Source organism: Pygocentrus nattereri, chromosome 19 (assembly GCF_015220715.1).
Source record: "Pygocentrus nattereri isolate fPygNat1 chromosome 19, fPygNat1.pri, whole genome shotgun sequence".
In the NCBI taxonomy this organism is placed as follows: Eukaryota; Metazoa; Chordata; class Actinopteri; order Characiformes; family Serrasalmidae; genus Pygocentrus; species Pygocentrus nattereri.
The window spans coordinates 22812744-22884832 of NC_051229.1; the positions used below are offsets into that span (position 1 = coordinate 22812744).

Genomic DNA, 72089 nt, shown 5'->3' on the forward strand with positions numbered 1-72089 from the left:
GCCGTTTCTTTTAGTCCATTCTTCATGAGATTTATATACAAAGTAAATGGCAACAGGCACTTTCAAATTATGTCAACAACTGAAAAACTAAAAAAAATGGACAGCAAAAATGATTGTACTGAATGTAAATTAAGTACATAAATGAAGGGTGGTCTCTGACGTTTGCACTGTTTACATCTTTCATGTTTAAATTTCAGTGTTTAAGTGTAAATGCTTAGCAAGTTTAAACTCTGCAGCATTTACATACCTTGTTCTGGGCGTAGACCATTGTGCCATCAAAGGCGGTCCTCTCAGTCTGTAGATCTGTTGGGTTCAGTTTCTGTACCAGCATGCCTCCTGAAGACACAGTAATCTAGTGTGACAGTAAAACACTGCTCTTCAGTTCATTTTATTTGATTTTAATTCAAAGTACAAGAGGGAAATTTCAGAAATATCCAAATTACAGATATGAAAATAACACTCTGTATTCCAAGAACACTGATCCTTCTTTCTAACAGTGAAAACTTTTATGTGCACATACAGAGGGAGCACTAATAAGGTTTCCTTTTCAAACAAGTAAGCTTATACTCACGACTCTTGGGTCTTTGCACTTCTCCAGCAGAGGAATCAGACACTTCGTGAGAACATAGACACCTAAACAAAGACAGTGGAGTTTTTACACATTGGTTTACTCAGCTCTTAACCCTTTGATGTATGTTGTGAGTAGGCCTGCACAATACATCATTTGCACTCTTGGTATTTGTAATAGTGACTTCACAGAAGGCTTCAATATGCAAATTAGCCCTCCAGTCCTAGTGTTTTGTTTCTTTGAGTGAATCAAGATCATTCAAGGTGTTGAGATGTATGTAAATACACAAAAGTTATTTTGGTCAAAATAATGCAGCCTAATCTTGAAGGCCACATTATTTACTTATCCATGCATTTCAAAGCATTGCAGTGTGTAACAATATAATACACATACACACATCCTCTAAACCGCTTATCCTTCTGGATCGCAAGGGGAGCTAGAGCCTATCCCAGCAGTCAGTGGGTGGTAGGCAGGATACACTCTGGGCAGGTCACCAGTCCATCACAGGGCAGACAGACGGACATACACATTCACACCCACACTCACACCTAGGGGCAATTTTAGCTTGTCCAAATAGTTTGACTGCATGTCTTTGGACTGTGGGAGAAAACCAGAGAACCCGGAGGAAACCCACACAGACACGGGGAGAACGTGCAAACAGTCAGATTAAAAGGTCAGATTTTTCTTTTTCAGTCTTATCCTTTCTATTGAAGCTTGTGTTCAGGCGACTTTTGGATGGATTTCATATCAAACCACTCTGAATGCACAAACTTGTGGAGTTGCTAGCTTGAGTGTCATTAAAGCAAAACATGTACATATTAAATACTAAAAAAATCTGAAATCCATGTTAATATTTCAAAGATTTAACTTTTCAATTTTGTGTTAAATTATATGTATACACACACACACACACACACACACACAGATGAGCCATCCTCCGTGTGCTGCTGAAAAACAACTTTAACCTGCCGAGGCATGGACTCTAAAAGCCATTGCCATTACCACTGCTATAAAGAGGTGTACCTTGTCTGAAACAATACTTAGGTAGGTAGCATGTGTCAAATTGATGTCCACATGAAAGCACGAACCCAGGACTTTTAGGCAAAACACTACCGAAAGCATCACATTTCCTCCACCAGCTTCTCTTTCCCACAGTGCCATCACTTCTTCAGGTAAACAGTTCACAGTCTATTGACCAGGACATCATTTAAATATTTTTGAACCTTGTGCTACAGTAGCCCTTCTGTTGGGTTTGGATCAGATGGGATCGACTTCATTGCCCTCACGTTCGATGCCCAACACTGGCGGCAGACACTCACCGCTGCTGACCAGGAAGCTCTGACCCAGTCGTCTGTCTATAATGGTCTGGCCTTTGTCAAAGTCACTCAGGTTTTCCCACCTGCCCATTTCTCCCGCCTCCAACATGTCGACTACGAGAACCTTATGTTCACACACTGTCTAATATACCCCAGATCTTGACATGTGCCACTGTTATGAGTTAATCAATGTTAGCTATAACATGCCTTACCCAGAGTATTGGTAGCAAAATTTTTCTCCAGACCATCTGAGGTCAGTTCCCTCTGGTTCACCATACAGCCAGCATTATTTATCTGGGAGAGAGAATGGGGAGCAATAATATCAGACTATAATCATGGAATAACCATGATTTTACAATAAATCCAACAAGACTTGTTTACGTATGCAATATTTCAAACAATTGAGAATTTATGGGAAAAGGTATAGCTAAGAAATCGTACAACTTATCCCATCATCATTACCAATGTGTTGAGCACTTTTGTTCAGAACTGAGAATTGATTTTTTTTTTATTTAAAAATAGCCAGTTTACCTATAGTGCACACACTGTATGGTAGCTATAGGTTTGGGTTAGCAAATCCTAAATTTGTCCTAAAGTATTTCTCCAAAACATAAAAGTTGGTAACTTAACAAACACAGAACTGGTTGTACTGCTAAAGACACACAGTTACAGCAATAACAACCCATTATATCCTAATTATAACCACATTTTAGGCATACCTGTTAATATTAGTAACATAAATCAATTCTTGAATTTTTCACTGCTTAAAGAAATCAAAGAATGTTATTTGATTAAGCTCATTTTTATCTGTGTTGCACGTTTCATGATAGATCACTACAAGGCATTCAGAACCTCTGCACCAAATGTCATGGAATCACAGGAACTTTATCACTAGCGTAAGTGTTTATCATTTAGAAACTCCCAAATCTTGTTAGACGCAGGAACATCCTGACAGAGATTTCTTCAACGAACCAAGATTTAATTGCGTTTTCCTCTGACGTGTCTGACGTGTGTTTTCATCTTAACTAACCAGAACGTTGAGGGAGGTGTACTCTTTCTTGAAGGCCTCTGCAAACTCCCAAACCCTTCGTGTCTCTGACAGATCCAACAAGTGGACATAGATCTCCTGAAATAAGATGCATAACATTTATGGCTTAGTCATTTTAACAAATGATTATATCCAGAAATAATGATTTTTTTTTCCCACAATGAGGATAATAACTGCATTATACATTAACACAGTGTTTAATGCACTCTGAAAAAAACTTTTTTCCATAAGCTGAACAACTGTGGGAAGATTTAGATGAAACCTACAAGAACATCTCATGTAACAAACTGCACACAGTATAGTCTTTATTTCCCAGAAATTCTGCATGTTATATGATTTATATTTGCAAAGATTATACTCTGGATGATCACAGGATGGACAAAAAAATATTAAAACACTTTTTATGTGCTGTACAGTTTGATGCAACAACAGCTAATAGAAAAACAAAAGTAAAAAAACTGTGTTCCTAATTAATGCAACATCGTTGAACTACTTTTTGTGTAATATGTGGTAGGTAATATCACTAATGTTTACTAGTGCTGCATGAAAAATCACGTTTTGCAGGCTGTAAATTCTCCACAAGGGGCACCATCAACAGTCAAATAGCTTCTGATGCTACATAAGAGCAGGGCTTTGCATCAGTGGCATATGTCATATATGTCATGTAAGACATAAGATATAAGTAGCTATGACTATTTCATTGCTTTTATTTTGCATGATCGTGAATTGGGCTTGTACTTTTGGTGCGTTTTTTTTTTTTTGCTATTTACTTAGAAGAGGTTATTTAGAAAAAAAATGAACTAGTTTTTAAAAATTTTGTAATATTGGCACATCCAGTTAGAGGTACTCCAATTTAGTGTAAATTGTGTCTTTTAGTCTATCCCAGCAGTCTTCGGGCGGAAGGCAGGATACACCCTGGACAGGTTGCCAGTCCATCGCAAGGCAGACAGACAGACACAGACAGTCACTCACACACTCACACCTAGGGGCAATTTAGCATGTCCAATTGGCCTAACTGCAGGAACCCCCCCGCGACCCTGACGAAGAAGCGGCATAGAAAATGGATGGATGGATGGATGGATGGATGGATGGATGTGTCTTTTAGAGGCATTATATGCTTCAGACATCTGGTTTCCATCACCGCCATTGTGAATAATTCTGAATATAAATTTCTGTAGAATTAAGATTTCTCATCAAACCACTCTGATTGACTTTGTTTACATCCTAAGCATTTACTCTGATGAAGTTTTGAGCTGATGGAATTCTGCTTTCAACCTAGCACCCACAAGAAAGAATTCAAATATGTAAGAATCTTCAACTTCAACTAATAACTTTGCTTCCACAATCTGGCCCCCTAATGTTGCTCCATTCTTCTTCATCATTGTGGAGATTTAATTACTGATATATTTAATGACTGTGTCCTAATCCAGTATGCATACAGTGTTACCGCTCTCCCTGACGATCTCCTCTCTGGTAGCCTCGGCCCGCTCTTTATTACGGCACACTAGATGGACTGTTCCACCTGCAAAGCCACACACAGGGAGATAAAGTTCAGCTGCACATCTAGAAGTAAATCCCATAAACTAGTGGTCCTCATGTTTAGTCATCTAGTACTATACCACTTATTTGTGTTTTACCTGCTATAACAAACCAGACACAGCTCATGAAAGACTTAATAATCACCTGAATTGAATCAGGTAGGGCTCTTATTATCAATTACATTAAGTGAATCAGCTACCAAGATTTTTTTATAATTATTTAAGTTTTTAAAAAAGTTCAACGATAAAAATAGACTTAACTGTACACTGAGAACAAGCAAACAGAAATATGCATAGACTTTGTCAAGGATGTCAAGCTATGTTACTGCAAAAAAGAAGTCTTTAAAATGACTTTTTTTTTTAATTAATTATTTTTTTTAATTAGAACAACACTGTGTGTGTGTGTGTGTGTGTGTGTATACAGTCTAATGCAACAGTCTGAACATCCCTGGTTGTGTTTTCCCGATTTTCTATATGAAAGTAAGTGAACACAACCTCTACAGGTAACACACATAAATGTTTTCTGCACATTTTAGTGCACAATTTCTATGTAATTGCTGAGTTTAACATACTGGACAGTCCATATATTTGGACTGAGAATCAATTCAATCATTAATAAATGAACTATGAAACCTTAAATGATCAATGACCATATGCAGTATTTAAAAGTTCAGATGCTCCTACATTTTGTGCTACTAATACTATTATAACAATTCTGACACTGTGAACAGAGCATTTCAAATCAAACCACTCTGAATGACTTTGTTCACATCTTATTTTAATGCAGAAATGTTTACGATTTTAAGAGTTCTATGCATTTCTGTCTTGCTTTAAATGATTAGGAGAGAAAATCAAATTTACAGAGGTTTGACATTAAATGCAGTCCCAGGTCTCAGTGTTATTACTACTTTTGTAAATCAGAAGACAAACCTTTCTTTGCTATGGCCATGGCTACTGCTTTCCCAATACTGCTGTTGGCTCCAGTGATCATGAATGATCGGCCCACCACTGACATGTCCAGATCTTTGTCCATAAAGTTTTTGGAGGCTGCTTCATGTCCAGCCCTGCTCCAAACATAAATGAATGAATGAAAGAATGAAACAGTCAATCAAGTAATCAGCTGATCCACCAAAAGTACTACTAATCAGTCCATGCATCATAAATTCAGACCTCATGATTCAATCTTTCAAACAGACATTTGATGATGCATATATAGTGTTGTGTGAGAGCACAATCAAATATCAGCATTTTATTCATTTGACTGTATTTGTAACCAATGCATCCCTACCACAGAATGAGATATTCTTGATCTACCTTGCTTTAGAACATCTTTAGAACATTCATGAAGGCCAATATTCCACTAATGGATCAAATCTGGTGTTTTACTCCATCTATGGAAGGTTCTAACCTACAGCTGGCAAATAAATGGCCACTGCTTGCTCACTTTGTGGATTAGACAAATGCTCTGCACAGGGGCCTATTCATGCTATGACAAGGCACTTCACAGCGTAAGATGCCTTTGTCAATAGCGTCCATTGTACCAAGAAACTGACCTTGCACCAAGACAATGAATAAGGAGTTAGGAGTGATGGCCAAAGCGCTGCACAGATAGACAAACTGAAAGGGGAATTCCACCATTTTTTAAAAAAAAATTCAGAACAATTCAGTCTGTGAGATATAAACGCAGTCATTCAGAGTGGTTTGATATCAAATGGTTTGTTGTAGTGACTCTGATTTCTTGACAGTGGTACAATGGGAACCAGGGGTCATGATGTCTGCAAAGCAAAAACAACTTTATTCCAAAACTATCATAAAATAATGTTTCGGACATCAGACAGTATATCTAACCATTTCATGTCATAACTTGCTGTGAGGGAGCTCTTAAAGGCATTCAACTCTTCAGACGTCTGGTTCCTATCACCACCACTGTGAACAATTTGGGCTCTGTAAGTTTCTGTCGAACTGAGCCTTTCGTATCAAACCCTTCTGCATGACTTTGTTTACGTCTTATCCACTTAGTTACGTAAAATTCTTGAAAAATCGGTGGAGTTCCCCTTTAATATTGAGAACTTGCCATTCCTTCCCAATATATAAGCCATGAATTGCCAAAACTGAGTTGAGTTAACACATTCTAAAACTTTTCAGCACACCGTTAACAACGGACAATAACATTTATGTAAAGTCACATGTACTGAGGAAAGACTTCGCGCTGACCTACACAAGCAACTTTTATACAGACTCTCCCCTGATCTAAACTAACATAAACATCTACCCACTCTGGGAGAAGGAAAAGAAAACAACAAAACAGGGACACTAAAGGAAGCATCTATGCCCAGTGTGTCCAGTACCTCGTATATTCCCGCATTCCTTTGATAAACCACACGATATTCCTGTAAAGAGACATTGCACAAGACCCTCCGTTCTGCTCCAAAGAGTGACTCGCAGTGCTTGTAATATTACGGGTCACATGTGTTAACTGTACTTCAACTTCACGCCCTCTATCGGCCAGAATGTGACAGCACAAGAGCTCCAGTCTGATTTCAGCTAGCCTGATACGCTATTCCCTAGTTTACTGACTGATTCTGTGAATTGGACGGATAGAATTTCTGTAGCGAGTAAGTTCTCAGTGAACAGCAATAATTCATTCACACACGTGGGTTGGCCAAAATACTTTGAAAAAAAGTGATGGCTGGACCCTGAACACACGGTGCTAAACCTTTATCATACATCTCAGTGAGTGTTAGGCTGTCTCCCTCGCTCTGCTGAGCGCTCAGTTCACTGATAAACAGTAGGTCATTCGGCCTGTAGTTTTCTCAGAAGATGAGGGCGACAACACCGACAGGGCCGATTCGGACGGTGTGTAACTCGGCCAAGTCGCCAAAAAGTAATTAATAAAATCTGGCAACCTTACTTAAGCATAATGTTGTGACCACCTTGTTCAGACAACGTAACCAGCACCTTTGACGTTGTGTGTTTGCTGGATGGGGAGACGCACCGCGTATTTTGAACCTTGACTTGTCGCGCGTTTATCTGAATTATCCTCCCTTAACCCTTGTGTTGTCTTGCGGGTCAAAAGTGACCCACTACCATGTTTAGCTGTAGAAAAAATACCCTAACCTATCTTTTTCCAACTTGAAATTTTATGACTTTTCCTAAAAGGATCCCATCATAAGAAAAAGTGATATTTTGTTTTTGTTTATGTTTCCATGTGAGCTGTACACCACTAGGGTACAAATATTGTCTCATTTTTGACCCGTGAATTATAAAAGCATTTAAACACCAGAAAAAAAGTTCAAAGGCCACACATAAACTCTCTAATACACACACACACACACACACACACACACCTACACACACACACCCGCACACCTACGCACACACACACACACACACCTACACACACACACACACAAACACACACACTCACTCATCAAAGAAACTGGATTGATGTATGAATTGAACTTGCTTTTGACCTGCACCTACACTCTTGATCTGCAGCTAACCCCTCACATCACACAAGCTCCCAAACAAAACAAACAACAATCTCAGACATAGTAAAACAATAAAAACAAATTCAATATAGAGGATATAAAGAGACCCTGAATCAAAGTACCCCTAGTTCGTTCCTTGCTGAAACCATGAATAGATGTCTCGGTGCTCAACAGGTCCTGGATGAGATATTTTCAGGAGCTGTGGAGGAACAAGAGGATGAAGATGTATCTGAAGAGGAAGATGGGGAGGAGTGCAACCCAGAGGATGAAGCATCTTCAGATGAAGAAGAAGAGGAAATCCCTCAAGCTGACAGAGAGACTTTTTGGTCAAAGAATGGCAAAATTGCATGGTCCTCATCAAATTCAGACAGCAACCAGGGAAGAACTGCAACATCAAACATCATAAGGATGACTCCAGGACCAACAAGGTATTTGGCTGCCCATGTCCAGGACATTTCATCCACCTTTCTCCTGTTCATCACACCAGCCATCGAAAAAATCATCCTGGAGAATACAAAATTTCCGGAAATATGGAGAAAACTGGGAAAATATGGATGAGATTGACCTGCGTGGCTACATAGGGCTTTTGATATTAGCAGGTGTATATAGGTCCCATGGCGAGGCTACATATACAGAAGGATGTTCCTTGAGCAGTTGGTAAAGGCTCTTGTCACCCCGTGCATTGAGAAAAGGGAGCGCCTGCCTCGCACAGAAGCCACTGCAGCCATTGTGGAAGCTGTTCAAGGAGTTGTATCTTGTCCTGATCCACCTGAGGTTGCAGCAGGGTCAGTCAAAAGAAAAAGGTGCCAGTTCTGCCCCTGGAAGAAGGACTGCAAGACAAAATCTGTGTGCTGCACATGTGAGAAGTACATCTGCAAAGCCCATTCTCACGTTCGCACATACTGTCCAACATGTGCTAAATAGAGTTGATGGTGAAAAGTGTTCACAAAATCAAGTAAAATTTTGTTTTATTAGTGTTATGAGAGAAGTATTTTAATAATTCACTTCCTAAAACTTATAAAAGAATAAACTGTTGACAAAAAAGTTCCAGATAGTTGACTGTTTTTTCCCTTTTAATATAATTAATTCAGATGTAATTACTTCACATTTATATTATAGCAGTAATAAACCTCTACTGTGTAAAAGTAAACTTTTATGACAGTGTAATACTGTTCACTGGTGATCGTCTTTGTAATGTGTAATGCCCTTTTGTAGGGCGGGTCATTTTGGACCCATAGGACAATGGGAGTAAACAGAATGTTAAGATCACACAAGGGTTAATGCCACACAGTAGACTCCGGGCTCAGGGGGCTCAGGGGGCTCAGGGGGCTCCACTGACGCAGTCCTGGTCAGGTTTGTTCCCGCTAATTCGAGGCTCGCGCGCGTGCACGAGGCATTTAAGCAGCCCAGAGAGTCAAGTGCAGATACAGCGATATATGAACAACAAAACATCTTTAAAACACTCACAGATGTTTAGTACGACACACACACACACACACACACACACACACACACACACACACACACACACACACACACCTTCTAAGGGTGTATAGTAAATAATTAATACTTAATACAAATAATACGTTAACTTTATGCTATGAAACACTACAAAATAAATATAAATAAAATAGTCTAGATTAAAACAAACACCACCCTGTTAGGAAAACCAGCGAAGAACAGCGTGGCTCAGCAGCGACCAGCATGTGTTTTGGATGCTCCAATGTTGGTCAGCAGCGATGGAAGCTGATGTGCTGATCACCACGAAAACCAGCAAATGTTGCTGACATGCCATCTGATGCTGGTATGCTGGTCAACTAGTGAATCCAGTGCTCCATTGAAATGATGCGGATAGAAGCAAATGTGTAAATGGCAGCAGGTGAAGGTGAAACACAAAGAGAATCCCGAAACGGAGAGTGTAAATCTAGATAATCTTTTTATACAGAATATGAATATATTCCCTCGTGAACAAGACCCTGAGATACTTAAACTCCTCCACCTGGGGCAAGTCCTTTCCCCTTACCTGGAGTGGGCATGCCATCCTTTTCCGGGCCAAGACCATGGACTCAGATTTGGAGGTGCTGATCCGCATACCAACCGCTTCACACTCAGCTGCAAACCGCTCCAGTGAGTGCTGGAGGCAGCCATGTGATTCAGCCAAAAGAGCAACATCGTCTGCAAACAGTAGAGATGCCAGCCTCCGGCCTCCACACATAACGCCTTCTTGACCTCGGCTATGCCTTGACACCCTGTCCATGAATATCATGAACAGTAGTGGAGACAGGGCACAACCTTGCCGGAGCCCAACGCTAACACTGAAAGGGTCCAGCTTAATGCTGAGTATTCACAGCTCTCACTCCGGGAGTACAGAGATCAAATGGCCCATATACATATGCATATATAAACCAAATGAATATTACACATTAAATCGAAGGGGCCAAATTCATGAAAACTTTCCTAAGAAAAGAACTTATAAATGTTCTAAAGACTAACACAAAGAAGAGTGTTCTTAAATGCTGTTTTAAGAACTTATTCTTCTAAGAATATCTTAAGGAAATAAGGGTTTTCTTAAGACAGTCTTCATTGTTCTGATTACAGTTTACTATAAATGATGCATGATACATTTTGAATTTGTATTAACCATTATTTACATTATTTTGCTTAATCCACTCAGAGGACAGTGCAGTGAAGAACAAGAGGTGATGATGGAAGAAATACCCAACTGGGGAAAAAAAACCCTTAGAAAATACAATAATTGTGGTGTGATTGTGGAAAGCAAGAGATGGGAATGGACAGGAGCAGATGAAGCAGTGTTCATGTTTGATCAGTTGATCAGTGCTTACCTGGTCAATTCTTGCAGCCTAAGACAAGTGTGAGGCTATCATAAGGTTAAATGTTTCTTTTCAAAAATACTTTCAAGAAAGATATAAAGGAATAATTAAATGATTCTTTTCTGTATTAGTTGATTTTTTTTCATACCAAGAACTAATAAGAATTGAACTAAACCTTTCAGTTACTCATTCTAAATCAAATCTATGCTCATTTATAAATGGATTTTCAACTATTTTTTTTTCCAATAATAATGTCCAATCTTACTAGGCCCCACAGTGTATTCATAATAAAAGTTACTTGTTGGTAGTTTACTCCATGTAATTCTGTTAATATATTTCATGAAAAAATGATGTATCATTTAAATGAAGTTCTGAAAATTTAAGTATTTGTCTCTCACTGCTTCAGTCCAGATCTTGCAATCCTCTGAGCAGATGTCCAGTACATCATTGCTAAACTCATCACTTACAAACATGTCCACTACTGAGAATATTATTAGTTTAATCATTCCGTTAAAAGAGCACATCACTTTGATTTATCAGTCTACTCAGGCTTTAGCAGAGCTCAGTAACACTAAGATTAATAACTGACTCATCACATTGATTTATCAGTCATGATGAACTAGATGTGCATTTCCTGAAGGAACTGCAAGAGTGCTTGAAAAGAGCTGCAAGTGTGTGTGTGTATAGGTGAACAACACCTCCTTAGGTATGTGTCTGTGTGTGTCTGTGTGATGTGTTTGTGAGATGGAGAGCTGTATGTGTTTGAGGGGGAAGAGTCATTCAAATTAACTGTCTCTCTGTTATTATGCAGCTCTTAGTGGAGAAGCTTTGTTTGAGTCTGATTTGCACTCTCTGAACAAACAGTCTTAACTCGGGAAATGTTAACTCTATCGCTTAATAGATGGTGTGAGATAAGACACCTTGAGGATTATTTTGGTGTAATGTTGTGTGTATTGAGAAGAAAATGTCTGAGTTATGACAAGTTAAACACAGAGAAAATCTTGAAATAAGCAGATTCTGATTTTGAGAAGTTTACATGGGAGTGAATGGGGCGGTTTTCTGTGCCTAGTGCCAAACAAATGCTCATAACTCTGAACTAATTGATAAAATGATGAGATAGTTTGAGGTTTCAGAAAGGACAAGTTTCTCTACACTCTCAGAAAAAAGGTATGACACTGTTACTGGGGCGGTACCCTTTTTGTCACCGTGGTGGTACCCTCAGGGGTACGTCTCAGTACCTATAGTCAGGGAACATAACTGTACCATAATCTATTTGAATTATATTTTCTAAGTTGTTGCCGACTCCACACCTCCCATCTCACCTCCAGGCTTTTTATTTTATTGTTCTGTTTTAAAACATTAGTTTATAAAAAGATATAAATGTCTACTTTTCCAAACTTAACACAATTGGACCTTAAAACTGCTGTTGCACCTTTGAGGGTACATTTACATTGTTTGTACCTTGATGAATGAATCATGTACCTGCATGGTACCTTTATTTCTAACAGTGTACCATTTAAAACTGAAAATGGAGTTTCTAGGTGAAAGTTTAAGGATTTTACAGGAGATTCCCTGCGTGATCGGCTGTGTCTGTGAGACTGAGTGGCCTGCTGTGACATCATTGATGTCAGTGAGAATTTGAAGTTCTGAACATTCCGCCATTCACTCTTATGGGAGGTTTTTCATTTTTAAACTTAATTTTATTAAAAACTGCCAATCTGATCGACTCCAAAAATACATAGCACAAGGTGAGCACTGAGACCTTCGAAATGCAGTTTGAACGGAGTCTGTAACGTTAAGCAATTTGGGCTGTATTAAACTCAGAAAAGTGTGGAAGAAGAATAAGAAGAAGTATGAGAGATAAAAATAGAGTGCTTTTTCAAGCACTCTAATAGCTCTAATAATCACATTGATTCATCAGAGCAGATGTCCAGTACATGATTGCTAAACTTATCACTTACAAACACAAGACTACTACTGAGGATATTATTAGTTTAATCATTCCTTTAAAAGAGCACATCACTTTGATTTATCAGGCTACTCAGGCTTTAGCAGAGCTCAGTAACACTAAGATTAATAACTGATCATCACATTGATTTATCAGTCTACTCAGGCTTTAGCAGAACTCAGTAACGCTAAGATTAATAACTGATCATCACATTGATTTATCAGTCTACTCAGGCTTTAGCAGAGCTCAGTAACACTAAGATTAATAACTGATCATCACATTGATTTATCAGTCTACTCAGGCTTTAGCAGAGCTCAGTAATGCTAAGATTAATAAGTGATCATCACATTGATTTATCAGTCTACTCAGGCTTTAGCAGAGCTCAGTAACACTAAGATTAATAACTGATCATCACATTGATTTATCAGTCTACTCAGGCTTTAGCAGAGCTCAGTAACACTAAGATTAATAACTGATCATCACATTGATTTATCAGTCTACTCAGGCTTTAGCAGAGCTCAGTAACACTAAGATTAATAACTGATCATCACATTGATTTATCAGTCTACTCAGGCTTTAGCAGAACTCAGTAACGCTAAGATTAATAACTGATCATCACATTGATTTATCAGTCTACTCAGGCTTTAGCAGAGCTCAGTAACACTAAGATTAATAACTGATCATCACATTGATTTATCAGTCTACTCAGGCTTTAGCAGAACTCAGTAACACTAAGATTAATAACTGATCATCACATTGATTTATCAGTCTACTCAGGCTTTAGCAGAGCTCAGTAACACTAAGATTAATAACTGATCATCACATTGATTTATCAGTCTACTCAGGCTTTAGCAGAGCTCAGTAACACTAAGATTAATAAGTGATCATCACATTGATTTATCAGTCTACTCAGGCTTTAGCAGAGCTCAGTAACACTAAGATTAATAACTGATCATCACATTGATTTATCAGTCTACTCAGGCTTTAGCAGAGCTCAGTAATGCTAAGATTAATAAGTGATCATCACATTGATTTATCAGTCTACTCAGGCTTTAGCAGAGCTCAGTAACACTAAGATTAATAACTGATCATCACATTGATTTATCAGTCTACTCAGGCTTTAGCAGAACTCAGTAACGCTAAGATTAATAAGTGATCATCACATTGATTTATCAGTCTACTCAGGCTTTAGCAGAGCTCAGTAACACTAAGATTAATAACTGATCATCACATTGATTTATCAGTCTACTCAGGCTTTAGCAGAGCTCAGTAACACTAAGATTAATAAGTGATCATCACATTGATTTATCAGTCTACTCAGGCTTTAGCAGAGCTCAGTAACACTAAGATTAATAACTGATCATCACATTGATTTATCAATCTACTCAGGCTTTAGCAGAGCTCAGTAATGCTAAGATTAATAAGTGATCATCACATTGATTTATCAGTCTACTCAGGCTTTAGCAGAGCTCAGTAACACTAAGATTAATAACTGATCATCACATTGATTTATCAGTCTACTCAGGCTTTAGCAGAACTCAGTAACGCTAAGATTAATAACTGAGCATCACGTTGATTTATCAGTCTACTCAGGCTTTAGCAGAGCTCAGTAACACTGAGATTAATAACTGATCATCACATTGATTTATCAGTCTACTCAGGCTTTAGCAGAGCTCAGAAACACTGATATTAATAACTGATCATCACATTGCTTTATCAGTCTACTCAGGCTTTAGCAGAGCTCAGTAACACTAAGATTAATAACTGATCATCACATTGATTTATCAGTCTACTCAGGCTTTAGCAGAGCTCAGTAACACTAAGATTAATAACTGATCATCACATTGATTTATCAGTCTACTCAGACTTTAGCAGAGCTCAGTAACACTAAGATTAATAACTGATCATCACATTGATTTATCAGTCTACTCAGGCTTTAGCAGAACTCAGTAACACTAAGATTAATAACTGAGCATCACGTTGATTTATCAGTCTACTCAGGCTTTAGCAGAACTCAGTAACGCTAAGATTAATAACTGATCATCACATTGATTTATCAGTCTACTCAGGCTTTAGCAGAGCTCAGTAACACTAAGATTAATAAGTGATCATCACATTGATTTATCAGTCTACTCAGGCTTTAGCAGAGCTCAGTAACACTAAGATTAATAAGTGATCATCACATTGATTTATCAGTCTACTCAGGCTTTAGCAGAGCTCAGTAATGCTAAGATTAATAAGTGATCATCACATTGATTTATCAGTCTACTCAGGCTTTAGCAGAGCTCAGTAACGGTAAGATTAATAACTGATCATCAACTTTCTATAGAATGCATCTGATGAACATGTTTGCAACACAGCATGCACTGATTCCTATTCTATGGATTCTATTATATTCCAACCCTGAACCTACAGGAACTAAAGCACACAAACAATAGGCCTTGTCTTCTGTTCATTTGACTACAAGTAACCTAAGTGATTATCTCACATTCGGCTCAGATAAGTCTTAGGAAGTAAGTATATTGTCCTCTTTTCAAAACGGCAGAAGTCAGCAGGTTAGGTGGATTAGACTGGGTTAAGGTTTTCAGCTTAAGGTGGAGTAATAATGACTCACGAGGTTTTTTGTTCACTTGTTAGCACCTGAAGCAAAACCTGAGGCTTACGCCCTAGCAGGTGTAGCCGAGTGTCCAATCCCAACAGCCTGGATCCTATGACGCGCGAGGCGGCACATCCGGAGGTGTTTTATTTTCTACCTACTTTCCGACTAGGCCCGCCTTCCTTCGCAGGGATTGGCTGATAGTTCACGGCCCGCTGTTTGAATGAGGAGTCACTTAGCTAATCACAGCGCAGGAAGGAAGACACAACCGACCAATCCCGGTGCAGAAGGACGCGCTTTGTTGGAATACGGGTGCGAAAAAAAAAAAAAAACGTCTCCTCGAAATCACCCGGCCGGGGAGGAGCTTCACGGTTTCTGCATTCTGGAGAAGACAGCGATGTGGCCAGCGGAGTCCACGCTATCCAGGCGAGCGGACAACTTCAGAAACTTTTAACCACCAACTCCACTCACTCGATCCTCATTTTTCAAAATGGTAAGTGCTGAAGGTTTACATTAGCTCTCCCACTCTCGGTGCTGGTGACAGGCGTTTTGAGGACGTAGTTTTTTTTAACGTTAGCCGGGAATACAGGCTCACTTGGCTGCACCTGTTCGTACCAGGTAGCTGTTTGCATTCAGCTCCGGTCATAACACGAACCACTAACTTTCTTCGACAAAATAAACCCTTACGCTTGTCATTTCGCGACGGACGACAGTTGCTCAAACGTAAAAATCCCCTTCTGACAGACTTTTGGTCATTTAGCCTACTTTTGGGCGATTAGGAAGGTGTCGCTTCCTCCTATCTGGCCAAACTGGTTCCATGGTCTACCATAAAATCTCTCCTCCACAGGGGGCAGTTGACTTTCAGAAGTCGTTTCCTGAACACCACTAGCCATTTCTCCTCAGGTTTAATCGCTGTTTGGTCAGTTATCACCTATATTTGACTTTCTGACGTTGTTGGTCTCTGAGGTGATATAGAGACTAAAGAAATGCACAGAAGCCAGTTTCTCTTTCAGGAGAAGTGCAGGTAGAGAGCTGAAGTACCTACTCAAAGTGTAAACTGCTTCATATTAAAGAGGAATACCGATTTTTTTAAATCTGGAAAATGAAATGGTTAAGGCATAAACAAAGTCATTCAGAGTGGTTTGGTCTGAAATGTTTTGTTCCAGAGTCAGAATTGGACACAGTGCTGGTGATAGGAACCAGTTGTCTGAGGAGTTTAACGCCTCTGAAAGCTCCCTCACAGAAAGCTTTTATGAAATGGTCATGAAGACACTCCCTGATGTCTAAGACATTGTTTTGCAATAGTTTTGTGATAAGATTTTGGTCTAAAACCTATTTAATCCATTTATTTAAATCTATTCATAGTGAAGGCAAAATACTCCCCAAAGGAACATATTTTATTTTCTAATTAGCCATTATCTTACATCAACGTTACATATAAAAAACTCCGTAGGCGCGTCTAGGTTCGCTGCTGCTTTTGAATAGTAAATAAAATGGCTGTAATTGCATTGCAGACATCAGGAGTCCTGGTTCCCTTCACCACCACTGTAAAGAAATCCAAGTCTGTAAGAGTCTTTGCAAAGGGACAATGTCTCATCAAACCACTCTGAATGATTTTTTTATATCTGATAAAGATCAAGTAATGATTTTTAAAAATCTTTTATATCCCTGTGCAGAAATTTAGAAAAATGAGTGGAATTCTCCCTTAAAATTCATAAAGATGGCAAGTTCAATAATATATGAAGAGTAATCTCTTGTTTACATTCTGCAGCACATTCTTTTCAGTAAAGTTAGGAAGGTTTGGTTTTCCATGATATCGACCCCTTAATGCTCGCATCATTAGTTGCTGCCACACTGACTGTCGTGCTGAACAGTCATCACTCAGAACTTTGATTAGGTGCTTTGTGTTTGTGCATCATTTCCATGATGGACAGGCTCTAAACAATGGGGTGCTTTGCTGCTTTTGTCAGCCAGCGAGAACAAAAGCTACTTAGACGTTGTTACATATCTGAATGAGTGAGCTTTTTGTTCATGTGATATAGTTGCTTCACGCCTGGTGGCACTTAAAATATCAAACTCCTAATGAGTATGATGACATAAGAATTCCAATTATAACATATGTGTTGCTTCCGTTTATCTTATGTGTCGTTACCATCCGATCTGTTTTTGACTAAGATCACTGATTGTATTATCATACAACTAGTGCGTGGAATCATCATTTATAAACTTGATTCTAATACTCTTTGTGTATAGAGAGGGTTTTTCTCTTATTCCACTTTTTCCACATATGATGCTTCACAACTATATATTATGAGGGCTGCATTATACCTTAGGTTTGGTTTCCCATAGGAGTGTAGCAATGCTCAGACCTCACAATGTGCTAAACATATTGCTTTTTGCCTCACAATGCTTTGCATTTTTGATACAGAATTATAAAAAAATGCAAACACACATTTCACATTTGTTTTTTGATAATTCACAAAATATTTATTTTCCTCTAAAAAAGACAACATTGCTTGTGGAAGAGAGAACTTGCACAAGTCATTTTCTTAGAAGACATAAAATAACAAACAAAATTGCAATATGTTTATTACATTTTGCACCGGTGTGTTTTGCAATGGCCACATGCATTATTATTGCTCAAAATAATAAAAGTAAACCAGAAATTTGTGGACTATTAGATTACATCTCAAGTCAAATGAGCTTTACAAGTCCATTTACATTCAGATCATGTATTTCTATATAACGCATAGTTTCTGGCTGACAAAAGTGAGAGAGAATTTTCTAAAGTGGCTAAATTAGATTGAGAAGCCTATGTAACCCAGGACTCAACTCAACTGGGTTGTGGTGCAAATCGGATGCTATTAACATCCCTGTTGAGTTATTTGTTTTGCCTGTTTAATATCAGTACTTGGTGGCTACGTGAATCCTGTGGAGAGAAGTAGCCACAGAGACTAGATTACTTTATTACTTTTAACTATATTTTGTTTATTAGAACCATAGAAGCCATTCCCAAAATCACATATTTTATAGTGTGAAATCAAACCGTATTGAAATAAAATTACCATAGGCTTAATCTCTGTCCAGGAACCTGACCCTGTATGACCCAAAGACACGGATACACCGATTGATCTGTCTGTTCTGCCCCCAAGCATGTTCTGTCATAGCAACAGTTGCTAGGTTTGACAGGTTTTACAAAACAATCCCATTCATCCCAACCCATTTAGGTTAGAGTTTCCAGCTGCTACATAACACACACAGTTGTTGTAATTCCCAACCCTGGTCTTGAAGTGCCTCCTGCGCTGCACATTTTATTGTTTTCTTTGCTCCCAACACATCTGATCAAACTAATGAGTAGCTCACCAAGCCTGAAGTGGGTGTGTTACAGCAGGAAAACACTAAAATGGTTGGGTAAGCTGCGTTGTAGATAAACAAAGCTTGGTTGGAATATGTAGAATTCTATTATGTGCTTTACTCATGGTATCAGGATCTGACAATTAACTGCAACATGCAAAATCAATAATAAATAAAGAAATAGTTTATTTTTTTTTCCAGAAAATGTCCATCTGGTTAATATTTACAGTATTGCATAGGGTCAAAAGGAAAAATCGGGTCACTAACGTAGTTAATGATAAATATAATCTAATACTTTCAAGCTGTGATACTGAATTTGTTCAATATTGAATATGCTAATGTTAGCTCGATTACGTTACAAAAACAATGCTCAATCTTGCCTAGCATTGTGTCCTTTCTCATACACATGCAAAATAAATATAATTTTCAATTAGTGATTCTCTAAATGTCCATATTTTTACTGTATTGTGTGATAATTAAGTCAAATGGGATTTTCTTAACTTTCTGTAAAGCTTGTTACTAAGAAAAAGCACATCTGTGAGCAGACTAAGGACTGTAAGCAGCTGTAGAGATAATCTGCAGCAGCTGCTGATATCGGCTCCAAAAAGGATACATGGTATCGATCGGTATTGATGCCATCTTGAGTTATTGGTGTCAGTATTGGTCACACTAAGAAAGAAATTCTATATCAGTGAATCCCTAATAATAGCTAGATTTGAGTGTCTGTGACAGAAAGTGTAATAATATGGCAGCTTTCCTGCTGCTTTTGTTTAGATCACTGTATATGTGGTGCTGAGTTTCTGAAAAGGCTTAACAAAGCACTTGCCATCGGCACACTGCACGTGTAAGCAATATCGCCCCCCCCCCCCCCCCCCCCCCATCTACCAAACGTGCAGGCAGATGTGTGTGTGTGTTCACACAATAGTAGGAAGATGAAATGAGCACATTGTGGCTTTCCTAAAGCTCAATACAGGATAAGACTGACTGGGAAACAAAGCCGGGAAATTCTCATCCTCTCAGTCCCATTTGGGAATTTGTAGAGCTGTGTTTACATGTACGTTCATTTGGTATATGGAGTTTTGCAAAAAAATATTTGAAATGCTTAATTTGCTAAATAAAATCTTCCCAATTTTTAACCTAAATTGTTATTATATTTTAAGGCTGATTCATTGTTTACAGACAAGCAGACAAAGCAAAGCCATTAAGGGCTTTTAAATGTGGGTCAGGATGTGCCCCCCCCAACAGCCTCACCCCCAAATTTGTCTGTAGCAGCCTCTACTCTTTTGGGAAGGCTTTAAAGTAGATGTTGGATCATTACTGTAAGGATCTGATTGTATTCACCTACAGTAGCATTAATGAGGTCAGGTCATGATGTTGGATGATAAGATCTGTATCACAAACATCACTCAGACTCATCTCAAAGGTTCCTCTGCTCTGCTCTGCTCTGTTGCGCAATGCTGGGTTCTTCAGTTTATGCCTCTCTAGCTGACACTTGACCTAAGGAATGGGTTACAAGCTTCTTGTAATCAGGATGAGGATGTGACTGGGCACTGGTTGGAAAACACTCAATTTGGCGTCTGTTTGGACATATTGTGTATATTTGTCATGTTACCACAGGATGAGGAATATTTTTTACTGATTTGCACTAGATAATAAGATCACCTGTCAAAGTGAGGAATGTCAATTAAAGATGTGCTTTCTGGCAAATTTTGATACTTGAATTTCAGCAAATGTTAAAGTTTGGATGTTCCATCAAACTGTGGATAAGGAGAAAAAAAACTAATATATATATATATATATATATATATATATATATATAACCTCTTAGGGTTTCATTTTTATCTATATAATTTTTTTTCTGTTTGGGGTGTGGGGGTGTTGCCCAGTGGGATGCTGAGGTGTAGAAAAGTGTTGGTGTTGGTGCACACCATAAAGGTTTGACTTTTTTGAGGCTGTGCAATGCACATTATGTTTGAACCAGAGTCAGAGAACATGAAGAGGCTGCTGTGGAGGGTCAACCACTGACCAGGATGCAGCAGGATGGTTTTGAATAGTAAGGGTTTGTGTTTATAGCATGTTTTACTTCTTTTGCATCGTGCTGACTTAGAAAACACGCAGGAATTTTGCGTTAAGCATCCTACATAGACCCACCAGAGGCATCCAAGCAATGTGTGCTTAGTTTAGACTTTTCCTATATATGTGTGTCAGTTTTATATGATTAGTCTGATTAAGGTCAGAACACTCGGTGCTCTAAGTTGAAATGGCATCCATGTAGCTAGCCTAGCAATTGGACTTCAATTGACTGACATCTTCAATTGCAAAGAGTATGTAAACATTTGTCCAGAGGGCACATCATGTTACCAGGTACACTGAAATACAGAAACTAAGCCTAAACAATCTACAGCTTCAAAGCATGACTGTCTGGAAACCCAGCACCTGACAATGGCACATTTATTCTTGTTTAGGTCCAAAATGATGTTTGTCGAATCATTGAAGGCTGGGGAGGTGGTTGTGGTTGTTCTAGTGGAAAGGGAGGCACTACTTTGCTATGAAGTAGAAATAAAAAGAGAATCTCAACGGCCTGTTGAATTCCATTCCTTTTTAAAGGAAGGTATACCAAAACAGCAGAGACTTCACATTCATGATTTCTCAAATGGAATAAACTGACAAGCAGGCCCGGCAGAAAGATTAGATAAGGGGTCAAAAGAATGACTGAGGGGCCCGTCTCCTCTTACCCAATGAATTGCAAGCAATAGGCTTCTCTGTTTATAATCCATCAACACAAGATTGTGGTTCTTTGTAGCATTACCAACACAACACTGTAAAATTAGAAAAAGAATAGCTGAACAAATATTAAAATATAAATATTAACTTTATTGAACAGCAGAATACCAGCACGAGCCACATGTGGAAACCAAATAAAATTGTAGATTGCTCGTTATCCAGCTTATTCATCACAAACCTAAAAGCTATAAACACAAAACAGAAAGGACAAACACTGCTGTTTAATGCAATTGCCACTCCTACACGGCACTCCTGTTTCATAGTGTTTTCCCTTTTTATATGGCACTTGAGTGCTATAGCTCTCTGCTTAATACTGTGAAGCACATGGAAAAAACAAATCTTTGTCTGACCCTAACTCAGCAGAGCTGCAGCTGTCCTGATGTGGCTTTGAATATCCTAAGCAGTGGCTCTTTCTGTTCCCTGCAGGGAAATTTTTAGTAAGGTGTCATTTAAATGTTCAAATAAATTAGCTGTGCCGTCTTGGTGTGCAGCATGCTCCTTCCATGCTCACTGAAAACGTCCTTCAGTTTTGAAAATCTGTTGTCACTTGTTGCTGTGTTTGCTGTATATGTTAATCCAAGATTCAGTGCTGTCTGTACAGTAGGCTTTGCTGTAAGACTGGAATGACATCTGTCCAAAATTCTCTGAGGCATCCGTGTTTCTTGTTCAGATTGGTCAGTTTATTTGGCGAATCTGTTTTAGTGATAGTACCTTTGGTCCCTGCTAACTCTAATGCAGCTAATGTTATTGGTGTGGGCAGATTAAGCTTAAGCTGAACTTAAATCAGCTCTCTTCCATGGTTGCTTTTAATGACTGGACTGTTATGATTTGCTGTGACGCTGGGGGATTGTAGGTGGAAGCTAGATAGAGTTCAGATAGCAAGCTTTATTTCCTCAAAAAGCGATTTAAACTGAAATAGCTATATCTGATGGGCTCATCATTCAGGCAGTTCCAACTGAATGGCTTGCTCAGTTAGAAAATCCACATAATTAATGTGAACGCAGTTTAAAAAGGCTATCCTGTGGAATAAATAAATAAAAATAAAGTCTAAATTGCAGGATAGGAAGTAGAACACAGTATTCCGTCTGAGAGGGCATTGCCCTCTCATGCCCCCTTGTGGCGCCAGCCCAGGTGCCTTGTATCGCATATGTGAACTGGAAAAAAATTGCAGGTGTTGCTTACTTCTCCTCAGTACTTGGTACTGTGTTCATTCCTAGTGTCTGCTATAGCTCACACTGCTCACACTCATACCAAAAGAGTTTTATACATAGCAAGCATTCACAATTAGGAAACAAATCCTAGTATTTACAATCATTTTTCTCATCTTAACCATCTAGCTAGCTGTGTCTGCAGCGATGTGCATTAGGCCTTTCTTCCCTTTCCATTTGTCTTTAGCGAATGCAGACTGTTATTAGCATTACTGAACTGTGGTACTATGTGTACTATTAAACGAGTTTTTTCTGTTGCTGTTGTGATTATAGTTGCAGTCCTACTGACGTTACTATGTACTATATACTACACCGATCAGGTATAACATTATGACCACCTCCTTGTTTTTATGCTTGTTTTCCATTTGACCAGATTCACTTACTATATAGGTGCACTTGTGTAGCTCTACAATTATAGATCGTAGTCCATCTGTTCTCTGCATACTTTGTTAGGACCCCCATGGATCCTCAATGAGCAGGTGCTGTTTGGGTGGTGGATCATTCTCAGCACTGCAGTAACACTGATGTGGAGGTGGTGTGTTGGTGTGTGTTGTGCTGGTCTGAGTGGATGAGACACAGCAGTGCTGCTTGAGTTTTAAAGAACAAGGTAAAAGGGGGCTGACAAAGTATCAGAGAAACAGATGGACTGCTGTAGAACTACAAAGTGCACCTATATAGTAAGTGGTCCTGATAAAATCGGTAGTGAGCATAAAAACAAGCAGGTGGTCATAACGTTATGCCTGATCGGTGTATTTCAAATGTTTTCTGCAAGTTGCTTGCAGTTACACATTTCCACTAGAGAGGATCGAAACCCCAAACTCACATGGTGCTGCTGTAAGTATTATGTTTTCCCTCAAGAGTTACATGGAAAAGAATGCATTTGGTTTAATAGAATGAATTTCAGTAATCTGAGGAAACACTCAAACATTCTAGTCCAAATGTCATTTGAAGGCTGAGCCAAAGATCACAAAGTAAAAATAAGGTCCATGTTTAATCTGTCCATGGCTTTACAGAACTTGCAGCCAAAGCAAATGTCTCCAACATGAAACGAAGGACTAAAATTGGCAGCCTTTGTGAGTCTTATCTGGTTTAATATCTCTCTTAGTAAGTAATAGTAGTTTAACTCAGTCAGATGAATGTCCTGTGATGATGAAAGATACTGTAGAATGCTTTTGGTTTAACAAAATATGTTGATCACCACAGAATACCTTCAAACAGATTGCCTCTGTTGATCTTCATTCTCCCCTTTGATCCCTGAGTTGTGACAGTGTTGTTGCTGGTTTGCTGTTTAACTGCGTGGCCTTGTGTCACCGGTGGGTTGTAGCCCTATTGGTCCACAGGATAAGAGAATAATGAAGGCTTATTATAGTCAGCACTTATGAGTCACCAAACAAACTTCACTGTGTGTGGCTGTGTGTGGCTGTGACATCATATCTTGCTCAGAAGTTGTTTGCAAGACATTTAGTTCTTTCAAGTGCTGTTAGCTTTATGAAGATGCAAGGAGGTCATAAAGGTGTCACTTGGATTGACAAGTATGGACAAGATTAGAAATGAGCAGATCAGAGGGACAGTGAAGGTGGAGCAGTTTGGAGATAAAGCCAGAGAGGCCAGGTTGAGATGGTTTGGACATGTGTTGAGGAGGAATAGTGGATTTATTGGTCAAAGAATGTTGGAGATGGAGCTGCCGGGTAGAAGGAGAAGAGGTAGACCTCAGAGAAGGTTTATGGATGTAGTGAAGGTGGACATGGAGATGGTTGGTGTAAAAGTAGAGAAGGCAGTGGATAGGGCAAGATGGAGGCAGATGATCCGCTGTGGCGACCCCTAAAGGGAGCAGCCGAAAGAAGAAGAAGTGCTGTTAGCTTTATGGACAGGATGAGGAGAAATCACCAAAGACAAAAAGCAATTCATTCTTCGATTGGTTATTCTGGGCTGCAGGTTTGAGTTACAGCTTTGATGAAGATCAGTGGGATGACTGTTGGATTTTATGTGCAGGTGGCGGCTGAGGGCTTGCGCATTACATTAGAGCAAAAATGATTCTCTGAGATGGAGTCTAATATTGATTTCTTAGGAGTTGCTGCAACTATCAAACCTATTTTGAGTAACAAGAAACTCTTTGGAACAGCAGTAAAGCAAGCAAGGATGCACCTGTTAGAATATGCCATACACATCAACAGTTTGGACTTGGCATAGAAAGCTTTTCTTATTTTTGACTTTTTGCTGTTATTCTAAAATACAGCAAAGACATAAAACTTAGGCAATAGCGTGCATGGAACTATGCATTAATCAAAAATGTTAAACAAATCCAAACTTATCTATATATACCTTATATTTTAAAACATTAAAGTAGCCCATGCCCTGCGATGGACTGGCGACCTGTCCAGGGTGTATCCTGCCTTCCGCCCGAAGACTGCTGGGATAGGCTCCAGCATCCCCCCGCGACCCTGACGGAGAAGCGGCTTAGAAAATGGATGGATGGATGGATAAAGTAGCCCAAGCTCATAGCATTCTCTCATGCAGCTTCAAAAGAAGCCACCTGGTGACAAGCTTGATAGAAGGCCCACCAACACAGACACCTTGTTGGTGGGTGAAAACTACTTGTGGGTCCAGAAAGGCATTTCAACATTTTTTTTGCAGCAACTCAACTGCTTGTGTCATATAAACAGGTTTCAAGGCCTTGAAATCAAGACTATAAAAAATGTACATTCATTGCATCTGCCATATTAGCTAGTGTCAAACTGCAGTATGTTCTTGAGTCAAAATTATCTGTAGATTGTTTGATGGCTTGATAATGTGCTTTATCACTAGTATAATACATAGTGACAGCCCTAGTTTGTGTCTTAAGAAATAAGTAACTAATTTACTTTTATAATAAGCATATAACCAAAACAGAACATGTCAGTCTATATTTACTTTAGAATGGGTTCCTCTGGACATAACTAAACCATGAACAGAAGTGGGACACAAATTTTAGCTAATTCTTTTGAGCAATAATCCATATCAGCTATAAAACATTCATTTTAGAATAAAACGGTTCCAGTTCTGAAATCTGATCCACTTTCGAAGCTACTGTAAAATACCTGATATACCTATCAACTGAATTCTGTATTGATGCATATAGATATTAAAGTTTATCTTGTACGATTGTTTTTTTTAATCGGTAACTTTGGTTGAACAATTGTTTACTTGTTGGTTAACAGTTAATCATTCCCTGTTAATCATTTCCCAGCAGTTAACCATTAGAACTAATGGTTTTGTGCACATTTCACAATGTAGGCCTCTTTAGGGATTCTGTAACCGTGCTTATTCAAAGCTTCTCTTTTCTGTTTACCAGATGTTTCCCAGCTTCTCCACCAGCTGAATCAGGGTTTATGGGCTATGGACTTTAGCAAAATCCTGCATCCTCCGCATCTTGCCAGATGGATTCTGGCTTTACCCCTGACTAATTGTAATAAATCATAAAAATGCTCATATGACTTATTAAGCACTTTGGTGTGGGCTGTGAAATATTTCAGAGCCCACAAAATAGCTCAGTGATGAGGATGGCGGTGATGAATGTGATTGCACTGATGACAGCATTTCTGTTGATTTGAATGTGTGGAAATCAAACCCTTTCAGGATGTGTTAGTTTTGATGGTACTTGAGAATTTGCTGCACAAAGATGCGTAATCTGTTTAGTGTGTCTTCTAGTGTGTTATCAGTGCTTATAAACAAATACAAAAATAAAAGAGTGTGGTTGTGTTAGAGTGTGATAAAGCGTAAAGCTTTCAACATAGCCTAGTAAGACATCTAAGTTAGTGCACTTCTTGTTTGTGTTTGAATTAGAAATGGCATGGTGCTAAGCCTTTTCTGATACCTTCAGCTAATATCATCTAATATTGGTACTGATACAGTGTTTATTTCTTTACAGGGTATTAATCTTTCAAATGATCCCTTTTTATTGAAGCACTACACTTAATGACCATCTAAAGGATTTTTTTTCAAACTGTCCAAACAAGCATCCTGCTACCTATATGGGGGGAAAAAAAGACATGGCCAATATAACTCACAATTTTTTATTTAGCTAAACTCCATAGTAGTATTGGGTATTGTTTTCGAAACCGATTCCAGTCTGATACTTTGAATGTGACTTTTTTCAATACCTTTTTTGTTATTGTAACAAACGAGACATGTAATAAAGAGTTATCATTTACTTATGTACATTATTTATTAAACATTTGTCCTCTCTTCTTGGCCTTGCATGTGAATCACTGTACTTTAGTGTACTTTATTGTAATTGGAGTGGCTTCCCTGCAACATCAGAACAAAACATCATAGTTAATAGGGCTTGTTTTATAAAACCCTCATCTATGATTTAGTATGTATTTATATTTCAATCTAGCAGTGGTAACCAGCTGACTAGCTAATAACTCTGAGATGAGAACTGCTCAGACTTGGTGACATCTTGTCCATTATGCTGTAATTTTCATTCAAAGGTGTTTTCTTTCTTTCCTTATTTTTATTTTGTTACTCCGTAGTAAATTTGTCAGTCCTACGCAAACAACACACAAATATTATGTGCATATCTGTACAAAATTAGTCTTTTTGAAATATAGGTGTTATTATTCTAGTATGAACTTAGCCACTTCTTCATAAGATCAGATTTGCTATTTTTTCCTCCAATATCCCATCCTGTTTTTCTCTTTTTATTAAATGATACTGGATCAGTGCCATCTTAAGTTTTTGTATTTGTTCAATTTATTCATTTAAATGCTTTGTTTGGCGTCTAAGTACCTGTAAGTGTTTCACAGATGTTCTTAACTTGTGTTTTGTGTATTAATATCTCTCTATATTTTTCTTTGTTTTTTCTGATGTGTGTGGGTGGGTGTCATGTAGATGCGCTTTCTGTTGCTCTTCAGTCGTCAAGGGAAGATTCGGCTGCAGAAGTGGTTCTTGCCGCTAGGTGAACGAGAGAAGAAGAAAATCATTCGGGACATGACCACCATGGTGCTGGCACGAAAACCACGCACATGTAACTTCCTGCACTGGAAAGACCTGAAGATTGTTTATAAGAGGTGAGGAGAGGAGAAACTAGCTGGAAATTTAGAAAGTAGTTCTTATGTCGACTCACACAGCACTTTAAATAAGCATACCGGTTATCAGCTTTGGCTTTTGATTGCAATTGACCTATCGATGCTTCTCTTACAAATGCTTTCTTTCTTAGCAACTGTTGGAAGGTCAGGTAAACTTTAGAGATCATTGGCAAAAATAAAATTCAAGATAATGAGAAAATGTAGCACAGAAGGTTTTATAGAAATGCCTTAATACAGAAGGCCTTATTAATTTGAAATGTTTTCATTTCATTTGTACGGGTGTGAAAGGTCACACTGTTTGATATTAGGCTTATATTTATGATTGTATTTTCAAACCTAGTTTTGTTTTAAAGACAATAATATGCTCCTGCTTGGTAGCCTAGCATATGTAGCATGCCTAAACAATGCCTGAGTGTGCTGCATTTTCTCATTAGGTTGAGTAGGATTTTTACCAACAAACTTGTCCAATGTAGCAGCTGTAACTACAGAAGAATGCATTTGTGGTTGGAGCATGGATTGGTCAGTCATATGGACAAGAAGGAGCTGATTGTAGTCTGAGCTGTATAACACACATTGAGCTGATTTTATGTGGTAATGTATGTAAAGCACACATCACACTGTGAGGCCATTTGACATAGTTGAAGCTGCTGGCAATATGCAAATAAGCCATAGGAATGCACAGTGATATCAGAATCACATAAGTATTGGCAGCTATTTGCTTAAAAGTCCTGTATTTTTCTTCCCTTGAGGTCCACGTATGCCATTTGTGTGGCTTTATGTATTAAAAACGGTTTGAATTCATTTTCACATGACCATTTTCCAGCCTCCCTTTATCCAGGATATTTTTGTTACTGTGCCTTTGAGACTAATATAAAATCAATGATTTGTGTTTTGATTGGCTGCTCTGTATTGTGCCTTATTTGAATAACAATCAGGGCTGAAACACTCCTTATAAATTTTAACATAAATGAGGAGCTAAACTACTGGAGGTGGTGGACGAATGTAAAAGAGTTGGTTCTCGTATCTGACTGAATTCTAAACATACTGACTGTATGGACTGGGTAGTAAATGATGCACACTTTATTTACAAAAACTTCTCATGTTACTTAAAACTCTTTCATTTCAAAGAAGGAAGAGAAAAAGTGTCCAATAGGAGGAAGATTCCTGTTGACCTTTACAAATAAGTGTTGGAATTCTCTCTAATGCTAATCTAGTTAGTTCTAGGTCCAGTTCCTATATTTTCTAATTTTCCAAAACTTCTCTTTTCTAACGGTATTTCGATGTTAGAAGATATGTAGATAAAAATATTGGATATTGGCAATGGCCCGCAATTCTCACACTGGTGTATTGCAAACAAGCCAATCAACAAACCAGAGTTTTACAGTGTGCTGTGAGCATTGACTAATCATGGACTTTCCAGATGAGTTTGGGTGGCAAATGAAGCCAAGATTAATCTAACAAATGCAGGGATGCAGAAAGTAAAGTATACATTTTTTTTTTTTTTTTTTTGGAAACTGAATTTGTAATTTTCATGAAATAATTATAATATGCTAAATTGTGGTGAGAGAGGGCAATACAGATGTGCACATACAGGTTAAATACTTTTTTCTATCTGGGGATCGACTCAGCATCTGTTGATGCTCACCCTTGTCGGACAAACTTTGTGCAAAATAGGTGAGGGTCAGTAAATCAGGTCAGATAAGCGAGAACTTGCTTGTGTCGAAGTAGTCTTTATTGTTAGGCAGTCATGGGCTGGAGGTTAAGGAACCAGCCTTGTGACGGAAGGTCACAGGTTCGATCCCCAGAACCGGCACTACATGACCGAGGTGTCCTTGAGCAAGGCGCCTAACCACCTAGTGCTCCCCGGGCACTGTGGATAGGACTGCCCACTGCTCCAGGCTCACTGCCCCCTCATGTGTGTGCTCTGTAGTGTGTATGTGGTGTTTCACATCATGGATGGGATAAATACGGAGGTGCAATTTCCCTGTTGTGAGACTAATAAGGGTCATGTACTTGAAACCTGCATTTTTTCGAAATTGACTGTGAGGCCTTTGTACAAAAATGTTTGTTTGTTTATTTATTTATTTATTTACTTATTTACAAAGTCTTGGCTCCTCCTTTAAAACATATTCAAAAGCTTTCATCTGCTGATCAGAGGCTTTTGCATATGCTTATGGAGTCCATGCCAGCTTTAGTGTGCACTGTGTAGATTCTGAACACATACGAAAATAAAAATACACACTTTGCCTTATGAAAGCACACATGGCTCTTTGCTGTGCTTCATTTTTTTAAAGCTCTATTGTTCTTAGCAGTTAAAGTCCCAGAATCTGGAGGTGCTACTTACTGTGTATCTGAGCAAACATTTAGGTGAAAGTAAGGCAGGCTGATCATGTCATGCCATCACCAGTGTGTTTCATCTGTATAATGTAGTTGCAATGCTTGGTAATAGCTCAGCAGTCAGAGGCGTTAGTACGTACTGGCATAGTGCCCTTTGGGTTGGCTCCTCAAGCTTTTCACCCTGACCCCAAAGGCTGACATCACAGTTTGAGAGCAAGGACCAAAGATCACCACTAATAATTCTTTTTTTTAGCGTGCCTGACAATAGCCCGTCATTGTCCTACACTGCATGCTCTTCACACTATTGTCCTCTCGACAGACCCACATTATGACTCTCACCAGGCTCTCATTCGTGTCATCACTTTTACTGTTAGATTTTCCAGCTAGAAGTGACAGTTTTCTGTGACAGTAGTTAAAGGAGTGGTTGGGTTGCATGTCACCAGATATTCCGTGGTTTGATATACTGGAAGGCATGTTCCAGTTGCAATGTGTAGCAATACAATCACAATATGAAATTTTGTACATATGTACATTTGTGCAGTATTAATAGAATACAGTTTTTGTAATGTGTTCACAGAATATTAAAACTACTACCTTACATGCTTCTCTCTCTATACTTTCAGTGGCTAGCAGAGCCACTCATCATATGATCTGGTCACAATATTTGATATGATACTACTGTAATAGTTAAAAAATATTGAAATTGGACATTATTTATTATTTTCTGACCTGCACAAACAGAACAGACAGCTAGGAGGCTCTTTCAGATCTGCCTTAGATTGTGTGGACCAGTCCAACTTTTTCTTTACTTTGGATTTGACCTTCACCAAACAATCGAACCACACTAACTCATGAAGGAAATCAACACCAGAGCACGTTTTTTTCCACTGCATACGTTCTCTGTACTGTCTGAACAATCTACTGCTTCAGCATTTCACTTGTAAGTGTTTAGTGATCAGATGTTTTGCAGGGATGCAAGTGCTTGCCTGCACTGCGAGCTGCTGTAAATAACGAAAGACAAGCAATAAAATGATATGCGTATGATTATGGGTAGTATGGGGTGCAAATTTTTGGCCAAGCATCAGCTACAGTTAAATTTAATTTAATTTAATTTACTCACACAGATGACAAGCATTTCTGTTTTTTGTTTTTCTGTTTACATGGTGGTGAATGTGAGAGTAACAGAGCACTTGCATCCCTGCAAAACTTCCAATCAATAAATAATCCGAAGGGTTTAATTTAGTCAACTTTAGCCCTTGCAGTCCATGATCCAAATCAAAGGAAAAATATAAAACATCACAAATAAATAACTGTGTAGCGGCCTTTAGAGAATGAACTGGGTATGAAAACAGCCTGATGTTCTTCAGAGATGTCAGCTTATAAATACTGCTATCTGAGGCCTGGACTTTCCAATTATCTGATTACACAAGTGCATGTAAATGCACTGATCGGATTACTAACCAAATCTGATTTTCTGTAGTTATCGTACTATTAAGTGCATGTAAACGTGCTCAGTGTTTCTCTCCCCTCTATGTTGTTCAGCCCTGATCAGTGGTTGTCCATTCTGCCAGGTGACAATAAGTAGCTATTTCTGTACATTGGATATTTGTCTTTGCGCCTAACACACCTGTTTAGCTCATCAGCTAATTAGCGAGTCCTTCATGAGCTGAGTCAGGTGTTTTTGCTCAGAGAAAACAGATTTGCTGTGCATAGTGTCTTCAGCACTGGGGCTGAGAACGTCTAATTTAATTGTAGACACACAAACATCAGCATTGTTAGATAGTTGTATATTTGTTTGGAAATGTCCGCCTATCAGCATGATGATACTGTCTTATTTAATGCATTAACCAGATGGAGTGAAAACATGGTCCATTAAAAAATATAATTCTGGAGAATTAACTTGTGAAATACCCAGCTCCTCTGATGTTTCTTGAGTAACACGTTCTCTGGGAAGCTAGCACTTCTCACGACACAAAGCGAGAAATGAATCCTCTTCTATTGTTAATTAGTTTAGAAATGGTCCCAAAGAACCTTTCAGTCTAATTGTTTGTGTTGAGAATATTATATCTATAAGTGCTGTAGATGGGTGAAGTGATTTAATAACAATACTGTTGCTGGAAGTCATGATCAGATACAGATAAAACAGGTAGATTTGAATTTACATTTACAACCATTTGTCACTGTGTTTGCACACTGCGAAATTAGACCTCTGCATTTAACCCATTCATGCAGAGAAACACCCACATACATGCACACTAGTGAACACACACACTAGGGGGCAGTGAGCACACTTGCCTGGAGCAGTGGGCAGCCCTATCCACAGCGCCCAGGGAGCAATTGGGAGTTAGGTGCCTTGCTCAAGGGCACTTCAGTCATGGACTGTCAGCCAAGGGGATCCAACCAGTGACCTTCCCGTCACAGGGCTCGTTCCATAACCTCCATCCCACGACTGCCCCCATAATTTGAAGCAATAATTTGAAACTGCCCCCAAGATTTGAAGCAATAGCAGGGTTATATAGTGTTAAATATGGCAAATCTGCTCTTGTTGTCAATTTTGAAGGAACAGATTTAAAACTTTACTTCTGCCCAACTTGAAAAATATCTTCTGATTTTTGATTGTCACCATAAGCCAGCGAGCAGGAAAAAATTAATCAACCTTCCACCACCCACAGCTTATCAACTGAAAACACTATTCATGAAAACATGCTATTCATCCTGATTTGGAACTTCACTAGTTTGAGAACTAGAGGCTGTAAAGTTTCATTCTTACCATTTTATAGCTTGCTGAAAATCCATATAAATGCTAAATTTTATGACATTGGTTTGTGTTGTGGACACAGTATGCAGATCATGAAATAAAAACACAGCAAACATGTATAGACTCTGACTTTTATGTAGCAGCATGTCCATAGAGTGAAAGATTTCTTTGTTTTTTGCATCTAATAAGTCCACTAAGGATTATTGTAGATGGTAGTTCTCAGACCTAAGGTTGTTAGAGTGCATGAAGTACCACAGAAATGCTTTTATCTTCACAAGTGACCCAAAATGAAAGAGCCTTTTAGAGCTCTTCTCTGTCTCTGAACTTTTCATCTGCGGTATAGAAGCACACTTCTCCTGAAGATGAGTTATGGCATATGATAAAAAACTGGGTTGAGTGTTGGTTCACTAAGCCAGAAATCCAGCCTTCTTTGTTGGTAAAACAGACTATTGCAGTTAAAGCTAAATGTGGGTGGTAGCTTATATACAGAACTGAAGGCTGAGCATGTACTACTGAATACATATGTGTACGGTGTTATTCGTATGTCTGTACTTTGCAGTACTGATGTATAAAGGCAGTAGAACACATCAGGCCGAGAGTCCTCACGAATAACATCACAGCTGTGATCTGGTCCTCGAGGACCCCCAGCCATGCACATTTGTGTTGTCCTGCCAAAACACACTTACCGCAGCTTAGAAAAGGCTTGTTAATTAGCGGATTAGTTAGATGTATTGGGAGCAGGGTAAACAGTAAAATGTGCAGAGCTGGGGGTCACGACCACTGATCTACAGTACTTTCCTTTGGCTTGTGCCTGCTACAAAATCACAACTGTGATGGTATTCGTGATAACGCACGCTCTCTTGTGTTCTGTTGCTTAATTTGAATATCAACATATCTACAGCTCTCCCCTGAAGAGATTTTCAGTACATTGTTTCTTACACAAATCCATACAGTCATTAGGCACCATTACTCAGTCCATTACTATGTCCATTACATGGATGTGAGAAGACAAGAAGGATGAGTATGACAAGATGAAGAAACAGTTGGGTAGATATTTATGCTTAATGCCTGTCTGGGAATGTTCCTGCTGACTCTGAAAATAGTTCCTGTTTTTGTAAAAATGTTTCGCATGCTGTTTTATTTCTCTTCTATTTTATGTGGTGGACATTAATATAATGTGTAAACTGATAGAAATGAAAAAGTACAACCCTGAGTAACGGTTCTTTTGCTGTCATTTATGCAGATACGCTAGTCTGTATTTCTGCTGTGGTTTGGAGGAGGAGGACAATGAACTGCTGGCTTTGGAAGTGCTGCACCGATATGTTGAACTGCTCGATAAGTACTTTGGCAATGTAAGTAAAAGTACTTGTGTGAAAGGCGTAAAGGAATTTTTGAACCTAATGTTTATCCACCACATCTGTATCATACCAACGATTTCCACTGACACTGATTTCGGTGTGTTTCCTTGTGCATGAAAAAGTACTAAAAACACAATTTTAAATTCATTCAGCCACTGACCTCACAATATATGAGTAAATTCTAGCATGAAGAGGCTATCTTGAATATAACAGAAGTATAAGGTAGGTGACTATATAGCTGTCTTACTCTTAAGGGTAATACTTCATGAGTATCAAATGTCAGAGAGTGATTTCACAATACATGATTTGAATCGCAAGAAATTAAATGGCACAGTGAATTAACCTCCAATCCGCTCTTACTTTATGTGTATAGGCCTTTATACACACAACTGAAAAAAGTTATTGCTATGATACTAAGACAGTCTTTAAAGTACATCTCAAATATGTGTCAATTAACTATCAAAATTCTCAGGTGATGAAGCCATTGTAAAACAAGTATGTTCTACCTGAATTATGTAAAATATCCATGTTACATCTTACCCCATCTTAGCTTGTGCTCTCTCTCCTCAAATTATTTATTTTGTAGTTGATTAGTGTTCTAGAAGTGCTGACAGAAGTGTATTGTGATGTATCTTAACACAATAATAATTACATATTGCCGTATTGCCCACCCCACTACTGTAAAGTGTAGCAATCATCATGCTCCTGGGAAGCTACTGTTGTCATACTTGTCACCTTTTAGATTCTCCGTTCACTCCAAGGCACCAAGCTAGCCATTAATGTCTTTGATCATATTGATCACTACAGCAAAATTTGGAATATTGCTTATCAGTAGCATTTTAAAGGCTTCTTTGCCTGCAGTAGAGAAAAGGCAAAAGAAGTAGGGGCAAGGAAGTCAAAGAAAGATAAGTCATTTTGGTTTTATTGTCAAAACTGTATAGAACATCATGACATTGACGTTTATTTGACCTGTTCCCTCAGGTGTGTGAGCTGGATATCATCTTCAACTTTGAGAAGGCCTACTTCATTTTAGATGAGTTCCTAATGGGGGGAGAGGTCCAAGAAACATCAAAACAGTCCATTGCCAAGTCCATCGAAGCTTCAGACATGCTGCAGGAGGTGAGAGACTTTAGAGTCAGATGAAGAAAGAGACAGACAGACAGACAGGCAGGCACAGTAGGGTGGGTGTGTTTGTGTGTTGGGGGGTGTGGTGTTTGTGTCTTTGCTTTGTGTGTCTTTGCAGTTTTAACTTGCTGGAGAGGAAAAGACTTCATGGCAACACACATTTAAATGGAGTTGTTATACTCACACCCAGCCACCTGCACTGTCCTGTATATCTTACTACTTCTTACATACTGTTTAGAATTGTTGGGGTGTTGTTTTTTAACCAAGGACTGCGCTAACAGCACCTGTTATTAAAGCGATAGTTTACCGATGCTACATATCAAAATCCATGTCCTCATCACCAGAAGAACATTTTTGACTGAAAAGAATGTTTTTAATGCATCCTGTGGTTTCAGAAATGGCCTTTCTGAGGTCAAATTTTGACTTTTAATGTAAGATTTAACTTTAAGATTAGACTTTTTTAAAAAAGGTAGGCCAGTAAATAAAAGCTACACACTTAAAAGAGAGTTCTTCAAGTGCTCTTTAGTAAAAGCAGTGGTTCTATTTAGGACCATGAGTTCTATACAGAACTATTTCATGTTTAAATGGTTCTGTACATAGTGAAATGTTTTTTTAGATTGATGACCAATGTGTTGTATGTGGTTCTGTGTAGAACCTTCTTGAAAATGGTTTGTTTAAAAGCTTGACCCTTTTTGGTGCTATATTGAACCATTTTCAAAGGACCATATACAGAGAACTCTATACAACTTCTGAATGGAACCGTTGCCTTTATTAAAAGCCCTTTGATGAATTTGAAGATATGATTGTTAAAGAATTATCTATCCTAAAAGATACAGATAGCCAGTTCAGTTCTATATAAACAGGAGTGATATGATCTCTCTTTTGTTTTTGCTAGGATCTGTGCTGCTGCATTGTGTAGATGTTGTAGAGTTGTAGATGGACTGTTTTAGGAAGCCCAGTACACAGAGCATTACAATAATCATCTCTGCTTGTCAAAAATGGATGAATAAGTTTCCCTACATCACTCTGAGACAGAAAAGGCAGAGCTTTAGTAATATTTCTCATATGATAAAAAGCTATTTTAGTGACTGTGTTTTTAACTCAGAGTAGAAGATTACACCCAGGTTTTGTACTCAGTTTTAGTATACGAAACAACACTGAGCTTCTCAATGAGCATCACTTGCTAAACTTTAGTGCCAAGGATCAGTATTTCAGTTTTTTATTTAGTTGTAGATTTTGTGAAAATCTTAATAAAAAAACTTAAATCAACTTTTAGTGCACAGTTTCTATTAAAATTAAAGATATTTGAAAAAAAGAAAAACATACTTTTTATAATCAATATATTAAATTCAGCAAATAAACTCATTGTGCAAAAGGTGTGTGCACTGTAGAAGTAAATTGGTTTCAGATTTTTTCATGTTATTTTCTATTAGATTTATATTTTGCATACAACTGAAGCTGTAAACATTGACATCGTGTTTCCTGATGACTTCACCAGCTTTAGCAGATTTTTCAAGAAAGTTTTACTGGCTCACTGAATTTGTCAAAATGCAAAATGTATTGCTATAGTCACTATATTGTTTTGTACAATATACCAAGCAAGTGATTTCGTAGAGGCTCTGTAGGCATTTAGCGTATTAACGGTAACAGTAGACACACCCTGTAGAATCCTGAAAAGATCTTAATTATTGCAGATTTATGCTGGGAGAAAGGGTGTGAATCACTTACTGTGATATTTCTATTCTGCAGACGATGGAAGAGTACATGAGCAAGCCCGCCTTCTAGCAACAGAAGAACAGAATACAGACCAACAGAACAAAACAGGAAATCTGTCTGGATCTGCAACATCTGCAAGAACTCTAGTCTACTGGAGCCGGTTATGCTTTTTTAAATGAGAAGTTACTTGACTGTTCAACCGCTGCCAGAGGTCTGTGGAGTGAACATATGAAGGAAATCAGTGTGATATTTAATAATGTTGGAATGAACATCCACCTCTTCAGCGTTTTGTGGCTTGTTAGGCAGGAGGTTTTTTAAATATTGGTATTTTACATTATTATGTATGTATGTATGTGTACAGTGGTTCTCAGCTCCAGCCTTGATGACACTTAGTTGAACTTGTTCCTTGCTCTAACACATTTTAGACAACACATCGACTAATACTTCTTTTGTGTGAAGAAAACGAGCCTGAGAAGGACGAGGTAGAACAGCAAGGAACACTGCAATCGTCCATCAGCAATAATTTAACATAGGACACAATATGTATACATTAGTAAGACTGCCTTACACAGTAACGATGCCTCATGGAATCCACTTTAACCTTTATATCAACATTTTGACTTGCAATAATTCTACTGAACTTCGAGTTGATTTTAAAGTGCCTAATCTCTGATCGTATGGCTCTTTTCTGATTTTTTTTTTTTGAGTATGCTGCATGCTTGAGACCACTTAATTGAAAACATTAAGGGAAACTGTTTTGTATGCATTAATTATTACTACTAATGTTGTTTTGAGCACATTACCAAATCTACTCTGATGATGTTGAAGATTAAAATTGTATTTTGATATATGTATAGTCTGCTTGTGGTTTTTGTCCTTGTTCTTACCAGAGTGGTCCAGGTGCAGAAGTGACGTAGTGCAGCGTTGCTGATGAAGAAAGCGTTTTGCCAGGACTCCCTAGGTGTGTTCAAGAACTGCACGTCCTATACATCTGTAGTTTTGATATTTTTCTTTCCCCACGCTTGCAAAAATGGGTGATTGCTGGTTTTCAGGCTGCACATTCAGCTCTACCTTTTAATCTCTTTTGGAATACATCTGCATAATAAGTCAACACAACACAACGAGAGGGAAAAATAATACGGTAATGCTTTATTAATCTCAGAGTCATCATACACTTCAGAACACGTACAAAAATGGTTAAGAAACGAGTACCACCATCCACCTTTTTGTCTAATAGTGATACAGCTTGTACGATAGGACCATACCAAGCTCCGTAGTGCTCAATAGATAAGAGGACATCATACTAACAAACGTAACATGAATAAACACCACTAACCCATAGCAGACGATACGCCATTTACTCTTGCATGTCTAAATATGATATTATTTACATCTCAGAGAGTTTCATGAAAACTAAAGCACTTGAAACGTTAAGTTTGAGGAGGGTATAGGCATGTCCCTCAGGCAGAGGGATGGGGAGGAGATGTTGGTTTTTCCTCTTACCCACTACATCCCAGCCACTAGTTTGCCACGGTGCTCTTTCTCCCCTTCAGATACAGGCTCCTGGGGCTGCTGGTCACCCTGCTCTGACACTCCGTTCTCCGTTGGTGGCTTCTGAGGCACTTCCTCCTCCTCTTCCTCCTCCAACACCTCCTTCCCCTGTGTGTCTCTCTTAGTTGGCGTGCTCTTACCTGTGTCCACCTGCTCAAAGTAATCTTTCATGGCCTCTTCGTACGCCTCATATGGGAATCGTGAGTCCACTGCCCTCTTGTGCTCCTCGTCCGGGTACTCTGTCAGTAGTTTGGCCGCGAGGAAGGTGGCCACCTCGTCTTCATCGACTGCATCGTCGTAATCATCTTTCCTCTTGCTGGGAGCCCTATTCATGTCCGATGCAGCAAAAAGGCTGCCCCGCCGTCCACTTGGTGTGAAGTACCTGGACATGGCTGTCTTGTACGGTCTTGGCTTGGTGAAGTACCTGGCACTCTTGCTTGCTGTGTTGCCCAGTCCGAGAGCCTTGAGTAGTTCTTCAGTCTTGATGTCCACGGGCCCTTCGCTCACTGTGACCTCAGGCTGCCGCCCGCTGTAGTACTTGATCACGCGACTCCGGTATCGAGGCTGCTGCTGCTGCTGAGTGGGTTTCCTTGCCAGCTGTGGCTCGGGCAGACGTTGCTGCTGCTGCTTCCTCGTCTCCTCCATGAACAGCAAGCCCACAAGATCTTCAGGAGGAACCTGGAGCTTCATGGACACAGCTGACAGCAACTGCTTGATGGCGCGAGGGTCGAGCAAGGAGGGTCGGTTCAGGTTCAAGCTTGAGCTCAGTGGGTGTCTCCTTATACCCTCTGCCTGCAGGTCCCGTTTCCGTGCCTGATCAGTCATCTCCAGCACCTTCAGCAGGTAATAGTCCACAAGCTTTGTGTCGTCATCATTATCATCACCCTCATCCACATCCCCTCGCTCTCCAGCCCTGCGTCGCTGTGGCTCTGCCACCACCTCGCTCTCCTCATTGCTGTCCGCCAATCCACGCTCCAGCTCCTGGCGGCTGCCCTTCACCAGCTCTTCTGTCTCCACCTGCTCCTCCAGTGGCACCCACTCCTCGCCTCCGCCGGCCACGTCCTCGTACGCCACGTCCCGTAGCCGGTACGTGTCGTCCTGGTCCCCGTCGTCCTCGCTGTCCCGCTTGTGCTGCAGCCTGCCGAGCTCCTCCAGCAGGGAGCGCATGTTGGCGAGGCTCTGCGCCGTGTACTGCTCGTCCAGGTCCTCCGTGGCTCGCTTGTCCTCCCGCGCGTTCTCCTCGTCCTCGAACATGAGCGGGTACTTCTTATGAGGTCTCACCACGCCCCCGTATTCGCCTGCAAGACCCTCCGCGTCGTCGGTCGCCGTCGGTGGCCGTCTGCTTTTGTGCGCGCGCCGATCGCCCCCCACCGCTCCTTCACCCTCACCAGCCTGCTGCTCGAGCGCCCGGAGCGCCGCGCGCACCCACTGCGGCGCACCGCCGTCCGGCCAGCGGGCGGCGTCCTCGTCCCGGAGCGAGGCGAGCTGCACGAGCAGACGGAACTTGTCCACCTCGTCGTAGTCGCCCGTGGGCGCCTCAGCGGCGCCGTCTGTGCGCCGCTTCAGGCTCTCGATGTACTCCAGAGCCTTGACCATGTCCGAGCTCGGGGACGCGTACGCGGAAGGCTCGCGCAGCCGGTGGTGGCGGAGGGACGCCGCGCGCACGGCGGCGAGCGAGTGGAGGAGAGCGGCGAGGAGGAGCGCGGCCTCTCCCGCGGAGAGCTTACGAAGGGAAAGCGCCATAGCCTGAGAGAGAGAGAGAGAGAGAGAGAGCATGGTTATGAGGTTAACGAGAGAGCGAAGGATAAACAATACGGTTAGCAGCGCAGCGGGGCTTTACACGCGCATCCATTCAGGCGTAACTGTAAGTCGGTGAGGTTACTCACTCTGAGAGACGCTCCACTCACAATTACAGCATAAACGGCGCCAATGATCTGAACCGAGAGCTCCTGTCTGGGAGGAAAGCCTGAGCCAAACTGAGCTCGATGAGATCTTATCTGGCTTTAAACAGTGCAGCCTCTACCGGATGAGTCACCGCCCGTTGTCAAGGTAACCTTTACTTGTAGCTCCCATCACTCCATCACATCACTGTTTTTCCTCCAGCTTAACGGTCTAATTTGCAAAAGGAAAAACAAAAATCATACCAATAAACACGCAGACGGGCCGGGCTAAAAAGCTCGGAGATAAAATCAGTTTCAAAAGCTGCGATCATCTTTAACGCCGCTCACTGTATATTCACCACAGCCAAAACAGGCAGAAGTGAATGTCGTCACTGTCCAAATAAAATCCAGTATCTTCAACATCTTCAACATAGTAAAACTGCGGGAGAGGACAAGAAGTTCATGTAAAGAGTTTGATTCCAAACAAATTTGGAGCACTTCTATTGGTACGTTTATCATCAGCTATTCACACAAGGCAAACGGCCTCGATAGTAATTATATATATTATAGATGTTTCCAAACACTAAAATACAGTAAGTACAAAACATCTTTCGGCCATAAATGCACGAAAGAAACCTACTTCATAAGGTTCTTTAGTAAGGGCAACGGTTCTGTGTGGAGCCATGAATTCTATATTTCATGCCTAAGCGCTTATTTGTATAGTGAACTGGTTCTTGAGATTGATGGGGGCTGTGTTCTATATGGTTCCAGATAGTACCGATTTGAAAGGTTCTGCATAGCACCAAAAAGGGTTCTGCCATTGTTAAGCTTGACATCGTAACAGCAGCAGAACCCTTTTTGGTGCGATACAGAACCCAATGCAAACACATTCTCCGTCAGTCTGAAGGCGCATGGGAATGATTCCGTATAGAACTCGTGGTTCTGAAGAGAAACACTGCATTTACTAAAGAACCCTTGAAGAACCGCTTTCAAAGAGTGCAGGAGGAAGTATAATTAACAATGTGGACACGAGGCGATTAAGATTTATAATGATTTCCCTAAAACAGACCGAGCCTTTATTATTTTCCAGCTGAAACTAAACCGAGCCGAGAGGGGCAGAATCAAAGAAAAAGAGTGAGAATTGAGCCGAAACCGAAGAAAAATCGAGCCCTGATGCCTCAGCGCTGATATGGAGACTGTAGACTAACAGATAAGAGACCGCGGTTCAGACAATAGACTGACAGACTGACACAGACAGACTGATAGCGAAGCTGAATGGAGCTCTACTACAGCGCTAGTCTTACTGCACCATCACCAGCGGCTCTCAGCGCTGGTTCATTCAGAACTGATCTCCAAAACCCGCCTTACCTTCGGTGAGGTCAGGAGGGAGCTCAGAGAGTGGACGGCAGCGAAACTAGCATTCTCCCCGCCGCGCGCTCCCGCTCCTTTTCAGCACCGGACAGCTCCCCCGCGCTTTAAGAGGCACCTGACCGCCGCGTCACTACCCCCCCGCCCCCCCCCCGCCCACTCCTCCCCGAGCCGGCCCGCAGCCTGTTATTCAGCCTCAGTTCCGCGACTCCTGCTTTATTCATGAAGCCGCTCGTCTATTTTTGTTTTTGCACACTAAGAAAATTCACTTTACAGCGTTTTTCCCCTTGTTTCTCTCTCCGGAGAGAACTGACTTTCAAGCGTGACGCACATCCGTCTGGCCTCACTTGGGGAAACGTAAAGTACATAAAACCCCTTCTACCGAGCACACATCCCGGGGCTGGGCGCTGCGACGAGAGTTTCGTGTGCTGTGATTTGGTGTAAGAGCTTCTCTTCGTTCAGAAAGAAAAAGAAAAACAAAAAGCCGGCGTCCTCGCGCCGTTTCCCCTCTGACGCACGGGAGCCATGGAGTTAAATCCTCTGGCGATGACTCACACAAACACGCACACGCGCGCGCGCCTCCGCAGTGAGAAGGAAGCCGCTGATGCATGCTGTGGTGACGGCCAAGTCTCTCACTGTGTCCTGAGCAATCGATAAGAATCTCGGATCAAACCTCGCTGTCAGATTAGGCTCTGTGCTCTTTCGTCTCCTCCTAATCTAGAAAACAGTGCAACACGTCTCACCTGCCGCGCTATGCTGAGTTCCTAACATAGTCATACTAACGTGTCGTCACGATGGGCTTCTAGTCACACGCTTTCATAGATCTGATTCTCATCGATGCTCTGCTAGACTTCTAACAGCACTCAGTAGCAGCAGCACAGTAACACTGTTACCTGTGACTGGCTTTTATAGAGCTGTTTCTCATTGTTTCTCTGCTAGGCCTCAATATACTGTGTTACTGTTATACTCACTGTTACTGAACAAACCTCAAAGAATGAACTTTGGAGGTGCAGAAAAATGCCCTTGCGGATTGATTGATTTGAAAAGCTGAAAGCAGATGGAAGGCAAAGCTTGAGCACTCTGAATACTGAAAATCTGATATATTTAGTTGTTGATGCTTCTGTGCATTTTACGGCTATGTCTCTCTCTCTCTCTCTCTCTCTCTCTCTCTCTCTCTCTCTCTCTCTCTCGGCCAGTTTGACTGGAAATTAAATAAATGATAGGAGGTCTCTGACTGTCGCTGGTCCAAGAAAGTGCCAAATCTGGGGCTAAACGGGAAAAATCACAAATGTTGACATTTTCACATCTAAAACAAAATTCAAAAAGTGATGAGATTCCTGCTGTGAGATTTTTTTTCCTCATGCCATTCTGAGCTCTGCTGTGTGCGCAGTGCGGTTTCTCTACAATGTGTGGGGCAGACTGGGCTCATTTTAAACCCACCTTGAGTAGTCTTCACCCTGGAGAGAGATGAAAGGGTGATGAAATGGTCATGACCTCCCACTGCACAGCAGTGAGGCCATTTCACTGCCATCTCTACAACTCCCTCTTTAGCAGGAAATGAACAGGGCCGTTTCTTGCTGTAAGGTATAAGCAGTCGCTTAGGGCCCCAAGCCTGTCGATTTTTAAAAAAATATCTGATCCTATCCTTATAAACTAGAACAGACTGCAGACTCTGGGAAGGCAAGCTGAATGTCACAGGCTTAAAAAAGTAGCCAAAATGAAAACAAATGTAAGGGGCCTTGCTCTATATATGCCACAACACCTTTGACATGGAACCACAGATTGGCTCTGTAAATCTATGGCTTGGTCTGGATGTTAGCCAATCATACTTGTCAGCCAATTTATACTTTTCTTATGATCTTCTTTGATGCTGTTCATTTTTAATGTCTTTAGGCTCACTACCATATATATATATATATGGTAGTGAGCCTAAAGACATTAATCTATATATATATATATATATATATATGTGTGTGTATATACACATCAGCAGCTGCTCCTTATGCTGTAAAATGTGTAGATGTGCATTCTCTGTACAGGATATGTACATTTTTTTCACTTAGAAAAGCAGCAAAATGCCATTTGGCAAGGAATGCTCAAACATTTGCTTACAGCTGTGCTGATCCTAGATTAGTATTTGCACTCTGTTCCTTAATTAGCTCTCATATTTCTTAATTAGACCTTCAGATGATGGCCAGCCTGAGTAAATGGCAGGAAGAAGACACCACTTTCTCAGTAGGCTGGCCAACAGTGATGACTCAATGTTGGCCAAAGCTATGAATGAGAAAACCGACAGGCATACGCCCACCCCATTCAGTCTTGATGGTAACTGAGGAAATCCAAGACTCTCCCGCTACCTCAGGGAGGCCATTTCAGTTCTGACAGGATGAGACAGATTAACACAAAACTAATCAAGTCTTCATGTTTTCAGGCTCCAGTGTCCTCACCGGCTCCCCCGCGTTGACTCATGTAAACATGTCATGTACTGTGATATTTATAACGTCTTTCACTTTTTTATACATGTTTACAGACTTCATGTTCCTCATCGTTCCAATCAGGCAATGCCTGAAAACACCCTTCTTGTTGCCATTTTAGGATTTTTGGGTGACACAAGGTGCAGAAAGTGCGGGAAAACAGCCATAAGGTGCAGAAAGAGCGGGGAAGTGTTCTTGTTGGAGATGGTTATAAATAGCTGCTGTGGAGGAGAAGACTCTGAGAGAACTTGGGGGGGATGGGGGTGGTATGCTGGATGCCTGTGGACTGATAGGAAAAGAGTTGTGTGGGCGAACCTATCAGGGATTCTCTTAACACAACAGCCAGAACTGTGCTAACTGTCTGAAACGAAGAAGAGGACTAAAGCAAAACAAATCTTTTTCTAAAAACCTCTTAATTAAGTACTCAACCAGTACCAGTTTCTTGAAATTTGCAGTGGAAAATATGCTGTGTTCTTGGTGATGCAGGTCAAGCTTTTCGTCAATGAAGTGAAAGTCTCCAAGTGAAGGCTGCAGCTGAAGAAGAGACCATAAAGGGCCTTGTATACATAGGCTAGTCTTAAGTGCTCAGTCATGTTCATTTGAGACAGCCTGACAAGCCGATAAACTGATGTAAGCAATGCAACACGTTTTTATCTTACCTTCAAAAACATTAACTTCAGTTGTTCTTAATTTTATTACATTTCATTCCAAACTTTGGAGCTACAGAATCTTACTTCTCATTTAACAGTAAACCACTGGGTGATTGAAGATCTGAAAGGATACCCCCATGGGTGGAATTGCAAGGTGGGGACTGGAGTAGGGGATTAGGATGATTCTAAGGGTGTCGGACAGACAGGGGCTCACATGCTATACTTAACCCCTTTAAATAATAATTAAAGACTGGATTTAGATACAGTGCTAGCAGCAATGCATGTTTTCTATTACCTCTCCAGCAAGCCCCTCTGTGTAGATGTTAAGCGGTTTAGTCTGGTCCCAGTCAGTAAGAAGAAAGAGAGTTTCATTCTAGATTCACATGCTGTCAAAACAGAATATATATACTGTAGATGTTAAAAGAATGCAAGCTGAGGCAGTAGTCATATAGAAATAATGCAGCAGACCTGCCTGAACAAAACTCCATGTTCATCTGCTGTGATTATCAAACTGGTACTCAGGGACCCCACTGGTCCACGTTTGGCCTAGGTAAGTGTCTGTAGGTTTGAGAAATTTGGCAAGTTTTAAAGTTGTGACAGATTCTGCTTCATGAAACGAGGTGAGGGAAGGGACCCATGGTGAAATACATCAGTTGTGTCCTTTGATTTCTCAGAAATGAAGGGTACATCACTAAGCTACATTTAACGGATATAACAGGATAGCCTTCCTTGGCTGCATCCTTGGCGTTGAGACATGGTAGAAATGTAGGATTTTACAGTAATATGCTGTTATTTGCAGAGCATTTTGGTAAAGTGACTTTGTGCAGTCTTGAGCAGCACATCCCTGAATATGACAGCACTTTGGCCACCACTTCCATTTACAAAGGCTTTTGTTTCAACATGTTATTCCAGCCCAAATGTACCCCTGAATGCATCTACCATGTTTTGACATTATCATAATGATGGTGTTTTGTGTTCAACCTATAATGTTATATATGGTGATTGACATCTTTGTAGTCTTAATGATTGGCATGTAACGGCTGTAATGTGATGTTCATGATTGTGATGCATTAACTACTGCACTATACTGTTGGGAAAAACAGCATGGTTGGCATAGCTAAATAGATTTGTTTGTTATATGTTATACTACATAACACAACAAAACTGAAGGCCCTCAGACGGCTCTGGCTGCAGATTAGAGCTGTGGGAGAAATTGCTGCTTGTACTGTAACCATTTTTTACAGTGTAGGGTGAAACCTGCTCATTTGTGATGATGAAGTTATTAATAACACAAGTACGTAATAAACATGAAAAACATAGTGCCTGCAGAACGCCGGTAATCAGAGTAAACATCAAAAAAACATCAGATGTGCTTTGAGTCTGTGCAAATTTCCTGGCTAATAGAGCAGGGCTGTGGATTATTCATGCTCTACGTCACTTGTAAACAAGGCTTGCTTGGCTGCTCCAGTTTCACTGAACTTAAACAGAACATGTTATCTTAGACAAGTCTGGTTTTTGCTCTTATCAGTTGTATTACCATAATCATGGCATGTCTCTATGTCCAAAAGTATCTAGACAGTTCTAATGAATTACTTCAGCTACCCTAAAGTTCACTCATTGCTGACCAAGACATTCACACCCAGCTTGTATACTATCCATAGAAAAGCACTGCAGATAGAATGGGACACACTGGAGTAACCACATAAGAGTCTAATGTACCCTTAATGCCAGGCACTGGACTGTGGAGCATCGGGACTGTGTGCTCTGAAGTGATGGTGCTCCATACAATAACTTTGGGATGAGCTGGAGTGATCCAGAAGTGACAGTTTAGCTATACCTTGGCTCACACCCATCCATCTTAGTTGTGTAAGTATTGAATGATCTATTCCTATAAAGCACTGCGCTCCATATCAGAAAATAATATCAGTAGAAATACACTACATACACATTTAAGAGTAACAGTATGTCTCCCCACGATGCTCCCTACACTGTCAGAGTGTACAAAGCTAAAATATTTACTTCACTTGCATCTGTACACCTCCAAATGTCCAGACAGTTTCAATTACAGTTTCAGATGCTGCCACCTTCATCACCACTGCAAGCCATTCTTGAAAGAGCACCTGCTTCCCTCCAACCCCTGAGAATGATCTGCTTGTCATCATCATTAGACTTATTTGGATCCAATTCTTTAACGCCTTAATAAATATCCAAGGCCTGCTGGTGGGCTCACAGTTCTATTACACACTTCTTTAGCCTATGAATAGCTGATCCATGTCCTTTGAGGTCCATGTAGTTACTGAATAATGAGCTTTAGTATGTAATAAGGCTGTATTTTAAGGGGTTAAGTACTTGTCTCTGGCACTTAGAACTAAGAATTTACCTGAGACAAAACATCTTGGGCAAAATGGAATTTGACTACCTAAACTCCTCTTTCTCTGACTCACATTGCCAACACTGGGTTGTATCCTTTAAACCAAGCCTGTACAGACCGCACTGATGCTGACATGGCTGAATGCAATCATATCCTCACAGCAATGTTCCAACATCTGGTATAAAGCCTACGCAGAAGGGCAGAGGCTGTTATGGCAGCAGAGCAGGATTATTCCAATCACTTTCAAAAGACTGATGCCTGAATCCACCCTTGTCTCATTGCTGTCACAGCTCGTTTTCTTCCTGTTGTGTAAACGGACAGCTTTGGGAGTTGAGATTATACGCTTGGTCTGATCATGAGAGCAGGCCTACTGATTTCATGCAGCTCAGTGAGAACATCAGTTACCCTGGATTGTATTCAGCATACTAGGGTCAGCTGTCAGACATGACAGTTTGAGGGAAGTTGAGGAAGAAGGGATAGAGCATGAGCAGCACTGAATTAAACACAAATCAAGGCATACATTCATTTTTAGAGCCTGCAAGTGTATCAGTGTAACAAAAGGTTATGATGTGCCCTTCAAGCCAAATGACTCTTTAATTAGGAGAAACTTTCTGTGTCCTGGGTAGATTTTTAAAGAAAAAATATAGAAAAATAATGAGAATATTCAAAAACTGCTCTAAACTTTTTAGTGTGCCTCATTAAGGACATTTTTCTACTTGTTATGTGTGTTGAAAAGTGGGCCAGAATCACACTATTTTTGGCTTGTCTCCCACCCAGACGTTTTCACTTGTCCTTTATAATAAAGTAATAAAAAAATTCATCAAATTTCACACAGTACTCAGTCTTAGTATCCATGAGCCAATAAGCTTGCTTGTTCCTAATTCTGGTCCACTGATTGGCTGTCTAAACTACATTCCAAATGCATGTCATTAACATCAGTGCTACTTGAGTCTTCAATCTCTTACAGTCAGTAAATACACCCACTTCCATTCATCTGTGGCCTTCAGTTCAAATTCACCAACAGATAATCATTTTCTGAATGATTCTTCAGAGAGAGGAACTTTTCCACTCCTGGGTACATTTTCAAATAAAAAAAATATTTAGTTAACAGTAGCTCTAAACTTTTTTATTGCCCCTCAGCAACAAGATTTTTTACTTTTGTGTGAGCTCTATAGTGTGCCAGACCTTTCTGGCTAGAGTGCCATATATATCTGTTCATTCCCCCCCTAGTAATAGAATAGAAAGTAAAGTAATAGAATTAGTAAAGTAATAGAATCATTATGTGCTACTTAAACAAACATATTTGAAATCCATAAGGTTTTAAAAATGTACAATTTATACATTGTATACTGCTCCTGTACTTAGAGTTTCATACTGGTTACCGATCTCTACCAGGGTTTCCTTGGTTACTATCATAACTGAATGGGGTGGGCATACGCCTGCAAGGTTTCTTATTCATAGCTTTGGCCAATATTGAGTCATCACTGTTGGCCAGCCTTTTCAGGAAAAGGTGTCTTCTTCTTCTGGCCATTTACCCAGCACATTTTTCCTTATATTGTTTGAGCAAGATTAGTAATTTTTTATACCAGCAACCTGTACAACTGTGCTATAAATGAAAACGCTAACTCTGCTGTTTGTGAACAATTCAGCCAAAAGCGTTGTGAATGGAAATGTTACAACTTGTAGATTTAACTGTAACAGACTGATAGGCTTTTACAACTGCTAGCGATGCAATAATCACTAACAAGTCAGGTAGATATATGTTAACAGAATTAGTTCACTACAGTTCTGTGTTACTTGAACAGGCCTTCCAACCTAAATACATAAAATATATGCCATTATTTTGATATACACATCTTCAGCTGTGGACCTTTGTTGTATTTTGAGCTTAATAAGAACATTTTCAATAGGAGATGTTTCTAAACCGCAGACCGACCTGTCTAGGACTCACATTCTCTGATTGCACAGATGCTGTTGAAACATATGTTGTTTTGTTTCTTGGTGTTGTCATGTTTTTATAAGCATAGACGTCCCGGAAAAAGACGGTGTCTAGAAGTCAGCATACATTGCTCCAAAATGTGTTCAGCATTAATGGTGCTTTCACATATGTGCTTATTATACACCAATATCCCCCATACAATGACAGACCCTGGATTTCAAACTTTATGCTAATAATCTGGATGGTCCTTTTCTTCTTTGGCCTGGAGCAAGCAACATTCATTATTTCCATAAACAATTTGAAGGGTTAACTTATCAGACCACAATATATGCTTTGACTGGGTATCAGTCCATTTCAAATGAGTTTGAAATGAAGTGTGCAGAGAAACAGATGAACTACAGTCTGTAATTGTAGAACTGCAAAGTGCTCCTGTATGGTGAGTGGAGCTGATAAAATGGACAGAGTGTAGACCCAAGGAGGTGTTCCTAATGAAGCAGCCATGTATAACTCAATGGATCATACACAAATGTGTCCTTAATTGAGGAATCATCCAGCCTTCCTTTCTCCTTGTTCTTCCCTTCAGATGTCCAGGGCAACCTTCTTGCTCCATCATAAACCAAAAACACATCATCAGAAACCTTAATTTTATTTTATTTTTTTATATTGTTGTCATTGTATCATCATAAACCTTGTGTGGTTTTTATAGCTGTCAGTACTGTAATATCTGAGATAATAGTCCAAATTTGTTTAATCAATGCCGTCTAACTCCCAATAAAAGACAGACCTGTTGACAATGTGAAGACAAACAAAGCTATAAACTCCTAAAATGCCTATTTAGATTACTGCTTATTGTTCCAGAGCTCTATGGATCACATAAATTAGGAGTGTTGAGGAGGTAACATAATTAACTTTTAAAGTAAATCAGGCAATTTACTGATAAAAAACAACATGATCAGGTTATAAAGATCCAGTGACAAAAGTGTACTATCTCTGTGCCTATATCTCAGATAGTTTTCATGTGTTAACCTACATAGTCTCCTGACTGACTAAGTGCAATGCAGTTTTTATTTTATGTGTTTACTTATAACTAGAGTAAAGATGAAGTGTTAAACTGTGAAACTGCAAAAATTTGTGTTTCTTTCATTTCAGTGGTTCAGTGCAGGTATATAAAGGGCAGTCCACTGAGAGGTCAACATAGCCAAGCAGTAGTGCCACTGGTCAAGAATGTGAATATGTGTGTCAAAGGTCACCAAATGTACAAATTTCATGCACATACTTTATTCAGTCTGGAAGATTGTGACACAAAATCACAGTGAATTCCATTGAAATTAATGTAATTTTGCTCAAAAAACGCAGTGTGACTGGGCCTAAAGTCTTCCAGTTTCTCCTGTTGGCTCACGAAAAGAGGAAGGTAATTACCTCTTTAGCCTATTTGACTGGTGAAACTGGGGGTGTTGCAACTTACCTCATGTTACCACCCTCCCTACCCCACCCCACTATAGCTTGTTTGAGTTGCACCCCTTTTAGGTTGTTAGTTATGGCTTTGTGCCAAATTGAAAGCCAATCACTGCAGTGGAAAAACATGCCATGCAATGTACTAATTTCTGTATTTTAATATTTTATATTGATGTTAAAACCTTATTCTCTGTTTATTTTGCTCTTTTGTTATTGTTTACTGTCTGGTATTGACCAGTGGAGGATTTGTTCCCTGTTAAGAGTCTTGGTTCCTCTCAAGGTTTCTTCCCCTCATTCTTAGGGAGTTTTTCCTTGGCACTGTCATTGGCTTGCTCACTGGGGCTTGGACCCGGATTTTTCTGTAAAGCTGCTTTCCAACAACGCCTGTTGTAAAAAGTGCTATATAAATAAATCTTGACTTGACATGCCATTACTTTTCCATAGTGATATACAAAATATGTGCCAAAATGAAAAGCAAAACCTCCACTACACTGCTTTCATGTTGTTTGACTTCCTTTTTGTATCTCAGATGAACTGAAACATGACCAAAACAGTGAAATGCAATACACACATGAGGTGTTTAAACAGCAACATGAGGACAGTGTGTCAAAATGAAAAGTAAAAGATCCATCACATTGATTTAACACTGTTTGCAGCACTACAGAGTGGAAAACAATAAAAATCATGCCTTTATTACATTTCAAGGCGGATTATATTCAATTCCGACATTAATCCAGCATTTCATTTTTAAATGCAAATCCTCAATGTAACAGAGGTTTTGTTTTTCATTTAGGCACATATTCGCATCTTACTATGGTAAAGTAATGTTAGGTGTGCATTTCACATTTTGCTCCTGCTTTTCAATTTGGCATGTCTTCCGCTCCATCGTTATGGTATGTCTGTTTCATTCTCCCTGCTTCAGCTGCTGTTTATTGGTGTGAAAAATCTGTTTTTCTCCTCTCACTCTCATCTTGTCTTCCTCTCTCGTTCCCTCTCTCATATTCATTTCCTATCTGAAGTCAAACCTCAGAACAAGGGCTCTATGGTACGCTTCCCAGAATGTCAATCAAGGGCCGCCATGCGTGAGTCAACAAATGCCACAGCAATGTCCCACAGGTACCAACGAGCTTCTTCTCAAGGCCAATGTGTGTGTGTGTGTGTGTGTGTGTTTGTGAGAGAGAGAGAGAGAGAGAGAGAGAGAGAGAGTATTAAAAAGATAGCATTCAGTGGGGATGACTCATGGCTATGGGAATATAAAAAGCATGGTTGGAGGAGGGGATTTATTGCGCTTGTGTGCATATGTGTGTGGGTGGGGTATGAGTGCTCGTTAAGGTGATATGGATTAACACAGCCCTAAACGTATTATCCACACACACAGAGAAATGATTACCCTCCATTCAACCAAAAACACACACTCTAACACAAATATGTAGCTCACAACCACTCACTCTAATACCCCTCAGCGTCATAACCATCTGGGCTCATTCCTCATCCGTCACATTCCTCTGTCTGTCCCCCTTTACTCTTTCACACTCTGTTACCCTTTTACCCTTCCATACAGTGTTTGCATAGGAGACACTCAACCCTGTTCACCTCTGTCTCTCTTTCTTGCTCTCTCTCCCTACATACATGACTCCCTCTTGGCCCTGTCGCCATGGTGATCCCTATCTTTTCCTCAATTTCTCTCGTTCATACAGAGGAGCGCCGAGAGACAGACAGCAGGTGGGTTCTAATGAGGAGATGAGCACTGGCCCCCTTGTCTCTTTCGCCCTCTCACTTGTTCTCTTTTCTTGTGCTCACACACTCTCTCTCTTATATTTTGTCTCTTGTTTCTCTCCTTATGCTGCGCCACTCTCTCTCTCTCCCTCCCTCTGCCTTTTTCATCCCTTCCTCTCTCGCTCTCTCTTCCTGTACTTTCTCCTTCATTTGTCCACCACAATCTCTCTCTTTCTCTCTCTCTCTCTCTCTGTACTTTGTCTCCTATTTTGCACCCCCATCACAATGTCTCTCCCTACCCACCACTTTCTCTCTCCTTCTGTCTCCATCTGCCACCAATCTCTATCTCTAATAGTGATGGAGATAACAATATTTATATCATTTATTCAATTTATCATTATATTTCCTTCCACCTTCTCTCTCTCTCTCTCTCTCTCTCTCTCTCTCTCTCTCTCTCTCTCTCCCTCTCTACCCCACCCCCTGCAGTTGGTCTCAGACATACCAGTACACCATCAGTCTTCATTATGCAGAGACAAAGGGGTATATGTAGGTATGTATCTGTGTGTGTGTGTGTATGTGTGTGTGTGTGTGTGTGTGTGTGTGTGGGTGTGGGTGTGTGTTGTCTCTCTCTTTTTATGCTGCACCACTCTCTTATTTTTCCCCTCCCTCTATGTTTGTGTGAAACATAGAGAGAGAGAGAAGAAAACACAGCGTGACAGTTTCAGGTGATTCCTCATTAGTGATAGCAGTCTGCTGAGTGCTAGCTAATGTTCTTCACCTTTTAGTAGTTTTCTGTCACTGAGATGAGATGTTATGTTGAGGTTGTTGTTGTGAGCTATTTTTGGCCTTGGTATGTGTGTCTGTCGTCATTCTTGTCTCTTTTTTTTATTATTCTCCCACGAATACCTTAACAATCTACTATCTGAACAAAATATTCTGTAGTTGTTCACTCTTTCTTTAATTCCTCACTTTCACCTCTCTCTCTCACTCTCTCTCTCTCTCTCTATCTCTCTCTCTCTCTCACCTTGCCTCTTTTTCTGACTCATGGTCTGTGTGACGCATTCCCTTACGTACGTGTGTGTGTGTGTGTGTGTGTCTGTGTGTGTGTGTGTGTGTGTGGAGGGAGCACTGTCATTCATCTCTAGTAACACTCTTTTCACCTCTTTAATTAGGAGCAATAGCCTTCAGCTACAAACCAGTCACTGTCCTTTCCTCTAAAATTAGCCTTTACTCAGTTATAACTTAATATATTTAATACAAATATGGGTCTGGCAGCTTATAAAAAAGAAGCATCATTAGAGAATCTGTTGACTAAAATGCATTTGTATTTTCTGAAATATGTTGGAGCCGCTGCTCCAGTAAATCAGTCTGCTGCTGGTACTCAAGCTTGACACCATCTGTTCCATTTTAGAATTATCTGAGGCATTCTGGAATATTCCAGCAGTGTTTACTAAAGTGAGAGGAGCTCTGTTTGGGAACTTTTAAAACATTAGGGAAAATTTAGAACCTCTCTAAGCATGTTCTGATGGCACTGCTCTGCACTTTTTGCATAGTGTTTTTTTCGGCTTCAGCTTGCCAACTACTATATTGCCAAAAGTATTCACTCACCCATCCAAGTCCTTGAATTCAGGTGTTCCATTCACTTCCATGGCCACAGCTGTATAAAAATAAACACCTAGGCATGCAGACTGCTTCTACAAACATTTGTGAAAGAATAGGTCACTCTCAGTGTGGTACCATGATAGTCGTGAAATTTCCTCGCTGCTAAATATTCCACAGTCAACTGTCAGTTGTATTATAACAAAGTGGAAATGATTGGGAATGACAGTAACTCAGTCACAAAGTAGTAGGCCACATAAAATTACAGTTTACAAAATTACAGTGGATGTTGAGGCGCATAGTGCACAGAAGTCACCAACTTTCTGCAGAGTCAATCACTACAGACCTCCAAACTTCATGTGGCCTTCAGATTAGCTCAAGAACAGTGTAGAGCGCTTCATGGAATGAGTTTCCATGCCCGAGCAGCTGCATTGAAGCCAAGTGCAATGCAAGGCATCGAATGCAGTGGTGTAAATCGCTGCCACTGGACTCTATAGCAGTGGAGACATGTTCTCTGGAGTGATGAATCACACTTCTCCGTCTGGTGGATGAGTTTGGTGGTTGCCAGGAGAACGGTACTTGTCTGACTGCATTGTTCCAAGTGTAAAGTTTGGTGGAGGGGGGATTATGGTATGGGGCTGTTTTTCAGCAGTTGGGCTCGTCCCCTTAGTTCAAGTGAAAGGAACTCTTAATGCTTCAGAAGACCAAGAGATTTTGGACAATTTCATGCTCCCAACTTTGTGGGAAAAGTTACGGAATGACCCCTTCCTGTTCCAACATGACTGCGCACCAGTGCACAAAGCAAGGTCCATAAAGACATGGATGAGTGAGTTTGGTCCTGACCTCAATCTGATAGAACACCTTTGGGATGAATTAGAGCAGAGACTGCGAGCCAGGCCTTCTCGTCCAACACCAGTGTCTAAACTCACAAATTCACATAATCACACTCCTTTGGGGCAGTCGTGGGCTGGAGGTTAGGGAGCTGGCCCTGTGACAAGGTTGCCGGTTCGATCCCCAGGGCCGACGGTCCATGACTGAGGTGTCCTTGAGCAACCTAAGACACCTAACCCCCAAATGCTCCCCGGGCGCCATGGATAGGGCTGCCCACCGCTCCGGGCAAGTGTGCTCACTGCCCCCTAGTGTGTGTGTTCGCTGGTGTGTATGTGTTGTTTCACTTCACGGATGGGTTAAATGCGGAGGTGGAATTTCCCTGTTTGTGGGATCAAAAAAGTATCACTTAACTAAGCCTTCTCAAAAAAGCTGAAACTGTCATAAGCTGCAAAGGGTAGGGGGCTGACATCACATTAAACGCTATGGATTAAGAATGGGATCTCACTCAAGTTCATATGCGTGTGAAGGCAGAAGAGCAAATACTTTTGGCAATATAATGTACATCTATAAAACATGGGAAGTTAGCATGATAGGTTAGCTTAGGCTACACTGGTTTCTTTGAATTCTGACAGAATCATTAAGCTAACAAATATATCTAGGCATACATGTATAATATGGTAAACAAGAGGTTTAGGGTATCTAAGGCTACACTAATTTTTTTATTTCTCACAGAATCATATCAGGCTAGCAAATTTTGGAAATATGTCAAATACTGTATGTATAACATGCATTTACCTTCTACACATAACAAAGACATATAAAATGCAAACATGCATTCTATGACGGTCTAAACTAGTCTATACTGGTTTATCATACCATCATATCATTCAAAACACAATATATCACTGCTGTTGGTCATGTTTTTGACATAATTTGAAAATCCCTGTTGCCCTTTACATGGTATGTAAATTACACGAAGAATACAACCAAAAAAAAAATAAAAATGGCCTAGAATTCTGTGTAAAAAAAGTCTGGTTCAGTTGACTACCATTTAAAGTAAAGTAGGTTTCTTCCTTTTCCTGTAAAGCTGTGTTTTTGGAGACAACAGCAATATGCTGGTTTTGCTGATGGTAAGCATATTAACGTCTTATGTTGCTGATCAGCATGCCATCATCCAAAACACAACATATGCTGGTTTAGTTGGAGACCAGCTCTACTGGTCTATGCAAGTTTTTCTAGCAGGGAATGCTAAAGTAGTGTATTAGTCTATCTAAGCCTGCGCTGATGTGTCATTGATTTCCAACAGAATCATTTCAGTTCAACACATTTGGAAATATGTCTAACATGTAGCCTATAACAGGATAAACTAGTATGATAGGTTAGCTAAGGTTGTACGGTTTCTTTAAGTTGTGGTCGAATCACTTTAGCCTAACAAATATGGAAACATAGCCATGATCATGAATAACACAGCGAACAAGCATAGGCTAGCTAAGGCTGTATTCATGTCTGACAGAATCATACTAGATTAGCAAATTTAGAAATATGCTAAACTAGCACGCTAGGCTAGCTAAGGCTATACTGATGTTTCCTTGATTTCTAACAGAATCGTATTAGATTAACACATTTTGAAATATGTCAAATGTATAACATGATAAACTAGCATCCCTGCTAAAAAAAACATGCATATGTTGTGTTTTGCATGCTGCTGCGCTGGTCAACCAGCATTACCATGCTAGATGATCAGCCAAACCAGAACCAGTGCAGCACTAGAACAGCAGACACCAGCACAGACCGGCTTAGACCAGCATGATGTGCTTGCCCTTGAGCTACTTCATTGTCTTCAAAGCTTCATGAATTACTTTACTTTGTTGATTTGTGTTCTTCGAATGTCTATTAAACTTGCAAAGAAGGGCATTCGCTTGTTGCCTGGAAGTGAGACTTGTTTGCCAAGTTTTTCAAGAATAACTCCCACTCAGATGTACTGCATCATCATTATTCTTCCATCCAGCTGACGTTACATGGCCATTACACTCCCACCACTACACAACTTGTACAGATACATTTATGTCACAGCAATCCAAAGGCAAATCAGTCCAGCTAACAGCTAGTCCCTCAGATGCATATGTGTGTGCCTTGCATTGTTTTGATCCAGTAAGTTTTAACACCTTATAATGAATCACAGTATGTTGTAGCTAAGTGTTAGAAAAAAAGACAGTAGGAGAGAGAGAGGAAGAGAGAGAATGACCTTTGCTGGCTTGGCACTGCACAGAGGGAGATTTTCTCTTCATTAAAATCAACCAGCTCTCATCTAAGCCTGTTAACACCAACACAATATACTGCAGGGAAGCAGAGAAAAAGTTATTCTCTTAACACATCTGTGAAATTGTGCAATTCCTAGCATGTAGAAGTGTGCATAGATTACATGCCGTATGCCATAATCTCTTAAAAATAAAAGTTTCTAAATGATTACTTGCTTGGCCATGCAATTCTACATTGTAAATAAATAATACTAGATAAATAAAAATCTATTTACAGTTGCAGTAAATTGCTGGCTACTAATTCTACGACTTTCACAGTAATATTTTGAGCTATATTAACAGTAAACAAAACTAATATAGTAACTGTTTACTGTGACTTCAGTCACCTGCACCCCAAGATTACTGTGATGTAGCTGTATTCAGCTGTACATTTACAATAACAAGCCATAATTAAAATACAGTAGTCTTCTGCATTTGCACATCCATCCATCCACGGGGGGGTGCTGGAGCCTATCCCAGCAGTCTTCGGGCAGAAGGCAGGATACACCCTGGACAGGTCGCCAGTCCATTGCAGGGCAGACAGACAGATACAGTCACTCACACACAGGGGCAATTTAGCATGTCCAATTGGCCTGACTGCATGTCTTTGGACTGTGGGAGGAAACCGGAGAACCTGAAGGAAACCCACGCAGACACGGGGAAAACATCGAACCCAGGCCCTCCTCGCTGTGAGGCGACAGCACTACCCACCACGCCACCGTGCCGCCTGCATTTGCACATAACAACTGTAATTTATTATACATTTACACATTTATCCACCATGTTTTACACTGTTTATGCCCAGAATATCTCAAATATATGTACTTCAAATACAAATACACAATTTACAGACATTTTAACTTTGCTTATAATTTACACAAACATGACCAAAAACAATAATTTGCTGTGTTATTACAGAAAGTATGTAAGTATGGGTTGATTTCACAACAAAATGAATATCGAATAACAATGTAGGGAAAACTTTCAATTACTAGTCAACCTTTATGCCATGCATGCAAATCCCATTTAGGGAAAACAGACTCCCTAAAACACTAAAAGCCACCATAGGTAGGATTAAGAAGAGAGTGGGATTATTTTGCAAACTTGAACAAGTACTTGACTTCCAGGTCCCACCCATTCCGCTGCGATCCTGCCTCCAAAGCCCCCCCCCCTGCAGAGGAGGCAGCTGCACACGCACAGGCTAGCAACCATGGCAACTAGCGCATGCTTATTTCAGTGCTTAGATGTTTGTTTGATGACATGGATGCTACTAAATAAGCAATAAGCCACTAATGAGAACAATTAGCCGTGAGAACACAGGCACACACAAAAATCACGACAAACCGATATGACTGCCTGAACCCTTCACAAATATGTTTTTAGACATGTTTTAACTAAAACAATGCTAATCAGTAGCCTTAGCTGGTTGAAAGCAAGCTAGCTAACGGTAGCCTGGCAGCAACATCACAGTAAGGCGTGCGGTATGGAGTGTTACTGCACTTTTTCTTTTGTCTTTTTTTAATCTTTTACTGTCCATGTTGTTGGCAAAAGAAGGGAGGGATTGTCAGTTTTCCTTGCTGGTGTTTGTTCAGCCGTCAATGTGTTTTCATTACCTGAGATGGTGTGAGGTGGAGTTGCTGCTGGGTGTGCACAAGCAGTTACTTTGATTTGGGCGCTGTGGATTCTTGCAAATGGCATTAGGAGCACTAGGTGGAGCCAGAAGAGATTTTTTTTCACAGATTATCAGTCTCATATACTACTGTTAGACAATTTTAGCAAATATGACAAAAATGACTTTTATATGGGTTACCTACTGTAGCTTTAACGGTTCTTTAGAACCTGAAAGCAGTACTTCTATGGCATTGCTCCAAAGAACTGCCACTTTTATACTTAGCTCATGATCTCCCGCAATGCCAGAACATGGACAGAAGAAGTTGATAGACCGCTTGATCCCACTATGCAACGTAGTTATCATAAATGATATCTCCATAATGGTAACTTTATTAGAACGTTACAAACCTTTTCACCCTAGTTTAGCCCTGGCCGTTTTCAGCCACTAGCTGGGGGCTTCTTCTGCTTCAAGTGAAGCTCATCAACACTTCTTTATCCAACGGCTGCTAATGCAGTGTAAGTGAATTCAGAATTTGTCTAGAAGATCTGACATCTTTTGTTCCAACTCTGCAGAATACTCTGCACTTTTCTGTGTAGTGTTAGCTAAGCTGCTAATCTTCATCTTTTAAACTAACATGCTAGGTTAGCAAAGGCTACACTGATGTTTCTTTGAATTGAAAACTGTGAAAACACAGTCTAGCTAATAAGCTAATATTCAAATAGGCATAACATGGTAGACTATGCAATGTCTAAGCTAAGGCTACATTTTTAATTCTTTGAATTCTGAAAAAAGCATTAAGCTAACATCCAAACATGCATAACATGGTAGAATGGTTGGCTTGCTAAGACTTTACTGATGTTTCTCTGAATTCTGGTATAATCACATTAGGTTAACAAATTTGGGATGTCCACTCAGGTAAACTAGCAGGTTAAACTAAAGGCATTCTTATTTTTCAGTACACAGTGTGGGGAGAATCATTTAGGTTAATATATTTGGAAACTTTAGTTTCTACTAGTCTAAACACTCATTGCATGGTAAACTAGTATGCTAATCTAGCTAAGGCTATAGTGATGTCCAATTATCTCCTGGACTTCTGCCCATGAATGGCTGTGCCATCACCAGGGATCTAACACTGATAGAGCCAACGCTAAGGCTGTTCCTCTTAAATGTACATCAATGTAAGAATATATACCATATATTCCAAGTCATACTGGAGCATTTTAATGAACCATTTATTATAAACCGTTTACATAATGTAAAGCACAGTTGGCCTTAAACAACGAGGTTTTGTGAAGACAACAGCATACTGTTGAAAACATTGGAACTGGAAGTCTATTGCGAATGTATCATGCTCGTAATGAGCCTGTTTAATTGAACTAAGAGATTCAATTGCCCTGTGCTCTACAGGCTTTTCTATTAGTTCGATGTAACCAGATGCTTCCTAATGATAGGCAGCAGCAGGTCACCATGCATTTGATACAGGTGGATTAGCAGGCAAGTACATGTAGTGCATATCTTAAATTCTACTGAACAAGGTTTCAATATAGCAAGGCTGAGAAATTCTGAAGCACTGCTTTAATTGTGTAATGCTTTAACGTGTTCATGCATGCAATGTTTAAAGCAATGCCTTAAATTTACTTGATTCAAATGTTTACATTATTTTCACATGAGCACCTATATTACATTAAAGCAATTATTGCCCAAAGTAAGAAACTGCGTTGTAATATATTTTATTCATATGGAAATAATGCATACATTTAAAACATATAAATTCAGTTCAACAATCCCATGCTGCTGCATTTGGACTGTTCTAGAGAACATGCTCATCAAAAAGGTCTGGAGATTATCACTTTATTTGTCTCTTCTTTCGTCTACCTTCTGTCTTTCATTTCATCTCCCCATCTCTGTATTTTTCCTTCAAAACGAAGCATGTATGTGTATGAATGAGAGAAGCTATGTGATGACGTTGTTTGGCTCACTCTCAGCGCTCTTGCCCCTGTGCCCCCCTCCTTCTCTGAGGAGCGACTATAAATACCTCACACTGATGATTCATCTACCAGACATATCAATCTCCCCAGCCACACACACGCACACAAACAGGCACTCACTGGCTTCACTGCACACAATCAGCCCCAGACTAGTTCTTTAGCTGCCCTATTTTAGACCATCAATTAGACTGTTAGAATTTAGTAACACAGAGCAGAATTGGTCTAAAGACGTGCATTTTATTGTATTCTTGTTAGTGTCTGCGTGAAGATTGTAAAAATCCTATAACCATGGGTGGTTGTGCGTGTGTGTATGTCTGTGTAGTGATGGTGAGGAGAGTGACTCTTCAGGGAAATTGTCATGGTCATAACAAAACCTCATGTCTCTGAAACTAACTGTACAAAATAATGACAAATGTAATGTAGGCTAAATATAACTTAATAATATTAGATTCCAAGTCAATTTGGGCCATTTCTATTGAACATTTCATCATGAAATAACACAATGGAAAGGTCACAATGTTTTGATACAATCTTCTTAATAAAGTTGGCAAAAATATCACACAGACTTTTAGGAGACTTTTTGAGGATAATTCTGTGGTGTCACTGAGCTCTATCCTGCAGTATTAAAGAAGTAGTTCTGTCAAAAATCTACACAATTTTCAACTTACCCCAGATCTGGACTCCAGACGATGTTTGCTTGTTTAGTTTAGGCCTGGAGCTGCGAGTCTAAGATTGCTGACACTAGAAGTCAATAGTCACCTAAATCTTTTGTGTAAATACATTCTCGAAAGAAACTTCTCTCAACCTACTCAATCCACATTATAGTCTTGCAGGGCCTGATATGAGGAATGTCTGGGTACAATCATGAGCAACTCTGACAAAAATTTGGATGGGAACATTGACTTCTTAGAATCAGTAAGTATGAAATTTCAAGACCAATCTAATGCCTTGTTATCAAGCCTCCCTCCGGCCATTCTAGAACTACAGCCAACTCAGCTGCCTTGGACTGCATTTCCTAGAACCCCCCCGCTCCCTCACATGGCTGAGGACTCGACCAGATCCACTTATGACCATACAGCCTCTCTGGACTTCTAATCATTTCAACCCGTTCTCATGTGTATTTAACCTGTTTGTTTGTATCAGCTCTCTGCAAACTATCATCACTGCCTGCTGTGCATACCTTCCTGCCTGTCTGTGAGTCTGTTTCTGTGTACGTTTTCCATTTTTTACCCTGATTTTTGCCTGATTTTTGTCCTTCTGTGCTGTTTTGGTTCCCTGTTTTTTCAAATGTATCCTTCTGGTTTATGACTGTGTTTTTGGATTACCCCTTTGTTAATAAAACTCTTTAAAACTAGCGTTGTCTGTGAGCATCTCATTCTGTCTGCTACCTTTACGTTTGTGAAGGCAGCATGTCATGTAAGCTAGTACAGCTGAAAAAAACATAATGAAGCATGTAGAGTTTAGGTGCAGGCATACCCTTACTTGTGAAGGATTTTGCTGTGATCTTGAACCAAAAGATTAACAAGTTGATCTCCAGGCATGTGTTCTCATTACAAGATCATGTTTAGCCATGTGAGACTATGCACATCCAGGTAGCTCAGACTTATGGATATGGTTCAGGATATAGTATGACTATGAACTATAACAATGAAATGAAACCTCACCATGTAGCTGCTGACAGCAGGCAGATATCTTAGACCATCCAATGAAAAGGCTCCCTTCCAAATGCACACAAAGCACATATAAAACAGGCATATAAATGCTATAAATTATGGTCGCAGTTTTTGTTGTTTCTTTTTATGAATAACCACTAATCTTACATTTTTTAAACTAATGCTGTATGTTTCTCAGTAGAACCAACAGAAATTGGGAACATAATTTAGCATCTATACATCTGCAAGACATGAAGATGAGTTGGCGAGTGAGGGGGAGTTCAGCAAACACCTGTTAACTAAAAAAAAACTGTCTACTACATTAAGCGACACAAAGCAAAATAAAAAAGTGAAATTTTATTCATTTTTACAGTTCACAGTTAGTCATACTGTGTGCAAAACCACAAAGATGAGTAAGTGTGACCTTCCTGAAGACCAAGATGGGTTTGAGTGGGATGAGGTTGTTTTGGTGGTGCGTTTATGCAAAAGATGTGGGTGACTATTAAAATATATTGTTTGTTAGCAACATTTTGATTTGATTTTTAGCTGAAACTAAAGACTGAACAACAAATGAATTTTGCAACATCACTGGAAAAAATATATCTTTGCTATGTGCTTGTATGTGTTGTACTAAAGGAAAAAGGGCCCAGTCTGTACATTTGTGATGTCACTGGGAAATCGTGACAAGGATGTCTCATAAAATCTCTCAGAGGATGCTCTCGGCTCAACTCTGTCATACATTGTCATTGGACCACCCTTAGTATTATTAAAGGCTGAAGAAGCTCTAAAAAAAATAATTAAAACCACCTTTAGGGAACCAAAAGTGCTTCTATGGTATTGATTCAGAGAAGCATTTTTGGCACATTTTATGAGCTTTTAAGATTGCTTGGCATCAACGAAAATAAGAACTGGGAATTATTATTGGGAAATCAATTAATCAATACTAGACTATTATTACACTCAATCCAGTCATGTTCAATTGTTGTAGCCATGCAGTAAAGAACATGCATCCCTACAGCATTCGCATTTGCTTCTCTAAAGGTCTAAATGTCGCAAAATATAGTAACGATATTGGGAAGTATTATTAAACCTCTTCAAAGCCATTTGTAAAAGTGACATTTGGAATGTCTCCTGACATTCTGGAATATTTCTCTAAAAGGTTTTCAGGTAGCATTGAAGAATTTTCAATTCATTTAGTGTTCAGCCTTTAATACCGCAAAGGATGGTCCAGTGACATTACAGAGTGGTCCTGAAAAGGTCCCATGAGACAGTCTTCATGAGACATTCTTGAGAAAATTTCCTAGTGACATTTCAAATGTTCCCTTGGCCCTATTTCTTCTCAAAGCAAGCACATTAGTTACATAGTGGTCCTGTTTTTTGGCAGTTGTTTTGGTAATCTGGCAGTTTATGTTTGATAATGGGTGACAATATATTAAACACAGTTGAATGATATATAATTAAGTTTTCTTGAGGAAAAAGCTATACCAACGTATAGAATCTTAGTGCCTATGCCCCAGTAGGTTGCTTCTGCTTTTTTAAACAATTTAACTTACAGTGTTTGTATAGCTTTCATTCAGATACAATTTTCTATGGAATGAACATCCTGAAACATTTCAATAACATAACATATAAAGCTAATACTTCAACCTTATTCCAACACAGTCAGTATACACTCCTCTTACATCATTATCACACAAGCATGCTAGCAACATTTTGGCAACCACCTTGGATTGCATAGCAACAGCCTAGCAATACCTTAGCAACCACCTGGGATACAATAGAAAAGGCAAAAGCAATGGCCTAGCAAAACCTTAGTAACCACAGAGGATAGCACAGCAACAGCTATACCAGAGCAACAACTAAGCAACATCTTAGCAACCGCTGAGGATAGCACAGCAACAGCTTTGCAACACTTTAGCAAACACCAAGCAACGCCATAACAACCTACTGCCCCATTTTCAAAAAAATTGAGACACTGCAATAACATGAAAACCATGTAAACCCTATATTTGACTGAAAATAGTACAGAGACACCATGTCGAATACTGAAACTGAGAAACTGTATTGTGTTATGAAAAATATTTTTTGAATTTTATTTTGCAACACATTCCAAATAATTTGTGACAGAGGTATCTTTACCATTGTGTTGCATCACTTCTTCTTTTAACAACACTGTAAGCATTTCGAAACTTAGGAGACAATTTGCTTTAGTGTTAAAACTGAAATTTTTTTCCCATTCTTGATCTAAGATTTTAGCTGCTCAGTAGCCTCTTCTCCCTATTTTTGTTTCATAATGTGCAAAATGTTTTCAATGGATGACAGGTCTGGACTGCAGGAAGGTCAGTTTAGTACCAGGACTCTTTATGTATGGAGCTATGTTGTTATGATATGTGCACAATGTGGTTTGGCATTGTCTTGCTGAAATAAGCAAGGCCTTTCCTGAAAAAGATGTCATCTGGATGGCAGCATATGTTGCCAAAAGCTGTATATATCATTTAGCTTTAATGTTACCACAAAAGAAGTGGAAGTCAAACATGCCATGTTTACTAATGCACCACTATACCATCATGGATGCTGGTTTTTGAAGTGTGCACTAAATTTTTCTTTTATTGGACCACAGGACACTTTTTTCCACGTTGGATCCTGTTTTCCACTTTGCCTCCATCCATCTTCAATGGGCTTTGAGCCCAGAGAAGGCTGTGGGGTTTCTGGATCCTGTTTATATATGGTTTTGTTTTTGCTTAGTAGAGTTTTAACTTGCATTTGTGGATGCAACAACAAACTATGTTCACAGACAATGGTTTTCAGATGTGTTCCTGAGCCCATGAAGTAATTTTCACTGCAGAATCATGTTTGTTTTTAATGCAGTGCCACCTGAGATCACAGCCAGTCTATACAAATTCCAGACCTTTTCTGGATTCTCTGAACCTTTTTATGCTGAATTGTAAAGATTATACTATTATTTTAAGAAACATAATCTCAAGTGGCAATGAGCCAAACAATTTTAGCAGCACTGGATAAGTGGCCAGCAGAGATCACTCCAGTTGCACTTGGGCTGGGCTAATGGTTCTAAGGAAACCTTTAACTAACATATTTACATTTACAGCATTTAGCAGACACCCACATCCAAAGTGACTTTGAGCTGAATTATGTTACGAAGATCAGTGAATGTAACATTAGGTATCTTGGTGAAGAATTCTTTTTGATGTAGCAAGGTGTTTTTGTTTGGGTGGGAAATTAAATTGCCACTTTATGAGACAGTAGCATTAAAACAGCGCTGTTAACCACAATGAAAAAAAAAAATGTCACATATAGTCTAATAAGTCTGGAACCGATTGATGTAGATACTTACTTTAAAATGCATTTTGCTGCAGAGACTTGCAGCTATCAGGGAAATGTGATAATTCCAAAATCACTCATAACTTTCACAATTTGGAGGTGAAATATCTTGCTCTTGTGTTTTTTTTTAGCTTATAAAATGCTCTATGTATTTTGTGTGCATGTTTTTTGAGCATCCAGAACGAAGATCTTGATATTTTCAGCCTTTTCTATTTTGTGCAGTGAGGTGTGTTTCTTTTGCAACAGAAATATACTCAAAACCTTTGGGAAGCCATTTTATGAATCAAATGTGTACACTGTAATTTTCCACTGTGTGAAATAAATAATATGAAATAAAATATCTTTTTTTTTTTGCCTTTTCTGATTTATTTTTTATAGTCATCTGACACACTTGATTCTACAACATTCCCAACCTTCTTTGAGCTTACACAAACTGATGGATAACAGTCTATAGTTACTCATAATGGAGGTGTTTATATTTACTGTTAAATCTATGTACAAGAAACAAAATAGGTTTAGACCTCAAAGAGTTAAGGAATCACACACTGAAAAGTCCTGTGCAACCAAAAGTGATTATTCTATTCTTCTAACTATTCAAAGAGTTAGCCTATTTATTTTTCAGAATGTACATGAGTAATGAGTAACATAATGGCACCTACCTACTAGGGGTTGCCTGACTATGAATTTTTACCAGTCAACTAGTCATCAATACCATATTATTTAAAAAAACATTTGATACTGCAATTTGAGGTCTGAAAACTTCACTGCAGGAGAGATTTTTCAGTAGGTGTTAGCCTCAGGCACTCTGCCCACAGAAGTACACACACTCTCTAATGTAAATTAGACACTAAAATCACCACAGAAACTCAACTCTCACTGAGAATGTAAACTGAATTTGATATATGCAGTGTCCGATGGGAAACGAGTAAATTTTTATCAAGTTAAATGCTAGCCATTGAAACTCTACTTACCAATAAGCCTTTCAGAGTGTGGTATAGGCCTAGTCACTGAACCATGAAAACATTCATGATATCCCATTGTGAAAAGTTATTCCTGAATTGTTTTTGAAACAGCACAAATACAAGGCAGTTCCAACCCTTTTATTGATTGGACCCCTAATGACCAGATGTTGAAGCCTAAGCTGAAATTTATGCTGTCAAATAGATTAGGTAATAAATGTCTGTAATTACATTTTGTCTGCTGCTCTAATTCCCTGGATACTCACACAAATTATTGATTTGTATTGTTGCAGTGAACAGTTTTATAACCCTGGATTGTCAAGGTTGTGTCTTACCAGGCCTGTGCACAGAGAGACCCTACTGGGGGTTTGAGCCTTTTCCCCTCAAACTGTACAAGTACCCTCTTAGTTAGTGCATATATAATGTCTGTATATTGGTATATATAGTATACTGTGTACTTAATATTACCTTCACCACTCTCCATGACCAGTTTGGCGAGGGTTCTATGAGATTGATCACTCTTGGGCGCCCCGCTGGTGCAGTACCAATCAACTGCGGTTCTTCTCAGTAATATCGACCTGCATGAATGACCACAGCACTGAAAATCCTGCCAGTAAAAACTGACGAAATCTTTAAGAAAGCGTCAAATTCCATGAAGTGTCAATTTATTTAATACTCGGTTGAGCTCTTAAAAAAACAGTACATACCTAGGAAACAGTGTAGTGAATAACATCACAGCTTCACACATTGGCAAGCGGGTTTCACATCCCTGCATAGTGAGAACTGTCACGATTGGCCCCTCCCAGTCCTGTCCATGTGCATTTTTGTTTTGGTTTAGTCCAGCCCCTTGTTTTATCACTCCGCCCATGATTGTTTTCACCTGTCCCTCGTTATCCCTGTGTATTTAAGCCCTGTGTTTGCCCCTTGTGTTTGCTGGTCTTTATTTGATGTATTGGTCTGTTTGTTTGCTTCATTTGAATCTCTGTGTTGATTGTATTCTGGTTTATGTCATGTCTGCACCCCGTTCTCTCCATATTGGCTCTATGACCCTGGACCGTGATGACCCTGATTTTGGATTTGCCCTCAATAAAAGTCGCTTACCTCCGGACACATGTGTCCGCTACCTTGCTCCGCGTTACAAGAATGGTCAGTGTTTTAGGCTGTTTATTTTTTTTTGTCTGATTGTCTCTCTTCAAAATGACAAATTACTGTAGATTAAATTAAGTTTAATTCATGTTCATCCTTCCCTTTTTTCCCCTTGAGTGCCTGAAGTCTGTGCGTCAATATTATAGGAAAACAGTTGGTGGATGATTGGTCATGTTTATGATTGGTTGATCAGATATCTGTGACGGCATTAGTAATAGTAACTGCCCTCCTGCTTCTGCATATTGTGATTTAGTACCATCTCTGAATCCCAGCTTCCGTTCTGAAAGCAGTCAGAGTCAGCTTATTCTATGCAAGGCCGATGATGAGGACACTTTTTGAACATTGTGACTCAGAGAGAGTGAAGGCTAAACAGATGAATACCCTGGCACAATTCATTGTTGAGGACCTTAACTACATGCTCTCACCTTCTCCCTTGCTTTTTACACTCTTGTCTCCTTTACTATCTCTTCTTCATCTTCCTCTCCTTCCTTCGTTTTTTCTGTCTATGCATATCTCAATGTTCTCCACAAAAGACATTTACTGTCACTTGTGGCCTTCGTTTCCATGGACACCAGGACTTGCTCAAAGGCTTGTCTTGTGTAGCTGGCTTGGGTTCTGTACAGTCTGTCTCAATCATGCAAGATTATGAATGCAGATCTCTTAGAGAATACAGACGCAGCCTATTCATAATCTTCTTCAGCGCCTCAGAAAGAATCTGGCAGTATTTCATAAAGGAAAATCCATTATAAAAACAGACGAACAAGTCAAAACTGTCCAATATCAACACTGTGTACTACTTCTCCCATTGGACAGCCTTGTTTTCTTAAGCTAAATATTATAAGTGAGAATTCTTGCATCATATATGAACATAAAGAAGTATCTAGATCTAAATTCATGGAATGGACAAAATCATAAGTTTTTCATAAAATTTTCATAAAATGTTACTGTCCTTTCATTAGGGCAGACCACACCTGAGACAAGTTGAATTTTATAAGGTTTACTTCAATAACATGGAGGCTGAGGATGCACAAAACAACACAAAAACAAGTTGTGACGAGTGTGTAATTGGTTGGTTTTTAATTCAGGAAGAAGTTTGTCCTTAATTTTAATTTTTAAACTTAAGGTCTCTCTACATTTACACAGACTTAGGATATAACAGAATACATGAAACAGCCCTGTAATCAGGAAAAACTAACAAAAAATAACTATCAGTTTAATTACTTGATTTGCTGTATTTGTACTATACAGGATTTAAATGATTTGCACAATATTGCATTTCGTTATTATTTACATTTTGTAAACCGTCCCAACTTTTTTGTTCATTAGAGGGAATCCTTCAGTAAATACTGAAAGGCTATCTTTAATGGAGGAGGCTGTTTCCTCTCTTTCAATGATGTACACAAAACCTACTTGAGGTCTTAGAGCTTTAGGCACGCATGTCTTTGAATTTGCAACTAAATATTTCATTACATTTTCAAATGGACATTCCAAACATTTCAAGATTTCTGCAAATGTTAAGCTTTCACTATGTTATTTCACTTCTGTCCATTCCTGTTTGTATTGTTTCCTGTGTGTTTTCCTGTTTGCCTTGTGTTAGTCACACAGTTTTTCTCTGATGTTAATTTGATAACATGACTTTATGAAGACAAGCAATCCAATAAAAAACTATTAGATTAGATTATTTTATTTTGATATTAGTAATCCATTGAATTCGGTTACAGCTTACCTTGTTAACAGGTGGTCAGTGATATGTACCAGAATACACTTTGAAATTAATCTTCCCAACCCTGAATTAAACCACACTGGTAAATAGTTTTGACTTTATGTTACTACAATTTTATTATGTGGTTTAAAAATGGTATATTTACAAGTTGTATTTATCTACCATTGTCTTATTCTTATTTTTATTATTCTAGCAGAGCAGGATCAGAATTTTTGCATTTTACTCTAAATATGCATCTGTACACTCAAAAAAGCCATTAAAAAAGATGGTTCTTCAAGGGTTCTTTTGTAAAAAGAATGGCGCTTTATTAGAAATAAAGGTTCTGTGCAGGTACGTTTTTCATTCATCAAGGTACAAACAAAATGTAAATGTTCGCTCAAAGGTACAACAGTAGTATTAAGGTTCAGGTGTGTACCTTAAATAAGTACATATTATTACCTTTTCATAACCTAAAATATTAAAACGAACAATAAAATAAAAAAGCCTGGAGATGAGACGGGGTGTGTGGAATCAATACAACTTCAAAAATATAATTTCAATGGACTATGGTACAGTTATGTTCCCTAACTGAAAGTATTGAGATGTACCCTTAAGGGTTCCACCCCAGTGACAAGAGGGGTACTGCCCCATTGATGGACCCTTATTTCTGAGAGTGTATACAACACCAAGAAGGGTTTTACCATTTTTACAAGCATGACATCATAACAATAGAACAATATATAAAAATTGTTTTCAAAATACAACACGTTCTCCATTAATCTGAACTACCTTTTCACGACACACAGAACCATTTAAGCATGAAGTGGTTCTATATCGAACTCATGCATCTACATAGAACCATTTCCTTCAAAGCATGAAATGATGTATATATAATCTCCTCATAGATAACAGTGACCAGACAACTACCACCATAGTTTCCTGCCTGCTGCTATCTGCAAGCTATGAGCCTAATGTGTTAAGAAAATTTGACAGACACAACCAATGAATATCAGACTGGTGCAATATCTGATGTATTTACTTTTTTTTCTGAATATAGTTCTCATAATTATCCCCTAGAATCGCACTGTAGAACATGCATACCTTTGTATTTTCATTCTGAACATTAGCTGTGTTTTCTATCACTGAGTAAGTAACAAAGTAAATTAATCTAATTTCAATGTAATTTTGCACATCTATTGCAGAAGCAACATTTACAGCTGATCTAGTAATTATCTTAGCTCAGTGCTCAGTTACTGTCAACAAACCCTACAATTATTATCCAGTTATAAGAATCATTATTTATATAACTTGTTTATGGATAAGATTTTTTTAATTTTATGTTTATGCTGAGATACAGAGTGTTTATTGCTGTAAATAGACTGTTTTTCCTAATATGACAGGCAGGCCTGACACTGTTTCCACTGATCAGTTAAATAATCCTGCCACCTGGTGGCAGGAATAGAAATTTGTACATCAATGATCGGTCTTATTTATGAAGCCGAACCATGACATTTCTGATTATTTTTAATAAGGTGTGGCCACTTATTAACAAATTGAGAATGAGGATCTAATAACTCATGACCTCAATATATTCATTTGTGGCCACATCTTGTAAAAATTGATTACCATGTCACCTTAAGGTCTCTGTATTTAGTGGACAGTTACAATGCTTTCCATGCTGTTTAAACTTAACTTAAACTAAAAAACTTAAACTTAATCATTCCGGGCTTAAGCATACTGGCACAGTGCACAGTGGGTGGACCTAAAGAAAATGATATGACTGAGATAATGTCAGACGGCTGAGATTGGCAAAGGTTTGGAAAAATAACCCAGCAAACGTAAAATGCATGAAAAATGTTTACAGTCCAATTCAGTCTAATCTGTGAGGCCTTAATGCACTGGAGTATCTCTAGACATGTCTTTTCACAACAGCAATGTTTTTTTACTTGATTTTGTCTTTGGTTTGGTAGGTAACAGTATAATCAACAGGATGGAGTCTCACTTTTAAATGTCCTTAGTTACATATTTTAACTGCAACTTGAGCTTCAAATTCAAACACTGGGTCACTGATAAGAAAGTGAAAGCTTAGGGCAATGGAAGGTAGCAAAAGTTGCTGAACAGTGACCGGGGCTGTAATAAGAAGTAGAATTTCATTCTTAATTCAAATGAAGATGTCACCAAAAAACAAGAAAAGAGGAACAGAACCAATGTTACGGTTATCAGGATATACTGGAGTTTAGGTCTGTGCCTGGTGATGTGTTAACCAAGTTACTGTAATGGTAAAAATTGTTATTGTTTATTGATTTAAAAAAATCTTTGCTCATTTATTCATTTATTTCATGCAAACCACAGCAGCACACGAGATCTCCTAGACATAAACTTAACCAAAATATGAACATGCTGGCTGATGTGATATCCTACATTAATACCTCTCTTATTGTATAATAAACTTGGCTGCGCTGGTTAAATGTGTTTGGCGCAGCACACAGAGATCATGCCTGTACAAAGCACCACC

The 72089-nt window shown here is 39.5% G+C and overlaps 3 protein-coding genes across 6 annotated transcripts in view; 1 reads left to right on the forward strand and 2 right to left on the reverse strand.

The window, feature by feature from the left end:
- LOC108428304 (dehydrogenase/reductase SDR family member 12) overlaps nt 1–6926 on the reverse strand; it is a 16342-nt gene extending 9416 nt beyond the window's left edge. For both annotated transcript variants that reach the window (XM_037547731.1, XM_017699212.2), the window contains exons 1-7: nt 6819–6926; nt 5401–5534; nt 4372–4454; nt 2915–3010; nt 2097–2178; nt 572–633; nt 248–352 (exon numbers count right to left, since the gene is read on the reverse strand). In XM_037547731.1, the coding sequence (XP_037403628.1) occupies nt 248–352; nt 572–633; nt 2097–2178; nt 2915–3010; nt 4372–4454; nt 5401–5534; nt 6819–6874 (618 nt within the window). In that variant the 5' untranslated portion in view covers nt 6875–6926. The remainder of the gene's footprint in view (nt 1–247; nt 353–571; nt 634–2096; nt 2179–2914; nt 3011–4371; nt 4455–5400; nt 5535–6818) is intronic.
- Nucleotides 6927–15705: 8779 nt separating this feature from the next.
- On the forward strand, nt 15706–37895 carry ap1s3b (adaptor related protein complex 1 subunit sigma 3b). 2 transcript variants are annotated; one of them, XM_037531163.1, is made up of 5 exons: nt 15706–15829; nt 27540–27733; nt 34090–34198; nt 35186–35323; nt 37079–37895. In XM_037531163.1, the coding sequence occupies exons 2-5, from the start codon at nt 27555–27557 to the stop codon at nt 37112–37114; spliced, it is 462 nt and encodes a 153-aa protein (XP_037387060.1). In that variant the 5' UTR covers nt 15706–15829; nt 27540–27554; the 3' UTR covers nt 37115–37895. The 2 variants fall into 2 exon arrangements, with proteins under 2 accessions (XP_037387060.1, XP_017554628.1); XM_017699139.2 differs by having other exon boundaries at nt 27555–27733.
- Nucleotides 37896–38173: 278 nt separating this feature from the next.
- On the reverse strand, nt 38174–41962 carry scg2b (secretogranin II b). Of its 2 annotated transcripts, none has more exons than XM_017699213.2 (2): nt 41845–41962; nt 38174–40342 (listed from the first exon to the last, which is right to left on the reverse strand). In XM_017699213.2, the coding sequence occupies exon 2, from the start codon at nt 40337–40339 to the stop codon at nt 38552–38554; it is 1788 nt and encodes a 595-aa protein (XP_017554702.2). In that variant the 5' UTR covers nt 40340–40342; nt 41845–41962; the 3' UTR covers nt 38174–38551. The 2 variants fall into 2 exon arrangements, with proteins under 2 accessions (XP_017554702.2, XP_017554703.2); XM_017699214.2 differs by lacking the exon at nt 41845–41962 and adding an exon at nt 40483–40630.
- Between the last annotated feature and the right edge of the window lie 30127 nt (nt 41963–72089).

Coding starts and splice junctions, on each gene's coding strand:
- scg2b (XM_017699213.2), bottom strand. CDS start 40,339: ATGGCGCTTTCCCTTCGTAAGCTCTCCGCGGGAGAGGCCGCGCTCCTC.
- ap1s3b (XM_017699139.2), top strand. Junction 34,199..35,185: donor TCGATAAGTACTTTGGCAAT/GTAAGTAAAAGT, acceptor CTGTTCCCTCAG/GTGTGTGAGCTGGATATCAT. Junction 35,324..37,078: donor CTTCAGACATGCTGCAGGAG/GTGAGAGACTTT, acceptor TCTATTCTGCAG/ACGATGGAAGAGTACATGAG.